Raw genomic sequence first — 50,603 nt, 5'->3', positions numbered from 1 at the left:
TTCAAAGAAACGGGTAAAAAAAAAAAAAAAAAAAAACTTTTAAAAAACCCCCCCCCCCCCCCCCCCGAAATCTCATTTTTTTTGTCTAATGCAATATTTTAATTTGTGAGAAATAATTTCCATGTTTAATTATCTTCAAAATCACCACAATATACACATAATGTACCTACATATGATTGTCACTTATTCATTTCAATTTCTGAAATACATTATCACAGAGATGCAACTGTATCCTTGTGTTTTAATATTTATATTTTATTGTCAGTTGACAAAAATACGAGTTCTCAAAGGTCATTGAACGCACCACTAGCTTTATCTCCGTTTAGCTAAGCTAACATAACTGTATACTATAAAGCAGCTTCATTGTCTGCCAGCTGAAGCATACCCACGGTAAGCTCCGGGGAAGAGAACAGGCAGTGTGTTAAGGTGTTCGGTTAGCTAGCGTTCGTTACAATGTCGCTCGCGCTTAGTGACGCCGTACAAAGGAGCGTTCCACGGTGTTACACAAAGTTAACGGTGTGAGTTAAGTAGCTCTCAGTTAGCTCAGGGTGGCAGCCAGCGGCTCAGCCAGCAGCGTGTTAAAGCCCCTCCACAGACAGCTCTCCTATTCCAGTCCTCTGCTGGCACTTAACACAGCGACACATAACCCAAACTTAAAACGACGAGAGGCTGTCAGCGCAGCGCCTTCTTCCATTTCCTTCAAAACGGGACTACCTGCGCCTATTTCTTCACGTTTGTGCTTGGGTATTTTTTTTTTTTTTTTTTTAAACGGCGGAGCTTCATCACCCGGAGCGTCTGCGCTTTATCCCCCGAGCAGCCCGATAAGGTAAGGTTGAAACAAAACAGCTGCTATTCTCTGTTTTAGTGACGGAGGGGAACACGCGCGCACAGAACACACGCGGACACAGACAGAGAGAGGCTGGTCTCATCCACTCTGTGCTGCACACTGCTGAAATGCTTTGTTCTGCTCTGCTGCATGTTTTTCCTGTGACACTCTTCAAGATGCGTTTACAAATCAGGGTGTTCATGTTTGCAGAAAGGGCTGCAGCTTATTGAAAACGTCTGGCGCTGAGATAATGAGCAGCAATATGTGTCACATTAATATTACAGCCATATTAGATCATTAAACCTGTTTGGGAAGAATTACCTGCTGTGGAATGATTGGGTTATTTTGGGAGAAGGCAGCTGCAGAGAAAACAAAACGCGCTGTAAATGGGAGACAATGTCTATTATGCATATATATATATATATATATATATATATATATATATATAACTCAGTTGAGAGAAGCGATATTTGGAGGGAAAAATCAGTGCTGTGTTTCATTTGTTGGCTGACCTTTACTGTGATGCATTTATATAACAATCTTCCTTGCAAAAGTATTTGCGCCCTTTGAACTTTTTCATATTTTGCCACATTACAATCTCATGCTTTGTTTGGATAGGTTTTGCATAAGCCAGCATATGATTCTGAATAAAAATAAATATCTGAAAAGTGTGGAGTGGACATGTATTCATCTTCCTGATTCAATCTGTGAAGCAACAAACAGACAAACAAAAAAAAAGAAACACTTTTTGCTGCAATGACAGTGACAAATCTTTGGGGGGTGTGGTGGGGGGTTTCTCTACTTGTTTTCACATTTAAATAATTCAATTTTTACTTGAACTGTTCTTTTGCAAATTAACCCAAGCATAGTCAGATTTGACAGCTGGTGCATGCAGACATCAATTTCACCCAATCTCTAGTCTTCTTCAGCTATTGACATATTTTCTTCCACAATGACTCTATACTTTTCCTTACTTTTTAGACTAAATTGTCCCTGTTGGAGAGAAGCATCCCCACACCATGATGCTGCCACTAATCTGGTGGGTGCATCATTTTCCACATAGTTAGCTTGAGTCTTTTCAATGCTGACAACAAACACAAAGCTAGCTAACTCTTACAGTCCACAGACGAAGCCTTGTGTTTGTTGTACTGATTTGATTGTTGAGGTCATTTCTGGTTGTAAATGCATAATTAATACCCTTAGTGGCATACTACTGAATGTAAGTAATTTATTTTTTACATTTACAACAGATAAGTATTTTATTGGAACTGGATTCTTAAACTGAACTACATAATATTTTTATTCATGTGCATGAATACACATCACATTAAAGCAGAACTTCATGAAGTTGTAATGTGTTTTCCATAATTTAATGCACAGCAACACAGGAAAACAAGTATTTATTTTTATAGTATTTATACTTTAAAAGTATTCAGCCCCTTGGATGTTTACCCTTTTATTCCTTTTACAAATCAACCATGATCAACAAATTTTTTCTTTATTATGTGACAAAAAAGTTACAAAAAACCTCTTTAATGTCAAAGTGAAAATTTTTTTCTACAAAATTATGACAAGTAATAAAATGTAACATAACATCCACCCCCCTTTGAAGTGACTGACATAATTCGACAGAGGCCCAGGCAATTGGTGATAGCCATCTGACAATGAATGGAATAAAGTTCACCTGAGAACAGCGAGTGTCTCAAGTAATTTTAATATAGAAAAGCCTGTGTCTGAAAGATCCATTAATTGGTTAATCAATAATTCCTGGTTACCATGACAGCACGAAGACAACATGCCTCCACGGTCAAGTGGAAGAAAGTTCTTTGGTCTCATGAGACCAAAGTGAAGCTTTTTGATCATCAGATAAGACGCTATGTTTGGGAGATAACAAACGCTGCACATCACCACAATCACACCATCCGCACCGTGAGGCAAGGTGGTGCAAGGTGGTGGCATCATATTTTATGTTTAATGTTTTTGCTTCATTGTCATTTAGGAGAGATCAGATTTCACGTTGTTATTAAAGAGTTCTTTGTGAATCTTATTGTCGCTGAAGTCATGTTTTGCTGATCATGATTGATTTATAAAAGGAACAAATAGTGCAAAACATCAGAGGGAGTGAATACTTTTTATAGGCATTGTACATATGGAACCTTTCTAGTGCTTTTCTGGTTATCCTAACACCAAAACAAGACCATTTTGCAGTGACCCAGGATCAGTGAGACATGACAATATTCTTGAGACATATCTAAGGTGAGAGAGAGCAGATTCTGTGAAGGGTTTAAAATGTGACTCAAAGCAGAGGAAGTTATGGACTTTGGAAGATGGACAGATCTAGTAGCAATCTATTTCCAAGAGGACATCTTCAACCTTACCTTCAACCTTAGTGTGACTCTTATACCATGTGAAGAGTTGATCAGCAAGTGCGATTAGGTGTGGATGTAAGTTTGTATGCCCTCAGCATATGAATGACATTTTGGGATTTGACAAAGTGGGATCATGTCAATGATAAAGAGTAGTGGCTCAAGATTAGAGCTCTGAGGCACTCCTTGGTTGCCAAGGGAAATGTTCGACTGGGATGTCACATATCTATTGTACACAAACATTTCAAATGTTTTCACTTTTTCAAAACAGTATGAAAAATACAAAAAACTGCTATTACATAATTTATAATTTGATGTTCTTTTTAAAATCATGGATTCACTTGAATCATTGCTTATACTAGAGGTTCCCAAACTGTGGGGCGCGCCCCCTGGGGGGGCGCCGTGCCATTGCAGGGGGGGCGCGGGAAGCCGTCGGGATGAAAAAAAAACAAACAAAAAAAACATGAACACTGTATGCGCTGGGTTTTTACCTTAGAATGGCCAACTCTCTGTTATTCCTATGTCAATTTGATACAGTAGGGGCTTCCACACTTCCCATATCTGTGTCCTCTGCCACTTTTATCAGCAGGTAAAGTTAGCTAAAAGTTGACTAGCTAGCAAATATCAATACAGCACCTAAAGCTTATTAACAAGTAGCCTGTAGGCTACCGATGTTGTCTATGTTCAGTTACGATTCATTTTGCCCCCAAAAAAGTTGATTCCCCACCTCCCCCCCTTGTTCGTCTGGAGCCGGGGCTGAGTATAACAGGGAGTCTCTAAGAAGCCACTCCCCCACCCCTTTCGCTCACACACATCGTTCAACCAGACAGCTATTTGTAAGCCTTAGGGGGGGCCCAGAGATACGTTAGAAACCACTGGGGGGGCCTAGGAGAAAAAGTTTGGGAACCACTGGCTTATACTAAGATTTCAAAGGGTAAAAGGTAAACTTTTGACATATTATCTAAGCTAATAAACCAATAACATGTACAGATTTGGGATCTGATCTGAATGTATGATCGGATGTTACAGAAATGATTTGCACTGATTCGAACTATGATAGGAATAAAGACTGTAAACTCTAATAGCAGCAACACAGGGGTACTGCCAGCCACATTTACAATCGTCTTAGATGATTGAAGCTGTGTTTGTTTGCTTGCTTGTTTGTTTGTTTGTTTGTTTGTTTTTTTCCCTCCTCCAGACGGTCTGTCGCAGCGGGTATCAGGGGAGAACCGGATTACACCCTGGACAGATCACCAGTTCTGCTTATGGTCACAGTGCTGCTTACACAACAATCTTTAATGTGACTTGTAAATACATGCTAACATCAGTAAACTTCGCTAACTTCATAAACCCTGCGACAGCATCTTTATTTCGTTTTTGTAGTGCAGCTATTAAAGTTGGAGTGGCCGTTTTTGTTTTGTTGTTTTACATAAGGTACCAGGTTGTGGTCTGAATTTTATCCTCCAGCCAATGGGACACAGAAATGACTTCTATTTGACACAAGATGGTTCAAAGCTCTTATTTGAACAAGCATGACTTGTTGTTTTTGAGTCAGAGTGTGTCTCTGAGGTGAGGGAGCCACTGCCTGTTTTTCCCTCTCTGGCCGTGGCTTCCTGGACGTATCATGGGCACAAAAACATGTTGACTTGGCACGAGGCCAGGCTCTGTTACATTGGGTCAGTTTTGACAAAAATTCATACTCCCCTTTTAATGCATCCTCATGAACTGTTGGGAAAGGGGATCAGAAATGTGGAAAACAGGAATCTAGATCTGGAAAGGAAAGTGTTGATATACAAACTCTCAAATTGATGCCGGGAGTATTTTTATGTACTATGCAGCTCTAATACAGAGTGACAGAAGGAAAGGTCTAGTTCAAGTAACGTTTCAAAAGGAAGATAGTTGTATAGTAAAGGTTTTGTGTTTGTATTATTCACCAAATCCATGTATTAACCTCTGAGCAGGATAATTTCTTAAATATCCCATGAATAATTTTAGGGCTTAAACGATTAATCGTATTAATTGCGATGAATCGAGAATTGAAATAATCATTAACTAATTTAATTGTTAACTGGAGTATACAAACTCAAAAAAATTTCAATTTTCTGAAAGAACATACTCAGAGCAGTTATTAATCCAAAATTGTCCAAAAATGTTTACATTTCCCCCTGACCATAAAAAACCCTCCTTCCTTGTCTGTAAATGTGTTCTACCCAGAATTCCTCAAGTGACAAAGTTTTATCTTCACCAGTATTCATTCAGTTAAAAAAAATAAAAAAATCTCCTATTAAGCTCCTGTTGCTGTTCATTTACTAATTGAAAAAAAATTAAACAGATCCTTCGCCCTACGCTGTATTGATGTTGAGTCGAGGAGAAAGGGCTGAGCTTTGATGTTAGAAGTCTGTTTTTTAGCTGCAGATGCATTCTTTTTGCTAGAAATGATCAAGCATACATAAAGGAATTCTATGCTACTGTATTTTACGCAACAAAATATATATATTTTTATTTAAAAAAAGAAATTTAATTGGTTGTTTATTTGCATTTTTTATGTATTTCTGACATTGTATAAAATAAACTTAAGCGTTCAACTGAAAAGTCTGCAGAAGATGGCTAGTTTTTATCCATTAATCGTCAGAATAATTGATTACTAAGAGCTTAAGTGGTCAATCAAAAAATCTGCAGAATGTGCTTAAATTTTTATCCGAATAATCGATTAATCATCAAAATAATTGCTAGAATAATCGATTACTAAAATAATCATTAGTTGCAGTCCTGATTCATTTTATTCGCAGATGCATTAGGGTGGTATTTATGATGTTTCAAGGGCAAGAGTTTGTATCCAAAACCTATAAGTAATTTACGTAAATATGGTTAAATTACTACTTTTTTTTTTTTTTGGGGAGGGATGGGGGGAATTTGGACAGCTGACAGAGTAATTGTGCTGAAGCTTATAACACTATTAACAAGCTGCTTAAAAACAAATAAATGAAATTCAGAATAAAATACTGCACCTTAAACAGTGGAAGGTTGTTAATCACTGCTGGTATTTCCTTTTTTTATTTAGCTAACACCTAATGTGTGTGTTGGAACAAACAGGAGATTCTTCAGACTTCCTTTTTTCATAGCTTTCCGTTTAAGTGCCCTTAAATAAAAACTCTCATCTTTTGAGCACCATGAGCTGCCATCCGCCTTTTACTGGCCGTGCTTTAAGACGTTAAAAGATTAACCATTCAAATCACTAGAGGCTCTTCATTAGTGCTTTTAAAAGACAAAAGCAGAGCAGGTCAGCTAGGAAAGGATGATTTTCTTTTTCAAACTTGCATTTTAAAAATGTAAAAACTTTGTTTTCCCAACTTTTCTTTTAGCACAAACTATGCAAGTCAAGCTTTCTTAATATTCAGTAGAAATGCAGCTGATACTCTTCTTGATTAGTGATATGATTGTAAAGAGTTTTACTAAATCAGTTTTGAGAAAGGTAGTAAGGGAAGTAACTTGGCTACTTTTTTTTTAATGTTCTGCAAGTTGTTCTAGTGTTGACTCGTTATCTGTGGCTTTTGGTGAAGCCAAAGCAAACATTGGGAGGCGTCCATTTCTGGTGTGGAAACGTAAGCATTTTTGTTCACCTTTCCTGGAATTTGGAAATCTGTCAGAAAGTATAAATAACAATGTAAAATAACTGTTAGGCAGATCTGTCATAGTAATGCACTAGATGACTTTTTTTTAATTTAAGCTTATTTTTGCAAGTTTAAGACTGCAACACAAGATTACTTGAATGGATTAAATTTTCCTATTTCCATGGGAGGTTTCTGCACCTCTGACAACAGTTTAGCTCTTTCTGTGAAGAAGGAAATACCACTAGTATTTCCACTGGCTTATTAGCGGTATGATAGGATGCAGTCCATGTTTAGATTTGATCCTAAAATCTAAACATGGATTTGATGATGCTAGGAGGTGATGGCACCAAGAAACCAAAGCCTACGGTAGACTTTAATTGGTCAGACTTCTGCTATTTTATATCTTTTATTCTTTGTACTGCAAACAAAATTTATTATTAATAAATAGTACATTTATTTTGTCCACACCTCTGGTATGGACAGAGGTGTGGACTTGAATAATGCGGTTGAGAATCAAGTCAGATTTTAGTGACAAATTTAAAGACGTTACTCAACTTGAGAATATCATAAAATACTTTGGACTTGACTTGGACTTTCACACCAATGACTCATGTCTTTACTTCAACTTGAATACTTTTGATTTCAGTTCAATTCAGAAGTTTAAACTTTACAGCACACAAAAAGACGCATAAAGTTAAAAAAAAATCAGATTAATCATTATGACTCAATTATTAAAATGATCATTAACTCATTTAGTAATTGATTAATTGCTAACTGGAGTACACAGACTCAAAAATTACATTTGCTGACAGAACAATATGATCAGAGCTGTAATTAAACCAAAAACCATACAAAAAATGTGCACATTTTTCATTTAAGATAAAAAAATGCTTTGATTCTACCAAAGATTCATCAAGTTTTTATTTGCATCTTGTAATGTATTTCCAATGTTGTATAAAGAAGATAATCAGCTTCACCTAGTTTAAATTCTCTGTATAAATAAATCTCCTATCAAGGACCTTTTGCTATTCAGTTATTAATTGGTTAATTGAAGAAGTAATCAGTTTTACACTGTTTTGATGTTAAGTCAAGCAGAAATATCTGAGCCATTCACATTTTGATGTTAGAAGCATTTTTTTTAACCTGCAGATGCATCCTTTGCAACAAATGATAAAGTGTTCTCAAAAATGTTTTTATTTAGAGGTGGGCAGATCACTGCAACATATCGGTAATATTGATAACAAGTTTGTATCAGTGTCAGATTGATACTAGCATGGTAAGATCGATACCTTAGTTTCAGATTCTCTCTTGACTTCTTATTTTATTTTTGGAATTGTAGTTTTTCGTCCTTGCCTCAAAAAGATTTTGTTGTTCTAAAATTATATTTTTTGGAATTGTTTATGCAGGAAAAGAGGCACGTATGTTTTGTTTTTCTATTTTTGTATGCATTATGTTAATATTTTGTTAAAGTATTTTGCAGACACCTATAAACTTTGTCCAACTTCTGTTCTAGGTTTTAACAAAAAAATTCTAAAGAAAAAAAACAGAAAAACTTAGAGGTCAAATGTGTGATGATATATCAAACCTGAATAAAATGTATTGAAATTGGCATCAGCAATACTGGTGCTGTATTTACTTGGTATCGGATTGATACCAAAATATCCAGTATCGCACACCTGTACTGTTATTACATTTTAGTCAATGGAATGTTTATTTTCTTATAAAAAAAAAAGGTTTTGAATTATTTGTTTGTTTGCATCTTGTAATGTATTTCCAATATTACATAACTAAGATTTAAATGAAAAATCTGCAGAGTGCCAATTGTTTTATCCGATTAACCGATTGTCAGAATAATTGATATAGAATAATTGATAAGTAAAATAATCATTGGTTGCAGCCCCGTTGTGCATGACTTAATAGTGATCCTGTTGAAACATTAACCCACCTGAGTGAGGCCTCTTGCCTGCTCCTCTGATTAATGCTCTCCTCCCCTGGCCTATTAATCTTCAGTTGACAATCATGTGCAGTTGTGTCATACTCTTTCCATTCTAGGGTGATAGATTGAACAAAGCTCTGTAAGAGCATAGTGTTTTATTACATAATCTTGGTTAAGTTAAATTACACACAGGTGGATCCTTTGTACTAATTCGGTGACATCTGATAGTAATCGGTTTAGATTTTATCTGGGAATGTGTTTTTTAAATGTGTCATTTTCCTCCCACTTCACGGGTTTGCACTGAGACATAAAATCTTATTTTAAATATAGGATGACGTTTGTGGTTGCAACGTAAAATGAAACGTGGAACCCTTTAAGTGGTACGAGTGCCTTTGAAAGGCACTGTAACCGCTTCGTTTGCTGTTGCACATATGACTGTATGTGGTCCTTGTAAACCAGCAGCAGCAGAGCAGTTTGAGGGTTTGATTGAGCGATTCAGCTGCCAGTGCAATGGCAAGATCTGAGAGCTGAGAGGGAAAGAACGAGAAGAGAATCCGACAGCGAGGAGTGGTGTGAAGAGGAAGAGTCGAGGGTAAAGAAAATGTCAAGATGCCGAGGTCAAAGAAGGCAAGGCGAGAGAGAAAGACAGGAGTGTAGCAACGGGTCCTCCACAGGTACAGTTTGCGCCTCGTGCGCTCGCTTTGAACATCTGATGCAGCCACAAACGTCTCGCACGTTTCGTCCTCCCTTTGTGTGGTTTCACCGCTCAGCTGTGATGGAAGTTCCAAGGTACTCGATAGGAGGGAATTTGTGAGTGGCGATCATGTGATCTGAGGAGTAGCACCCCTCCCTCTCTGTCTTTTTACACAAGATTCATGATGTCTGACCCAAATCTGCAAAGTACAAAAAGGAAAGTGGCAGTGAAAAAAAAAACAGGGAGGGGGTTGGAGGATGTCAGGGCTCTGATGTTGGGGAATTAGCATGCCACTTGGTAACCATCAGATGAAGGAACTCGTTAGGTAAAGGCAGAGGAGCAGCATGGAGCAGGGATGAAGAAAAAGAGGGAACATATGGAGCTGAAGATGCAGGTGTAATATTTAATAAGCTGGTTTATAAAAACCTAATTTAGACCTTAATCATTCCTTTAGATGTCCATATTGTGTTTTCTCCAGTGGCAAGCCATCTACACAGTACAGCTGCAGTAACTTTCAAACTTTTTATTATAAAATAATTACTACCTGTTTGAAAAACAGGGATTAAAGAGAAACTTTTTTCTGTGAGCTGTAGATGAGACATTTTTCTATATGCATCTTTCTCCTCTCTAAATGAAGACCATAAGTAGGGATGTAGAATATATCGGCATCATCATCGGGTCTAGATGTGTGAACTTGCAGGTACATCTTTGAGTTAGTTATGGCTGTACAACACTTTAGACACTGAGGAATTCTGAACAGAACCAGGATCTTATCAAAAATCACAGTCACAATGTCAGACTGAATCACAAATACTTTGGAATTGGGATTCCTAAGGAGTCTTGAGGCACTTGGCGACTGCGTTTGATTGCTATTCATAAGGCTTTGATATGATAGTGAATCAATGGATGACGCAAAAGTCCTGATTCTACTCGACTTTTGATGATCTCAGGTCTTTTGTGTTAGTACTTGGACTGAATTTTCTGAGTTAGGAATTATTAGCATTGTTAGCTTGATGTGCTTTGGGTTTAAAGTTAGATCTGTTTTTACTTCCATTTTTTTAGCCATAATGTGTAAAAAAGTTCCTCTTGTTTTGAGAGATTTACTTTCAGTTTCACACATTCTGCATATGGCATGGATTTGATCAAAGGGATTTTATCTTTGCCAGTGTTGTTACATAATCCCCATAAACTGTTGCATCTACTTGCTTCTGAGTTCCTTAAATGTGTGTCCATTCATTATGGATCTGCACGACATTGTTTGGAATGAAGTTGTCATTAGCGTAGAAAGTGACATCTCTTTGTTGCTACTGTTTGATGACTTGACATATAAGCTCTGTGGAAACCTCCTCCCTAGAAAGTCCTGTTTGAAGCTTAGCACTGGCTAAGCTTTGATTGATGTCTAGATGTCATCTTGGTGTCAAAATGTGAACAGCATGTCTCGAGGAAGACTCTTGTATTGGTTGATTGATGGATTGGACTCATTATTAGAGAAGTGCATGCACTGAAATAGTGGTGGGCATTTACCGTATTGGTTGTTTACCACTTGGTGTAAAAAACCTGTCATAATAAGAGTTTTTATTTATCGTTGTCTATAAATTTCAGAGACGTGATTCAAACAACTGTGCAAGTATCCATGAGGTGAGGAAATTGCACAAAATTTCTCCACAAAATTGTTACTGATGCCTGAATCGCCACTAAATTTAAGGCAAATACAAAAATAATTTAGATAAGAATTAGATTTGCACAAGATATTGAATCGTACCCATGATTGCAATGTCAATGTGTGCAATATCACGGTGACTAAAGTCTGGTTTGGACAAAAGGCATGCCCATAAGAATGTGATTATTGAAACAGCAAAAAGAAGAAATGTAGTTGGTCATAACACAAGAACAAACTGCTTTACTGCAGTTTATGTTACCATGCTGGAAGTTACAACACAAGGAATAGTATTAATATTTTTCTATAAATGTAACTCTTAGAAAAAAAACAATATATGAGTGTGAATTGGAAATGTAAATCTTGCTCAGAAAGTTTAGCTAGTGAACAGAAATGAAGACATTCTTAACTTGTTTGGGCTGAACTTAGAAATAAGCTGATGCATGACATATTCTATCTAATGCATCAAGTCGCGATTTATGACTTCACATTTAAGCAAAAATCCCCCCAAAATGTATTTAGGAATTTTTGTTAATTACATAAAGGAGAATAAAAAGCCGCAAAATGCTGAAAACATAGACTACTACAAACAAGCTCTACATCATAAAGTTTGCAAATACAGAATGCATACAGAACATCTGTCAGAAAGTTCATATTCTAAAGACTCCAGTAGTAATGGCCTCCATAATATCACCTATCTTTTTTCTGGTTTTTTGACTGATGCAAACCAGAGCCATTGATGAGGTCACTGGGGATATAGTGAAGATTTATAGTTGTATGCTAACATCATAAAACACACATATATATATATATATATATATATATATATATATATATATATATATATATATATATATATATAATGCAGATTTTCTCACAATCTTTAAAAGTTCACAACACAGGAAAGGAAACGTGTAGCACCTCTGGCGTGCCTCCTTTCTTTTTTTTCCCTTGTGTCTACTTTAAATCCACTTCAGGATCCGAAGCATCCTTCCAGACATTTAACTAAAATCCGTTTCATGAAGTTCAAACAGAGAAATTATGTGAATTTAGTGAAAACACTTACACGTGTCTAATCAGCTACCTATTGATCAACAGTCAGAGTCGTTTTGTGTGTCCTGGGTGTTCCTGGGAATGACGCAGGAAGACGTTGAACTTTTATTAACGTAAAGAAGGTCCAGAACATGTCTCTAGTCAGCGGCGGTAGAGAGCAGCGCACGCTCCTGAGTCACTGCCTCTATGTCGGTGAGGCGAGAGAAGAGCTCGCCTCGTCTCATCTCTGTTCTCTTAAATTCCTTTTGAAATCAGCAAGCTAAATTTAGCTCGCACCTCCCTTCCCCCCTCCCGCTTCCAGAGGTATCAGAGCTGCAGCAGACAGTGATAGGCTAACGTTTTTGAAGTGCGCAGTCCACACACACACAGATTAAAGTGAGTGGCACAGAGTGGGAGGTCGCTATGTCTTTTGTGCACACAGTGTGGGCTATAGTGATGATAAATGGTTGCCGTGCAGCAAATGAGCTGTGAGGGTTTGTCTGTTTATGTACGTGTTTTTTTTTGTTTTGTTTTTTTTCCCTTCTACCAGGGCTGCTGCTTGAGGACAGTGGGGGCTCTCTAATGATCCCACCATTCATCCGATGAACCCCCTTAACTCCATGAAACCCTCCCTGCCTCCCACTCCACAAAGGTACACACACACACACACACACACACACACACACACACACACACACACACACACACACACACACACACACTGTGCTGACATTAAGCCCAGGTAGATGATATGGTGTATGTGACTGTCTCATTCAAGCAACAATGCCACTTGATCTGCACAAGGATCGATCTTAAACGACTAATTCATGTCACGTCACCTTAGACCACTAGGAGGAAACTGATCTGGAAATTATTTAGTCATAAAGAAATGAAATAATGTCATCACTACTACACTAGAGATGCAAATTTGCAGTGTCTTTTTCAGTGTCTAGCAATTAGACAAAAAATGCTTTTGTGACGATAAAAATCGTCAGAAAAGCATTTTTTCTTTCCAAACGGTCAAGAGATTCTGTTTGTTATATGACTGACAGGAGGAGAAGATGGCGTAAGCAAATGAAACATTTATGTAGAACAAGCTGGTACGGTTCCACACTGTATCAAATTTCATCAGTTTATATCTAAACAAAAATAGGTTTATGTGTAAAATTACCAGGATTACTTTAGCTTAGCTACCTGGCTTTTTCTTCAATAAAAAAATATGAAAGAATTATATTTAAAAAAAATGAAGCAGATATAAAGAGCATTTTGAATCGATTCAGGATTCCCAGAACTAAGAATTGCAATTCTCCATAGAATATTTTTTTTCTTTACTTCTACACAACGAAAAAGCAGTGCAGATAATCGGCTAGTCTTTACTAGACCACTTGGGCAGGTTCAAGCCTGTTTTATTCCACCATTCATGCCTTTTTACAGTTAAACTACTCGCCTCTGAAGAGTTTTATCAGATTAAACCTCATTAGATTTTAAAAATGCAAAAACAGCACCAGAAATTGTTGGCAACAACTCAGACAGGCTTGTTTAATTTTCTAGATTACAACATGGTGAGATGTTTTGTATGGAGCTCAATTAGTCTCTGAAAGATTCACAAAGCGTGCAATAAGATGTGCATGCGCATAAAAGAAGACTTGTAAGTGCACCATATGATTCACACATTCACATATGTGTATATTCTCAAATGTACAAGTTTCCCACTGCACAAGTAGCAATACACAACAAATACAAATCGCCAAATGCGCATGTACGAATCACCAGAAGTGGACGGATCGGTCAACACGTGGGCACAGATCAGCTGGAATGCGTTTTCGACTTTTGAGACTTGCTCACCACATGGGATTTGAAAGAGAGATGATGCATCCAGGCTGGTGATATCTGAGAATTGTAATTGTGATACTGCGTTCAAGGAACAACAAATGGGAAAAAAAAAAATCTTATTAAATTTTCAAACAAGAGTACAGAATGTTAAAGCTGCTTTGGCTGTTTATTATCTAGGTATTGTTGGGGTTGCCGCCAATTATACCAGTGACAATTTTTTCTTCAAATAGGATGGGGTTTTTTTATGGGTGCACCAATACTTTCCTGATTTCCTTAATTTTGGGAGGTCGGTGATTCACATCTACACATGTGTGTTTAGCAATAGTTACCCCACTGTTGCTAACTCAGCAACTTTAGTCAGCAACTTTTCAGACAGAAAAAATTATCGGCCAAAATCAGAATCGGCATAACCTGCCAGAAAACTTCAACCGGTGCACCCTAGTTTTCTTGTTTCTGACTGAACAACTTTTTTAAAATAACGTTTGAATGTTTCACAAATCAGTCTGGTATTCTCCAGCAGTAAAAAAAATATTTTAAAGTTTGCACTTCTATGCTAACAGTAACAAAGCAATGCATATGCTCCCGTTGCTGATTAATTACTATTATTATTTTTTAATGCAGATGTGTTTGTATTCACACATCGCCCTATTTTTCAGTTTTCTTGCCAACAACATTAGGTATTGCAGACAGTGAGATCTGCAAGTGATGCGGTGTGACAGCCTTGCTGCTGCGGTAGCTTCCTGTTGAGGAAATGGTTCAGAAGGAGGAAACTGAGGCTAACCTCAACTGTCAGATGAATAAACCGTGCTCAGGTTAATCTTTAGCTCCCCAAAGCGAACATTTGTTTGTGACCTTTACACTCAGCTGAGTTTCTCTGTGCTAGAACAGCAAATGAACTCTAAGAGGGAGATAAAGACTCCTTGTTTTCAGGAGGAAACCATGGAACGCCGTCTGTGATGCTCGTATCGCGATTACTGCTATCTGGATGAATTCTCTCTCTCTCTTTCTCTCTCTTTCTGCCTCTGCTGAACCATTCCTTCTTATCCCTCTGCAGCACTGACGGCCCCTTCCTAAATGAGCCAGTCTCCTGGCAACCAGGCACCAATCAACACGCAAGATCTCTCTCTGTAGTAACCACAGTGTGGGGCGTGACCAATCCCACACACAGCCAGGTAACACATGACTCACTACCCGGGGACATTGTTCTCCTTTTGTGTTCACTAATACACGCTTTATTTAGTGCGTTTTCTTGTTAATATTTAAACCTAAAGTGACCAGTATGTCTCAGGACGTACTTAAGGAATTTGTGTGGAGAATTTTTTACTAATTTGATTCTTTGTTAAACAGATCTTTTTTGTCTACCTGCTTTGGTTTAAAACATTTCCTCAGTGACACATTTCTAGTGGATTTCTAGGCTGGAAGTCTACAGGTCAATAGATGTCCAGCATACTGTCAGGTTTATTTGACATTTATGAAGTGTGATAACCTTGAGGAAATATAGCACAATATTTACACAAATACTTAAAATAATGTATGTGTTACTTTAAATTTAGAACAACTTTCTAACATAGGAAAGGTGGCGCTACTTTAGCTTTCACACCTCAAATGTCCACGTTTTTCATGACTGGAAATATCTGGATTGCAAAAAAACATGAAGAGTCAAAATGTGGAAACTAAACTATTACTCTTATTAAACGGGCAGTAGTATGTAGAAATCAACTCTTTTTAGCTTTACATCATGCAATAATGTTATTCCCTCTTCATAAACATACCTGGAATGTTACTGGAAGTTTGTAAATTCTGACATTAAAGTCATACAGCAACCCTGAATTTTACTCTTTTTAATAAGTAAAGTTTTCTTAAAATAAACTTTACTTTATGTCAGGTTTACTTTAAAGGGTGAGTGTAACCTCAGGGTGGATGCTTTCTATGTGAAAGTCTTTTCAATCACTTACTTTTGAACTTTTTTACCTCTTTGAAATCCACATCCTCAGATCTCCAGGGTCATAAAGCCCTCCTCCATTTCACCTACAGGTGTTTGGATCACCCATGGGCCCCGGCGAGAGTTCTGGTGGTCACATAATGCCAGTTGGCAGCCCAGGGATGGGCGGCAGCATGGGCTCCCAGTTCATGGGCCAGCAGTCGTACGGGGACGGCGTGTCTAAAGGCTACGGCCAGCCGGTCATGTACGGACGACCCAGCACCGCCTACAACCCAGCTTCAGCCTATGGAGGAAGGTAAGCCACTTTCTTCTGGTCAGAAATAATAAGTATGACAGGGGACTCGTGGCTCGTCAGCATTTTATAGGGATGTATGAATGATGTTTGAAAACCTCGACTTCAGGCCGTTGTTTTAAGAGATTAATAAATCATCTGATGTTATCCGAAAGAGCTTATGTTTGAAAATTTAATGTAACTTTATTCATTTGAAAATCATTAACAGTATGTAAATTCTGTGCTGTTGTATTAGTAACATCCGATATAAAGTTTAATAAATTTAATTGCTAGTTATTACCTTAGAATGATGGGAAAACACTTTGAGTTTTCATGCCTATGTAACTTTTTATACACCGCCTTACAAAAGCACTTAAGCTCCTTTTGCCTCGTTGTCACATTTTGTTCCATCACAACCAGAGTCTGCGATGTATTTGGGGAGACTTTTTGTCACACATGACCATAAAGTGGGGCATTATTTAGCTTTCTTTTTTTACACATAAAATTCAGAAAGGTGCAGTACTCATGAATATTTTTTGAACAACGGATCCTTCATTAAAGGGCTCTAAATATAAATGCATGCCACACTTTTCAGACTTTTTTTTTAATTAAAAATCTATATTCTTCCATTTCACAATTATGCCCTACTTTCTTTTGGTCCATTACATAAAATTCATTCAAATATATTGCAGTTTGTGGTTGTCACATGACAGCACTCGTACAGTTTAAAACCACTTCTTGTTTATAAAGCTGTATCATAAATGATCTGTTGATACGTGTTGCTGTTTTGCATGTCTGAAAGCTTTAAGCTGCGTTTAATGGCATTTCTCTGAAGCTCATAAAGATATAAACCTCCATCTCTTTGATTTTTGTTTTTTAAAACCGTGTTTCAGAATAACAAGCTTCTTTAAAACGATTTCTTATAAGATTAGCTGCTGCTTTTTTGTCAACCTTTATTTTTAAACACATCTTTAATAGCAAATTGCAGTGCTTTGTTCCATCGTCCCTAGAGGAGAACAACACAGAGCAAGCGTTAATATTGTCTAAAAGCTCTTTCATGGAGCTCCTCGGTGTTGTTGTCAGTTATCCTTTGATTTTTTTTCTTTCTTTGATCCTCTTCTACCGACTGTCTTCTGAGTTCCAGTGTCTTCTCTCTGTGTTTTCATGACAAAATGGAGATTTTTACAGATACAGGCAAATTTGTTGCAACCCCTCATAAAAATGAGCAAAACATCATCGAAATATATATATATTTTTTTACATTATATTAGCATTTTCTCAGACTGAATATAGGTTTGAGGACATTTATTCTGTGGGGAAACAAATCACATGTCCAGTGTGGTTTCCCTGTGGTTTCCCAAAAGTAGAGCCTTCTGGCTGAAGTGTTCTACTTTGCTCTACTGTAAAATCTCAGTGTTATCCAAAGTTGAATTATACTTAGTTTGACCTTTGACCTTTCCTCTGCGCAGTCTCTCTACATCGTCCAAACCCAAACCAGCTTAAATTACGCCGAAAATCTCAATCTGATTTTTTACCTTAGCATCCTGCTCAGTAGCCGTGTTTTCATCGACATTTTTATACACATTTTGAAGCATCACTTTAGAAGTGGTAGGTGGAAAGGGTAAAATCTGAAAGATTATCTGTGAAAAAATTGATCTCCTGATTTACTAAAGCTATCTGAATAAATGCACAGCTCTGACCAAGAACAACCAATCAGAGCCAGAAGGAGGGTCTTAAAGTTGTCAATCATCCTAACGTACTTGCTGCTCAATGTGCTAATCATGGAGAAACAGCTTGCCATTATAGGAAAACTGCTTATCCACCATCATTGGACAGACTCTGCTAGCTGTAGCACAGCAGAGAGAAAGTGGGTATGAGAAGCATGAAATAGAGGGTGATTGACAGCGCTAAGACCCTCCTCCTGGGTTTGATTGGTTGTTTTAGTTAGCACTGGAAGAAGGCAGATTTTTTTTTTTTGTTCATTATCTGTCTCATGCTTTGGTGTCACAACATAGAGGCAGTTTAAACAAATATGCAAAGAAAACAAATGTGAAAAGTTACAAACTGCAGCTTTAAAGGTGAGCAAAATCTGCAGCTGGGCTGTGGCATCTGTTTTACTTCATCCCTCAGATTAAATGGCCGATTTGAGCAGGTTTTTGCAGCCTGTAATGTTTTCATGCTGCATGTCATGAGCTGTTGTTCTGCTCCAGCGGGGTTCCACACCAACATATGCCAGCGTGGCTGCTGTCACCCACCACCGTGACTCACCGCCGTGACGACACCTCACACACTCATTCACTCAGCTGACTAAGACCGCGGCCCACTCATCTCCGCGTCTTTCCCCTCTTGCCACAGTTACTCCGGCAACGGCGGAGGCGCGGGCCTGGGCGTCCGCGCCCCCTCCGACTTCACTCAGGCTGCAGCTGCCGCCGTTGCCGCGGCCGCCGCCACAGCCACTGCCACCGCCACGGCAACGGTCGCAGCAATACAGGAGAAACAGAACCAGGAGCTGAGCTACGGTCAGGTAAATGTCTCAGAGAAAGAAAAAACACACACATACTTCTTGGAACAAAAACAGTTTCTAAGAGCTCCACACACACACACACACACACACACACACACACACACACACACACACACACACACACACACACACACACAAGCCGGAATGTTGGTTGTAAAAGTTTCCAAACGTCTTGGTTCTGACTCTGCTCTTTAGTTGGAACGTTTTAGCTGCAGGGCTGGAAATCAGAAGCTGTTTTTCTGCTTCATGCTCACATCAAGTCCAGGACACATGCTTCTGATTACCAGCAGAGACGTTGCATAATTAGATACTGGCTTGCCATTCAAACTTAAACACTGTATGAGTCACTGTCGAAGCTGAACAGACTGAATCACCAGCGCTGTGAGCTGCAACTGCTGAAATGAAATGTAAGCAGATTTCATACATCTGTAAGCAGATGTATGTATTAGTTATTAAAAACACACCCCAACCCCTCCACACATGTCTTGGGAAGATTCACTCCGTGGATGTTATAATCCACGTCCCAGCAGATTCTTTGCCAGATCTCTCCCTCTGGCTGAAAAAGCTGCTGAAAACCCCCAACATCTGGCTGAGATGCAGAAAGAACTCAATCTGTGGTTGCAAGGCAATTCTGGTCCTAGAATTTCATGTTTGCTTTTTTTCTTTCTTTTTTTTTTTTGTCCATGTTTGCTGCTTAAGTATTCAGTTACAAATTCACTTACCCAATGAAAAGTTAGACTAATTCACAAATGTCAATATTAGTGTCTGCAATATCAAGAACTAGGACTGCTTTGGTGTCCAAATTGCGGCTCTCTGAACCATTTTGGGCGATCCTTGATCACAATTCCAGAATAGCCTAAATTTGAACTTTTTACTTATGCCACATTGTTCAAAAAAGATACAAGTAAAATCTTAAAATGGACAATGTAAGATGCAACAGATAGGCCTGTCACAATCAACAATAGATAAATTAATTAATGATGACTTATTGTTTTTCTATTTTGTCTTTTCTCTTTCTACCAGAAACTGGATGACAAAAGTCTTCAGTCTGGTGCTTTGCTCTCAGCTAGTCTCTTTAATTGAACAACAGTTCTGTTTACAGAGACTTCAGAATTCATTTATTTGTTGTTTCTGTTTTTTTGTTTATTTATTTTGACTATTTGAAATGCCTTCTAGTTTCAGTGTCAAAGGTTCATATAATTTAAAGTTTATTACATTACTTGAAAATGGTTTGAAAACAATAATTTTAACTTCTGGCAAAATTCAAAATTTTGCCAGAAGTTTTGCAAAATTCATTATTGTGACTGGACTACCAACATGAAGTATTTATCCAGATTTTCATTTTCAATTTAATATTATTTATTAGTAGAGGGGACCATAAACGTCCCTTGGCTTTGGCATGTCCATTTCATGATCTTAGCAAAATTGGGCCACATCCTGTTCTTGTTGCTGAACAGACAAAAAATAAATCTAGAAAATCAAAAAAATGTATGATATGTTTTTCTTTTAATATGGCAAACCTGCAAGATCCGTTTTTTGGTTTAAACTCTACAATAATTTATGCATTCCTCGTCTACTGAAATCTGATTTCTTTGCTTATTTCGTTAAAATGTTGTGAGTTGAGTTTATTGTTTATTTAGCAGGTGAAAATAAAAAAATCATAGTTTTTTTGCAGTTATAAAAAAAAAGGAAAAATATAAAAAACTTTGTGACCCCTGGAGTGGTTTCAAGTTAAAAATGAAAACTTACAGATAATGAAAACTCAACATTCAGTGTTTCAGAAAATCTGAATATTTTGATATTCAGATTTTGAGGTGTGACACCAAGTAGCTGGTTGGTGTCCCACCCAAAAGGCTGACTAGGGTGATTCACAGCGCTAAGACCCTCCCCCTGGCTCTGATTGGTTGTTTCTGACCAAGTGGAGTATTTCTGCAGATGGCAGTGGGACGACAGGGAGAAGGCAGAGGAGCTTGTTTTTTTTCACAGATGATCTGTCTCATACTATCAGGACATAGTGACAGTTTAAACAAATATATAAAATATTTTTATAAAAGTTACACACTGCAGCTTTAAGCGTAAATTGACTCACACGCAGAGGTAAAGATAAATTACCAACTTATGCTTACCTGTCTCAGGCAACTTTAAGTTACTGAGTAGGAAAGTTATTCAGTTAATAAAGTCATTTTACAGAACTTATGTAGGTTTTAAATGTAAGTTCTAGTGATCATAAACTTAGCCAGCTGAACTCTGCAGATTTTGCTGAAGTTTTATTTTTGTTTTCACAGAAATGTATTTTTATTGGCTCTTGATTTGTTTTCCAGATCATGTCTTGCCTTAACATAATCTCTTAGCAACCAGACAACCCATGATTGCAGATGTCCTGATAACTGACTTCTTGTTAGTAGAAGTTATCAAAACATTTTCTTGACCTCCTTGTAACTTGGCGTCATTAGTTTATCAGTAACTTTCCCTCCCTGTGCTCTACAAGCCGACCAGGCTGCAGAAAAGAACCAGCAGGCTTTGTTTTTACGCCTCCTGTTTTATTTCCCTCTTCCCCCGGTCAGATGGGTGGAGCATCCCCTTACAGCAACCAGTTCCTGTCTCATTCTGGTCCCCGCGGGCCCCCAGGGATGAACCACGGCGGGATGGTACCCTTGAGGCCCGGACTGCCACCTTCCTCAGGTGGGCTGTATCCCTCTCACCCCGCGCAGGCCCAGAGGATGCCCCAGCACGCTGGCTTCTCAGGCGGACAGCAGGGCCTCAAGCGACCTTTCCATTCAGAGGTCAGTGGAGGTTTTAACTTCACTTTTGAGGTTTAGACTTTTTTTTTTTTTTTTTTCAATCATTACTGACATTTAGGACTCCGACTGCGGCTGAACCTGTGCGGTTCTTTAACTGTCGTCTCTTTTCCCAGGGGTTTCCGGGGCCACAGTACAGCTCCGGAGGGATCTCTGGGTATTCCAACCAGCCTGTGCAGTACCCCAGTGGTCCGCAGCAGAGATGCGCACCGTCACCCTCTTATCCGTCCAGTCGGATGCCTCACATGGGGCCGTACACATCTGGAACCCACAACCCATCACAGTTCCCTCCTGGTGCCAGCCAGCCCAATCCTCCACAGTTCTATAAGGTGATCAGATTCACTGTGGTTGACTATTACCGAATTTTGTTTAAAGCTGAATTAATTTGAAAACTTGTGAAACAAGTACATCACGGAGCCTTCAATTCAAAATTCAGATCTCCTGCCTTTGATATTTCAAATTATATTATGTTCAAAATTTAACCTGAATAAATGTTTGAGAATCGTTGAGGAATCCTGTGTGGATTTCTTCTTAACATTGATGCTGAATTTCTTTGTCTCAAGATAGGTGAGGAATTATCTGAACATTGTGTTTCTTGTCTGTGGCTTCCAGTCAGAGCCTTTCAATGGCCAGGGCAGTCTACCATCTGGAGCAGCAGGGGGCTACAATGCCTTTACACAGGCTGCAGTCAACGGGGTAAGTCTTTTAAGACTCCTTCAATGTGTTCAGTTATTGCCTTCTGTTAGACTCTAACCTAAATACATCTACAAGCGGAGCCAAGCATGGAAACTTTCAATGTGAAAAAAAAAATTTAAGTTCTAACTTTGTTTTCATCTCTCTTTCTCAGCCAGGTCGAGGTGCAGTGATACCTGGGTACCCCAACTCCCCGATGGGAGGGAACCCCACCCCACCGATGACCCCAGGGAGCTCCATACCCCCCTACCTCTCTCCAGGCCAGGACACCAAGCCGCCCTACCTTCCACTGGACTCTAAAGCCAACATCAGCACCCAGCAGCCCTCCACAGGTCGGTCAGGGTTACATGTTGCCACACCCTCTTTCATCTTAGAATAAGAACAATACAACCTCAGATGATCAAGAACCCATGAGATATTAAAGACGCAGCATGTAACTTTTATAAAAATATATTTTTTACATATTTGTTAAATCTGTGAGACAGATAATCTAAAAAAATAATAGAGAAATACCCAACAACACAGGAAACTGTTTATCCACCATCATCTATGGCCATGCTAACTAGCCTCAGCATTCATGGCAGGCTCTGCTGTAGGGGAGGAGCTGTTGTGTAGCAGAGAGCAAGGGGCAGGGTGTGAGAGTAGCTTGTATATGAACTTGATTGACAGCACTGACAGGGAGTGGTGTATTTCTACAGACGACAGTGGGGCCAAATGGAGAAGGCAGAGGATTACTTTCCAGATTACTTGTCTCATATTCTCCTGTCAGGACATAGTGACAATTTTAACAAATATGTAAACAAATATATAGAAAGCATATATGTGGTCCCTAGAGGACTATATAGAGCCAAAATGCTGTGAAAGGATTTTGTTGAAGCGCCATCAGCTGCAGTGACTCCTGGTGGTCATATTCTGCGTGACATCATCAGTGTGTTCACAGTGTTTCCCTAAGTTCATTAAGATTTGCCGACATGCAAAACTTTTTCAGGATTTAGATCAGAGTGTCAGGATCCAACTTCAGCAAAACAATAGGAAACAGAGAGATGTTATCATATTCGGCTCTAGAATACATAAAGAGGTCATGGTCGACTCAATGACTGCAGGGTCCATGTCCGATGTTTGGCCGTAATGCTCCAAGATACATTTGATTTCTTTTTAATCAGATTTTTCTCCAGCATATCGTTTCTTATGGCCAAACATCACATTTAACCTTTCTGTTCAAATATCAACTTTGCAAACCTAAGCCACCCAATGTTCTCCTACTCTTCGGAGCCTTCTCAGCTAGAAGGGTCCCAAGACTGCTTTCTTTCTCCCACATTGCTTTCTTTTTTGAATTGCATCATTGCAATCTTTAGTCTGTAACACTAACACAGCCCGTGCAATCTAAGGATGTTAGTATTTTCTCCAAGTAGAGCACTGTTTCATCTTTGGGGTGAACTTAATGTGACATCCACTGCAGGGAACTGTCCGAAATGTTTTCCACTTTAGGAATAACCTCCTGAAACAGAATGACAGACTTTAAATTGTTGGGAAGGTGCTTTTAACCTTTCCCAGATTGATGGGCAACAAGTTACTTCCTCTTTGTCATTGCCATGATGCACACTTGAATTCTTCATAGTATGAAACCACTTTCATGGAAGTGTTCGTACAGTTGAATCAGAGTAAATTTTTCTTTTTGAGATCAGTTAGAATTATCAAAAATTATTTATATTTGCTTAATGCCATAATAATGAGAGAAAGAACATGCCAGAGATTGATTTATTAATGTCTTCAAAATCAATTACTAAAATAATTATTAATGTCTCTTTAAGGTGATAAAGGGTTGAATTTAACTTCAGGCAGTCTTTTTATCCACTGTATGTAAACTTCTGGTTTCACACTGCAGCTTGAAGTGGCCCAATTCAGATTGTCTTGTCAAATGGGATTGTTTTTTTTGCTGTGGCCATTCACACTTCTAAATAAATGCCACCTGTATGTGTTCTGCAGTGTGAACGGGCAGATGACCTGAAAGTGTCCCGCATGCGCAGTAGCGTAACGTCAGCGTTCTCAGTGTTTGCAGAAGTAAACGTGGATGCTAACGGTGGAGCACAGCTTACACATTTGAAGTTGTCTGACCAGAGCAGCATATTAACAACTTAATCCTCATATTGTCTGTAACGCTTGTTGTTTTCTTCCCTCTTGCGTGTATCAGGTCGCAGAATAGTGACATTTGTCGAGTACGAGTGATGTTCAGGTTGGATGAATGTGACCTGGATGTTAGGTCGCATTTGATTTGGATACTTACTGGATACCCAAGTGGCCTGGGTTGCATTCAAAAAGACTCTGACCTGTGTTGTTCAGACTGTCATGAAAAGATCAGATACATGTCTGATCTTTACGTCAAAAAAATCTGAATTGGGTCACTTCAGGCTGCCTTAGTTGATACGTTTTACTGGTTGCATCTGTTTGCAGTTTATTGATATAGAATTTGAACTTTTGTTACTGATTCCAGCACTAAGATATGTTTCCCTTTGAAGGTAACCCTAGCGACGACCTGCGTCTGACCTTCCCGGTCCGAGACGGCGTGGTGTTGGAGCCGTTCCGATTGGAGCACAACCTGGCTGTCAGCAACCATGCATTCCAGCTCCGAGACTCGGTCTACAAAACACTGGTGATGAGGTGAGAAGATATGAATAAAGTAGTTCATATGTGATCTCCATCAAGGAAAAAGACTTGAGTCTGGTTCTCTTGATCAAAGAAATGATTGAAGGCTTTTAACACTGTGACTTTGCTACCATAGTATGACACCTGGTGGCTGATCAGGTCATGTACAAGGGAATCGGCACGTCTACATCACTATTCAAATACCATGTTTTTGTGATGCAAAAAAAGGAAACTTTTATAAAAGTAATTTCAGAACTTTTTCCAAGTATATTGTGACTATTATTATCAGAACTTTTTCCAAGTATATTGTGACTATTATTATGAAGAACTGAACTAAAAAAACAAATCGGTCTGTTGGAAGAAAAAAGGTAAAACCTAAAAAGCTGCAATAACTCTGTTGCATACATGAAGACATACTTAAGCTAACACTGAAGCCACTTTTGATTTGGCTTACAGCATTCTGGCTTCTTGAATTTATGCTTATCATAAAGTATCGTGAATTTGATTAAATACACAGAAAGTTGAGCTGTTTATCTAACACAGGAAACAGACCCAGATGCTTAGGAAACCCCACTATGGGTCTGTTTGACCACTGTGTTGCGTCTCCCCCTACAGACCAGATCTGGAGCTACAGTTCAAATGTTACCACCATGAAGACAGGCAGATGAACACTAACTGGCCTGCCTCTGTGCAGGTAAGCAGCACCTTCAACCTTTTTCACTGGATCCAGCTCTCAGGTGGATTCGTCTCATGTTCAAGGAATCCAAACTGACTCACTGATGTAGACACTTTGCATTGATCTCATATATTTGAAATGAGCTATTTGTCTATTTACTCTCACGATAAAGTATCTTTTATGTGTGTCAAAGAAGTCTTTAAAGTGGACTCTCCTTATTCATCTACTCAGCTGATTGAGGCCAAGTTACCTCAGTGAAGTTGTGTTTGACCTTTAATTGTCTGACTAAATTAGTAACACTGATCTTGACTCAGTGGAAATGTTGGGACAGCTCTTTATGGCCGCCATGTTGCAGTGCAGCTGACTTACAGGAAGAACAACATTGAGGCCGACATGTGTAATAACAGCTTTTGGTTCTGAAACTGTAAGAACACAGAAACCATTTGATAAAGAGCTCTTTTAGTTCTTTTTGAACATTTTGTCTTCTTACAACCACTAAGCCTTTGGCAATAAGCAATAAATCAATTAATCACATCATAAATGAAAATGAGCTCCTTTATGACAAATGTTCTAGGCTGTCTTGCCTCTTACCTGTCTGAACCTAATGATTATTTTTTGACGGCAGTGTTGTTTACGGAGACGTCATAATCCATTTTGTTTATGGTTTCATTTATGTTTAGATTTTATTTCCATCTTAAATTTTTTTTATTATTATTTTGAATAGTCAAAATGTTTTCCAGTTCCGGTTTTAATTAAAGTTTATTGATCTTTAAGATGATGTACTTCCATTCTTATTTCACTATCTTGACATAACTTGAAAATGCCACAATATTATGGTTCATGGCTGTAATTCCTGGGACAATTTAAAACTGCTTCCTAAGAACGGTTCATTTGCTAGCAGCCTACTCAGCCCATTAATCTAATTTAAACTGATAACATCAGAAAAATACAGTTTTAATCTCTTATTATACCCATTTCAAATCTGCAACAATCAATATGTGTACATGGATAATTAAAAGGATAAAATCAGCGATTTGCTCACTACCATAAATCTAGATAATTATTAGCAGCTCTTTGCCTATCTTATGCATATTTTCTTCATTTGACATCAGCGCTAACGGCAGCAGTCAGCCACTGGCAGGGCCAGCTGCCGTTATCACTAACTGTACCTAAATGCAGGTCATCCAACATCAGTACAGCCACTTTATTGTAAGTTTTTTTGTATTATTATTTTGTTGTTGTCACCTTCAAAATTGAACAAATACTTATTTTGTTATTCATTAATGACTGTCTCGGAGGAAACTGTTGCAACAACAGCATGAAAAGAAAATGTCTCTAGACCCATTTTTGCATGAAAGTGCATATTATTGCATCTAATGCCATAGTGGCAAATAAATTCCAGAATTCCTATAAGCATGTAGAGATGAGTTTTGTGGCTCCTTTTCTATCAGTATCGATGGTTGGATAATATAAAATCATGTGATGGTGATATGATTAATAAACATGGCAATTGGAATATCATCTTCTATAAAGTCACTTCATTTGCTTTAATCTCTTTCAGCGCCTTTTCTGATTTTTAGTACATAGAGTTGTATAGTAAACAATGTTCAGGTTTTTGTAGGTGCTTTATATTATAAGCTGAGATGATGTCACATGTTTGCGAGTTGTCTTTAGCGTAAAGGCCTGGGATTTATGGTGTTTTTATGGTCTCAATATGTGCCTTTGTGAATATATATTGACATATTACATTTATTCAACTTTTTATATTTTGGCCATCAGTTTCAATTCCAGCCTGCCAGAGTTTCTTTCTCATCTCTACATGAGCTGAATATTTTAGCAGGTCAAACTGCATAAAGCTCAGTTTGTGGCAAAAAAAAAAAAAAAAAAGTATTTGAGGATTTTTTAAGTTTGAATCCAAGGAGGTGAATTTGTGGAAGAGAAATTATGTTGGAGAAAAAGAAACGTGCCATCAGAGATTGTGACACTTTGAGCATTTAGCGCTTTAGGTATGTAAGCATGGACACAGAACCGATTAAATTACAGGATTCAGCAGTTTAGAGAATATAAAACCACAAGTGTTATTGGAGAGTGGTCCGATATCAGCCAGAAACGAGTATCGGATCACCTCATTCTGCATTTGTATCCCACGTACAGTCCCATTGGTTAATAATAAATGAGTTTGTTCTCATACCTGTTGTTGTTGACTATTGTTCTCTGTTTTAGTAATATCAATTTATCAAGCCTGCTCCAACATTCCACACTACAAAATAAGCAATAAAAGTGTGTATGATTCTTGCTAATATCTTATCAACATCGGTATCTGTCAATACTCAAAGCTGAGATATCGGTTTCGTATCGTAAGTGTAAAAATTACATCGGGACATGCTTAAAAGGCGACAGATTTGTATTCTTGATTGTTTTTTTTCTGAACTTTCTGTCTCAGGTCAGCGTTAACGCAACTCCTCTGTCCATTGAGAGAGGGGACAACAAGACCTCCCATAAGCCCCTGTACCTAAAGCAAGTGTGTCAACCGGGACGCAACACCGTGCAGATCACCGTGACGGCATGCTGCTGCGTAAGTCCAGATGCCTCATCTGTCCGGTCGCCGCAGCGACACTCTACTAGATCACGGATCACAGGGATGCAGAATCCCACGCTGACTTTGTCCCCTCCTGTTTCTTTGTCCACAGTCTCACCTGTTTGTGCTGCAGTTGGTCCACCGGCCATCGGTCAGGTCTGTCCTGCAGGGCCTGATGAAGAAGAGGCTACTGCCAGCTGAGCACTGCATCACCAAGAGTGAGTAAACTTGCACTATGCTTGATCTGCAACCTTTATAATCCAAACAGCCATTTTGCCCTCAGTGCAGCTGAATAAAACATGTTTAGAGCCACAAAAGTTACATAATTTAGTTGAAAAAAACATTGCTTATACATTTTGATTAATACCTCCTGCAAACAATCTTTTCTCATTTTTCAAGAACCATCATTTTATTTCTTTTTACATTTTAAGAGTAAAGAGAGACTCAATATTTTTACAGTAAAGTGGATGGATTCATTTTCGTCTATGTGGTGTTGATGTTTGTGGAAAATTATATGAAAATTTTTTTATTTCCTCTAAAGTTTATTTACATACACTTAATGTCTGTACAATCTGAGCTCTTAAAATTGAAGTAAATGTTTTTCCCTACAAAGTTTTAAAAAATTCACTAGTTCTTTTAGAGTCATTTGTTCACAAGTCAAGAACAGTACAAACAACCAATGACCCCCAAAATTTTGGAAATGTCTGTTTTTCTTTTAGTAAACCCTTTTATTTTTTTCTATATTTAATGATATACAGATTTCCTAAAAATTGTTTATTGTTGAGCAGATAAAACTAAAAAAGTTTGAACAGCTGCATTAGTTGGTTCTTAGTTGGTTCTTTTTATCAAAGTTCTTGTAAGCTATGGTGGAAGATCCAAAGAGCAGACCGGTCCGACTGAGTTTGAACTATTCTGAGAAGACCAGAGTTGCTATTCAGCTTGACTGCAGTGAGCAGAGAAGAGGAGCTGCATGGCAACAATGAGGACGCCACCAGTAGAGCAGCTGTGGACTGCTTCCTAGTGTCAGTTGCAGTCGTCCCAGTGAGACGTGTCTGGTCCCTGGTGGGCTGCCACAGAATCCACCTGATGTTGTTAAGGAACTCTGGAAACGGGAACAGGCTTTTGCTGTCTCTGCTCATTTCTCACAAGCATCCGGGATCATCTGCCTCACGTAACCATGGTGACACAATGCCACCAGAAGGAAAAGTGTTACGGAAATTCCACAAATTCTTTGCATATCAAGGTTTATAAAAGCATAATTAAAGCTAAAATAATGTTTGTTTGTTTATTTTTATTGATTTTCTTGTTTTTGCAACAATGTTTTCATTTCTACACGATATTTTCATCTGATTCCACACATCAGTGGCAGGCCTGTCAAAATTACAAATGTATTTTTTCCTGTAGAATGTGAAACTTTTAATAAACAGTGATGGAAGTTAGTGAGGGCTTTAATTACATTTTTGGGATTTGTTTTATGTATTTTATGTCTGTTATACTATACTTTATTTTTTTGTTATTATGAAGCTTATAGTTTTTTTTAATTATTATTTAGAAGACCTAATCTCTAAACATTTCTTTCCTGGAGTTATCCCTCAAAGCTAACTTCAGCTTAGCTTTGGAAAAAAAAAAAACAAGTGTTTTTTTTTCTAGAAAACAAGTGTTTTCTAGAAAAAACACAACAAAACAAGTGTTTTCTAGAAAAAAAAACATGTTTTAGGCATGTCTTACAAGTTAAAATAAAAATATTCTTGTGTATCCATCTTTAGAGGTTTAAAGCACTCTTAAATGAAGCATTCACACGTGTGAATCCATGTCGGGTCGGATGTTTCACTGCAGTACATGTGATCCATCAAGTCACCGTTGTTTGTCTGTTGTTTTAGAAAAAAGTGAAACTTTTCAACCCATATAAGTAGCCAATTTTCTGACAGGAAAAACTCCAGCTGTTTTCTTCTATCGCTCTTCATTCAGACGAGTATTTCTAATGTTTGTCAGGCAAAACAAAGTCAAATGGGTGTTTAGGGGCTGGGACTCCATTTTGGTTTCAACTTGGGTGCACTGATCCTAACTTGGCCAATTTCTGATCTGACCTAACAAAACCGATTTGAGCAGCTTCAGATTTCTCTTTAACAATAATAAAAGAGATATGAAGGAACAAACATTCAAAAACTTCCTTTCTGAGAAGAGAAACTCAAGTTATATGGAGCTCTTCTTTTACTATATGAACCACATTTATAACAGTTTGTACATGTGGAAGCAGTCTCTTCACAAAGGGGTTTTACTCATTTTTGAAGGCAAAGGAAAGTTGTGGAGTTTATCATCTGATATTAATGATTAATCAATGCTGGTTAAGGTCAGTCGAGCTATAAATCATCTGATTCCGGTCACCAGCCAGTGACCAGCATCTCTGTGTTTATCTGCTGCTGTCTGACAGCTGGAGTGTTTCCTGAGCAACGGCGTAGTCAAATATTGTCGCCGCTCTGCCTTTCTTGCAGTAAAACGAAACTTCAGTAGCGGCACCATTCCCGGGACGCCCGGTCTAAACGGAGAGGACGGAGTGGAACAGACTGCAATCAAAGTCTCCCTCAAGTGTCCGATCACATTCAGACGAATCCAGCTGCCGGCCAGAGGCCACGACTGCAGGCACATACAGGTGAGGTCACACATCACTCCACATCACACACCTCCACTGCTCCAAATCACAACTTAACACGCAGCGGCCATGTTTTGTTTTTTTTTCTTCAAGTGTTTTGACCTGGAGTCTTATTTACAACTGAACTGTGAAAGAGGGACGTGGCGGTGTCCTGTGTGCAAGTACGTACAGAGGCAACTTTTCTATCAAATCTACTTTTGCTGATATGAAACTGAACCAACTGGCTGCTCCTCTCGATTGCAGTAAAACAGCTTTGCTAGAAGGCCTGGAGGTCGACCAGTACATGCTGGGGATTCTGGTCTACATTCAGAAGTAAGTAACAAAAAACAAAAAAAAAAAGCACATAATTGTGAAACACTTGTTTTAGAAAAAGTGACACTTTTCAACCCATATAAAAATTATGTTGAGTGAAAAACACAGACTGAGAACTGAAATGGGGGATAGACAGCTGGAATTTAGAGGCTTTTCAAATTAAAAGTTTTTAGATTAACAAAATACTGAAACCTGAATCTGTGAACATGTGTGTGATGATTCTGTAAATAAATCAATGTCAGATTGTTCAGTTGACCTCAAACACAGCGAGTCAACAAGGTCCTGAGGGTTTTTACTGTAGAGCAGGGACTTTCAAAGTGCGGCCCCGGGGGCCATTTTGGCCTTCTGAAACTTGTCATTTTTTAGGATGTTATTTTCCTTGACATGTTTATATCTTGTTAAACGGAAAATATTAAGTGCAATACAAAGAATTTCCCAATAATCGGTGCCACAAACATCCAATGATTTATGCTGGCCATGTTTCACTAAATACAGCAACAGTTTTAGAAGAAAATCCTTATTTTTGTTGCTGAAAATAAACCAAAACCATTTTACAGACCTACAAAATAGAAAATAAGTCTGAAAAGTTACAGGTTAAACAGGTGAACATTTGACTTAATGTTTACAGCAGGTAAACATTAAGATGCAAAATATTACAAAATCTTACATGTTTAATTTATTGTGGTGCAAGTAAATACAGTGTAACTGGTCATTAGGGCAATGGTAGATAGAAAAAAAAATTAAAACAGAATTTTTTAGATTAATCTCAGAAATTTACTAGAAACAAACTTTGAACTTTCTGAGTTTCAAAAGATGAAAACTTTTGAGTTTCTTTTCTAGAAAATTTACACATTTTTCCCTCTATATACAGTGACTCCAATACACCATCATGAGTAAAAGACAAAGAATTCACAATAATCTTTTTGTGTTTTTATGATATTGATGATATTTTCCATGGCGGCCCTCAATCCTTTTCAACTTGGTGATTTTGGTCCTCAGCACAAAAAAATGTTTATACACCACTGGTTAAGAGCTTTATATCCTAACGTAGCGGTTCTGTTTCCCCTCCCTCAGTTCTGATTACGAGGAGATCACCATCGACCCGGTGTGCGGCTGGAGACCCGTGCCAATCAAGCCCGACCTCCACATAAAGGAGGAGCCCGACGGTCCGGTCCTGAAGCGCTGCCGCACAGTCAGTCCGAGTCACATGGTCCTGCCGAATGTGATGGAAATGATCGCGGCCCTGGGGCCCGCTTCGTCCCCATACCAGAGTCTGAGTGCAGGGGGCAGGAACACCCCCGACTACAGCCGGCCAGGTAGCTCAACGATTTTGGCCCTAGTGATTAAAATATTTGGAAACCCCTGATATGCTGCATGCTGAACCGAAGTCGTGCCTGCTTTGTTTTGCTCTGCAGGAAGCCAGGGATTCTCCGGACAAACGGGATTTACAGATTTCCCCAACACTCCTGGGACCCCGACACTCGGAGAGTACACCTCCTCCGGACCGCAACCCCCCCTCCCCTACCCGTCTGAGCAGGTTAGACATATTAAAGCCAAACAAACGGCTCTTTACAAAACCAAATATCTACACCACATTGTTTAAAAACCTAATATTGAGCACTCGCACAGCAGAATAGGTTTCAGAAAAGTTTTCATCCATACGAACCTGAGTGTTGCTTTAAACATGCCAAACCCACAGGGGGCAGTGTAGTGTAAAGCTAAAACTTGTCAGCCAATCGGATTGCTTCAAAACAACCACAACTTCCTGTTAGAAATTCAACATGGTGCCAGGAGGTCCATTTGTGTGGACAGATATTGAGGTTGAACTACTTTTAAATAACGCATTAGAATACACACTTAATAAAACACAAGGCGATGTTGATCAGAAAGTTAGGCTGTAATGCATGGGACTCTGTCAGCTTTTCCATGTAGACACACAAACAGAAATGCAGTTTTCTCAAATCTCCACTTTAGTCTGAGTTTTTATAAATTAATGTTTTCAGTGATATTAAACTGAGTTTTCTTGTGGATGAAAGGCTAAAACGCATAAAAATGAATTTGTTTTCCCAGATATCGACATACATGTAGACTAGACCTCAGATTTAGCTTACATAATTGTAGGAGAAAACCTATAGATTGTATAGTTAATTGCAAAATTATATATTATAACTGCTTTCAGGCGACCCACTCTGGAGGAATGGAGCACTCGCACGGCAGCATCCTCCAGCAGCACGTATCGGGGGTCCACAACAACCAGAGTCTTGGCGAGGCCAGCAGCCCGTTAGCACAGAGGAGCTCAGCCACACAGAACTCACGGCTGCAGGGCGAAGGCTCCTTTGGTCTGGGAGGCCCTGGAGGGGAGGGGGCCGATCACGCGCTGGATGTGAGTGACAATCAGGCCTGAACAAGGAAAAACAAACAGTGAACAACTTGTTTGGGAATTTTTTTTTTTTTTTTTTAAGAAAAATACTGTGAAGAAGTTCTTTGGTCAGGATGAAACATGGCGGCAGGATGATGATCCAGGTTTGTTTTGCAGTAACAGAATCTTTCAGCTTATATGTTGTTTGCTAATTAATAACAAAGTAGAATAGTTCAGGTATTAGTAGCTCTTTTTACAAACACCACAAAAACTTTTTATTGAAAAATATGAGTTTTTGGGGTTTTTTTGTTTTTATTTGTGTGTTTCCATTGAGCACATTTATTTTTGTAATTCCAATTGTAAGGCCAGTGGGGGAACACAGCAAGTGTTTTTTTTGTGCTAAAAGGCAGGTTGCAATTTCAATCAGTGTTTTTTTTTTCTTTCTTTGAAACAGCAACGCCATGAAAAACAGAAATAGTCATGCTAATGTACAGAACCCTCAGCATCTCACACCATTTCTGTCCGCCCTGCAGCTTCTTCCCGAGCTGACCAACCCAGATGAGCTGCTGTCGTACCTGGGCCCCCCCGACCTCCCGAACAACAGCAACGATGACCTGCTGGCACTGTTCGAAAACAACTGACGTGTGGACGGCGCCGAAGAGGTCCGCCTGGCCCCCCGTCTGCACCCGCTTCAGCGTGTGCGTGCATACCAGTGTTTTTGTTCGTCTCTTGTCTTTTAAGTGTCCTACTGTACTATGAGGTCCTTTCAGTGCAGTGTGGAGGTGCATGAAGGAACACGGCGAGTGAAGAAAAAAAAAAGGGAGCCTAACAGGCACCAACTCCACAGGCCAGCATTTCAAACACAAGCACAAGCCTCAGACTGGGGGGGGCAGGAGGTGTGTATGAGGAAGATGATGGAAGCTGAAGGATGCACACATTAACTTTACTGTAGCTGCTTCATGTTGCCATATGCCAGTGGTTCCCAAACTTTTTCTCCTGGGCCCCCCCAGCAGTTTCCAAACATTTTCTGGGCCCCCCCTATGCCCTATGCTGTCTGGTTGAACGACGTGTGTGTTTCTGTGTGTGTGGGGGGGGATGGGGGGGGAAGAGGATGAAGAGGATTCTTAGAGACTCCCTGTCTAACTTTTTTGGGGGGCAAAATAAATGTACGTAGCTAGACATAGACACCAACATCGGTAGCCTACAGGCTACTTGTTAACAAGCTTAAAGTGCTGTATTGATATTAGCTAGTCATCTTTTAGCTAACATTACCTGCATTACTCAACTCAGTCGGTTAGTTTGGAGGGAAAAACTGTGAAAAGTTCTTTGCTGGTTTGCTGCCGTGATTCTAACACAAACCTACGTAGCTCCGCCCAGCAGCAGCAGGTCTCCTTCACAGGTGGAAACCCAGCGCGAGCGTTGTAGCGCCCATGTTGCGTTTGAAGGCGGCTCGGAAAAACAGGTTACGACATGTTAACAACGGATTAAACAGTTTTAACTGCGGATAAAAGTGGCAGAGGACACAAATATGGGAAGTGCGGAAGCCTCTACTGTATCAAATTGACATAGGAATAACAGAGAGTTGGCCATTCTAAGGTAAAAACCCAGCGCATACAGCGTTCATGTTTTTTTGTTGCTTTTTTTTCATCCAGATGGCTTCCCGCGCCCCCCCTGCAATGGCACGGCGGCCCCCCTAGGGGGCGCGCCCCACAGTTTGGGAACCTCTGCCATATGCATTTGAAATATTTAGTGGAAAGGAGCAGGTTCCCATCTGTAAGGCAAAGACATCAGTGGAACCAAACTACAAAAGAAATCAGCTCAGTACTGAAACAGTAGCTGTGTTTCCAGTGATCATGTAATTTGTGCAGTTTGACATTCCAAAAATAAACACGCTAATTTCAAAAACGCTCTCGTTTTTGGATAAAACATTTTGCCGTTACAATGATTTGGTTTTTGACCGTATTGATATTAGTTTATTTCGCAAAACTGCATTGAAAACACATTGTTTTCATATCACACTAGTCACATGATCAACAATCAAATGTTGCCGCTAGAGCAAACCATGAAGGAGACGATGACGGGAAGTAGTTGGACGATGATGGAGTGAAAGTGTTTTTAATGACTTATCGTCTGAACAAACTTATTGATGTGTGATTTTAATTGCGTTTCTTATTTAATGGAAACAACACAAATGCGAAATTGTTTTTTGTCGACATCAGTGGAATATTGACAGTTTTGTAACAGAAGCACAGCTACTGTGATGTCACTTATATTTGAAGATTAAAGCTCCTCACACAGACAGTCATACAGAGTTGGTTTTTATTCTCTCACAGCAAGAGAGAGAAAGAAATATATTTTTAAAGACAACATTAAAGCCTATTTGGGAAAAGCTTGCCTCATAGAATCATCTGTATGTGTGACAATCTTTAGTTTTTTATGGCATTTCAGAATATTTCATCAAAGACATAAAAAACAAAACCAACATCATTTATTTGTCGACCTTTAAATTATTTATTTCTTCATTTGTCTGAATATCAGGAAGGAGAGTAAGAATTAGGACTGGGAACCTGGACAGAACAACAAAAATGTAACTTCCTCGTATCATTAGCTTAAATAGTCCTAAAACAATACATTTTATACTCCAAATGCAATTTTAAACCACCTGAGCTGCATTCTTGAATTTCCATCGTATGAAATCAGTCCACTAACACTGATGGTTTTGCTTTTAGTGTCATTAATTAGAAAATGACTCACTAAAACAACAAAAACAGACCAGTTCTGGTGACACTTAGTGCAATCGCAGCATCATTGTTTTCTGAGGTTCACTGTGTCTGCGACGTGCTTCAGCACTGTGGGAAAAGAAAAAAATAAAACATCCCCCGCCACACCAGCACCACCACCGTTCCTTCCCTCTGTCGGGGCTTTCAGAGCTATGTGTGCGATGGCCTTTTCTGCCATTGTATGTTTTTAAATGGTTTGACATGTATAACCCATCCAGACGCGGGTTTATGTACTGTATAATCAGCTGTTTTCATTAGAGAACGTGTGTGTATCAAAAGAATTGTTAATCATGGTAACTTTGTCATTAGTTGGATAATGGATCATTGTTGGCACTGTATACATTCTATATGTTAGAAAACTATAAAGCTGTTGTAAAAAAAAAAAGAAAAAACTATCAGTGTCATACACACAGGCAGACGACGCATGTATGACAGAAACTAGTCATCTGACAACGGTTGGTTCCTAATTCTACTTTGTAAAGCTGAAGTTTGTTTTGTTTATTTGTTTTTTTTTTTTTCTATGATCAGTTTTGCAACCACACCCTTTGTGGTTGAACGTTGCCTTAACGAGGTAACTACAGCAAAAATGTTCTTTGCCAATTTGAGCAACAGCGATATTATATTTGGAAACAATGGACTATTTAACTGCAAATTTGCTAGAAAGGAAGAAGAAAAAGCTTTTTTAAATATGTAAACTACTCCACATATTTTGTAGCACATTGTAATTGCCATTATTTTCTATTTATTTTTTAATCATATTCATCATTGTACCCATATTTACTTTGTCTCCCCCTTCACTATTTCCCTCCTCCCACCTCTGAATCTAAATTAAAAGTCACTTTATTTGGCAAAAACTGTTTGATCTTTCATCTTTATTGAAAACGTTTCTTGGCATGTGTGACTGGGATCCACGTTACTGGACTTTCTGCATGGAAGTGTTTTAATCTGAACACTTTCATTAATGGTTAAACAAAGGTGGAGTTAAAAATGGTCAAAATCCAAGTTCCTATCGGTCCAAAATAACTGGAAATGTGTTGTTAATCAGAAGAACTTGATCAAATCATCATCAGGAAGTGCGACGGCCTCTTTGAATCGGTACCTTGTGGAGCTTACTTGAGCAAGCAATGACCCTGGAGAAGCAACAGTTGCTTCTGGGGAGAAACACCTGATTGCAGTTTTCTGGCCAATCGCTGCTGATCTTTTAAAGTCTGGCCTGCCGATTGTAATTTTGGCCGACACAGAGGGGTTTTTTTGTTGTTTTTTTTATTGTTTTGTTTTTTGGCTGTAAAGTCACTAAATATATTGACAAAGTCTCTGAGCGACTGTTGTTAATTGAGCAGTACAGACGTGACCTGGCGGATCGGTCTGCCTGTCAAACCTCTCACAGCAAAGCAAAAGGGAACAGAGGCTGATTTTCAGACATTTGCGGAGGAGAGAATTGTTTTCTGTGCTAACATTTCCTAAAGAATGGCAAAGACTCGGTTCATGAGAGCAATGATGAAGGCAGATAATAATAAAACGACTATCAGTAATTGCTGCTAATGGAAGCTCTGCAGGCTTTTCAATCATTAGTTATTTTGTTTTAGAAGTAACGGCAGTGGATTATTTCTGTATTTTTATAAATCCGGAATTAGATTTAAATAATTTTAGAATACAGAAATGAGGCTTTTTAAACTATTATTTACAGGGTGTACTTTGTTTTTACAATCACTGTAAATAAATGCAAACGTTTTTTGTTTTTTGTGTGTTTTTTTTTTCCCTTCAATATCCCTTCAGGGGCTCCGTACTTGTGCTTTTTATTCCAGAGAGGAAATGGGCAGAGAATGGATTAGGGCAGTGGTTTCCAAACTTTTTCTCTTGGGGGACCCAGTAGTTTCCAAACGCCCCTTATGGCTTACAAATAGCTGTCTGGTTGAACAATATGTGTCAGTGAAGGAGGGAAAGGGGGTGGGGGGATTCTTAGAGACTCCCTGTTATACTCAGCCCCGGAACAAAGGGGGGAATCAGCTTTTTTGGGGGCAAAATGAATCGTAGCTGAACATAGACAACAACAACACCAGTAGCCTAAAAGCTACTTGTTAACAAGCTTAAGGTGTTAGCTAAAAGCTAGTCATCTTTTAGCTAACATTACCTGCATCCAACAGTTTTACTCAACAGTCGGTTAGTTTGGAGGAAAAACTGTGAAAAGTTCTTTGCGTTTTGCTGGTTTGCTGTCATGATTCTAACACACCTGCATAGCTCCGCACAGCAGCAGCAGGTCTCCTTCACTGCCGCACAGGTGTAAACCAGCGCAAGTGTCGTAGCGCTCATGTTGCGTTTAAAGGCGCCTCGGAAAAACAGGTTACGACATGTTAACAATGGATTAAACAGTTTTAACTGCTGATAAAAGTGACAGAGGACACAAATATGGGAAGTGTGGAAGCCTCTACTGTATCAAATTGACATAGGAATAACAGAGAGTTGGCCATTCTAAGGTAAAAACCCAGCGCATACAGCGTTCATGTTTTTGTTTTTTCATCCAGACGGCTTCCCGCGCCCACCCTGCAATGGCACGGCGCCCTACCTAGGGGGCGCGCCCCACAGTTTGGGAACCTCTGGGTTAGGGGAAGACGCATAGCAGGGGTCGGGAATCGAACCCCCGGGTTGGGGGCACAGCGCTCTGCTTTTGCACCGTGAACTCCTCCAAAAGAAGTTGTCTTGCCCTTTTTATTGCTGAGTTACATTTACTTGATATACTGTCATTCAAAGCTTCTGTAGTATTATTTTTGATGTAAAAAAGATGAAGGAAAAAAACTTTCTGGGGGTTTTATTAAACAATAAAATAAAAATAAACTTTCAAATAAAATAAACTTTGCCTATTAAAAATATGGGTTTTATTAGGTGATTTATGTTTTCCTGCGGTCTCTGGCTCGCTTTCAAAAGTTGTCATATCATGAAGCTAGTTAAGCACACGCCTATCTGGATTCCTATTGGTCCATTCTGAAGTTTTTCGTAGTGCGGGTTTATTAATTGGTTGTTAGAGAGCGTTTCGTCACCTTTTAACCAAAATAAACGGAGTCTCTTAGCGAGTTGTCTTGACTCGCGCGTCTCCGTCTCATCCCTCCAGAGCTGTAGAAATGGGAAACCCCAGAGTTTTCTTTGACATCACTGCTGATGGGGCTCCACTTGGCAGGATCGTAATGGAGGTAAGCTGAAGCTGCTCACGTAAGTCTGAGTTCAGGAGTAAGACAGGGATCCGTACCTGTGACTGACCGTGCTGACGACTTTGCTTTTGTTTAGTCATGTATTCTGATGTCATTTATTTCGCCACTGACCCCAATAATAATGTCTAAAACTGCGTGCAGGTCATAAGAAATCCTGAAAGGGTTAAGTGGAAACTCCCAAAATTTGCGCTGTCAGAACAGAAAACAGCTGAAAGCAAAATGTAACTGGTCCCAGTAAAGCCATGAACAAGCCTCCCCGTTTTGACTTATTTACAGATTCTGAGCTTTCCAAAGATGTTAAACACATGGAAACCCCCGTCAGAAATGAAGAAGATAGGGCCAGTTTGAATGCTGGCTCTCTGGAAACCAGATCTGCGAGAAAACGGCTCTCAACGTTTCTAAACGATTCCCACCAAACCTGTTCCGCAGCCCGGGTTGTTGAGGCATTGCTGTGCTGAGCCCCACCCCGCAGCTATGACTGGGAAGCTGTGCAGACTTGTCTGACTTGTGTAGTTGGAAATGTACATTTTTAGAAGTTTTCACCTTGTGCTCCGTTTTCCAACAAGAGTGTGAGCCTTTGTCCCTGAGCCATCTGTGAACTCTGACCTTTAGACTTAGGGAGCGAAACACAGGCTATAACTTGATTTTGGTGACACTGCAAGCATCCCACTCCCTTTCCCCCACCCCCTACCAGGTTGGCACAGATTGAGGTTTTAATTATGACAAAAATAAGTATTATCACCTCCTTAATCAATCCTGCCTTGACAGTTGTCTAACTAGCTAGGGGCCAGGACCCTAGTTGAGGAAATTAATTAACTTTTTAAAGATTTTTAAAATGATTGATATCACCTTGTATTCTAACTTATTTGCTTTCCTCTTTGCTTGGCAGCTGCGAGCTGATGTGGTCCCAAAGACTGCAGGTGGGTGACCCTGAAGCTTCCTTCAGAGCTAACTGAGCTGCTGCTGCTTCGCTGAAACAGATTCACACCTGATTCTGGAAATGGGACGTCAATCCTCAGGAGTTTATTATTCATTCATTAAGTTTATTCTGAATATTGTCAAGAAAATCACCAAGATATGAATTCTAGATAAATGCAACGTGACTCAAAGGAAACTGTATGATTTAGAAAAAAAAGAAACTCGAATAAGAACAGAAAAAAGAGTGCACTGGTTATCAAATATCATGTAATAAAGATAACCTGTGCCAGTGCTTTTTTTTATTATTTTCAGACTGAGGTTGATAATTAGAAATATTCATATTTTTAGTCACTTTTAGTCAGTTATATTCCAAAAACTGGGTTCCGAACTGTTAATTTTTTTTTTCTTGGTTGCAGTTGATGTTTGTGTCTGAGGAATAGTGACATTTATGGTTTTTTCCAGAAAATTTCCGGGTCTTGTGCACCGGTGACAAAGGGTTTGGTTACAAAGGCTCCATCTTCCACCGTATTATCCCCGGATTCATGTGCCAGGTAGAGTAAGTGCAGGAAACTGCCATTGTCCGTGCTCTGACCTAACGGGATGGGTGGATGGCAGCACTGATTCCAGAAGACTTATTTATTTTCTTGAATATTTAGGGTGGAGATTTCACCAAACATAACGGAACTGGAGGCAAATCCATCTATGGTAATACGTTTGCTGATGAGAACTTTACGCTGAAGCACACAGAACCAGGGATCCTTTCCATGGCGAACTCAGGACCAAACACCAATGGCTCCCAGTTCTTCATCTGCACAGAAAGGACACCCTGGTGAGTCTGATGTTTCGTTCAGATCCTCAGTTTGGTCTCGGTGTTGCTACACACACTGATGATGGGCTGTTCTGCTGTGCAGGCTGGACGGCAAGCACGTGGTGTTTGGCAGTGTTGTGGAGGGCATCGATGTTGTCAAAAAGATGGAATCTTACGGCTCAAATAGAGGCAGGACAAGTCGCAAGATTACCATTGCTAATTGTGATCAGCTATGAGCAGGGCAGCCGTTTGACCTGCACTCTGTAAGGTCAATGAGTCAACCTTGATGAAATACCTTCTTCCTGTTTGATCTAATTTCTGCTGTGTTCAGATTTGTGCTGGGACATCTTGTAACTTCTGTGATCTTTCTTTGGAGGACAACACTTGTTATAAAAATCAGCATAAATTACACTGGTGTTAAGAAAAAATAAAAAAAAATAAATCCAGCCACTGTGTAGGTTTTTGTTCCTAGAAAACACTTGTGGTCACACTTGTTTCACTTGACATCTACTTGTTTCATACAGTGCCTGTCGCAGCCTTCTAGGTTCCAAAACCAAACATTTCCAACAAATGTCGTGGACGGTGACAAGTGGTTTGATTCTTGCACGCACTTCCGACTTGATTGTTAGAAAGAAATTAAATGCTTTATACAAAATAACTACTAAAAATCCCTTACAACTTAGTTGAAAATGAAAGTTAACTTACTCTGACATTTCAAGTTAAAAAAAGTGGTAAAAAAAAAAAAATCATTTTACATAAACCTCCCATCATCACATCAGACATCTGTCAAACAACAGATCTCCACCAAACAACCTGTGTTCTTAAAATTGGAAGGTCTAAAAGTTACCAAAGTAATCTAAATAATTCCAAATATAAAAATGAATTAGATTTATATTCTAATCTAAAATATATTCTAACTGCCCAAAGAAGAAAACAAAATAGGTAGAAATTACAATTCACAAAATTTAACATAAATGGCCACAACATCCCGGCCCCTAATTCATCTACAACAAGAATTACATCTAATATCTTTATAAGTGACCATTACCAAATGTATTATTAATATTAACATTTAAGCATTAGCAGACTTTGCTCTTCAATATCTTTCTATTGTCACATAATTCATTAAAACATCAACTTAGTCCAGTAGTCCATGTCGTACATCTTTTTAGCTTTGTCCAACTGGAAAAGTTTGCTCCACCAGCTTAGATGTGGAGCAAACTTATTTCAGCACAGCTGCACATGTTAGACCTGATCTTTAACCTCTGGATCAGATTCCAAATGGACAGGCATTTCTTTAACAATGTCTGTTAAAACTTTGTCTTGTGACAAAGTTTTAACAGACATTGCGCCCTCTGCTGGGCCACCTGTTTGTTGTTGGGCATTTTTACTTCGGGATTACGAAAGGGTAACTTCAGGTAATAGTGACCGTCTTTAAGCAAAGCTGATTTTGACATAACATCCAGGAACTATTTGTCTTCTGCAGACCTCTCAGTAGGCTCCTGACACTGGTGCTCTACAAAATCCTGATCATACTGACTGACCAGCATTTCTTCCAAATTGCTGATAGAGATACGGTTCACCTGAATAGAACCAGCAACATGTCCATTTTCTTCATTTGGTTGGGTTGAGTGGACCATTAACAACCCAACCAAGATGTGTTAGCACATCATAAGGCTTTTACAAATCAACAATGATAATCAATTTTTTTGTTTTAGTTTTGTTTTTTTAATAAACATACAATTTCTAGAAAGTGACAAACACTGATGAGCATAAAAATGAGATTGCTTAAATATTCATGACCTTTTAAGTGGCTGATGTAATTTGACAGAGGTCCAGCTAATTGGTTCTACTAAATCAGTCTCAAAATGACTGCTTTGTAAAACAGTCCCTTCAGATTTTTACGATTGTGGAAATTCACGCAGAATAATGATTGGCACAATTTTTCGTACTGATGCGGAATTGTGAGGGGTTTTTGTTCCAGATTTTCTGCAAAAATTATCAAAAATATTGGGTTTCTGCTGCCTCAGACTTACTTGGTGTGAAGTCATAGTCTGTGACAGACATGGCAAGTAACAAAAGTTACATTTACCGTCACACATAAGCACAAAGAAGGGAACAAAGCAGTATCTCTCTGTTTTCCATGAGATTTGAGGAAAGTTATTGTAAAAGTATTCCAAAACTCCTTTAAAATATTTCCAAAGTACAGCCACACTCACTCGTCATGAATAACTTTGCAAAGCTAAGCTACTCTGCCATGTTTGGCATTATCTGATTGTGACTTATTCTTCACATTGTAGAATGTAGGGGTATTAAATACAAAAAACACGGTAAAACTCAAAGGATTTTTCTATTTATTTATGACCGATTACAGCATTTTTCAAAACAAAGTTGACAATTGTCATCGTTTTTCACTGTAAAGAGACCAAGTTGAAGAAGACGGATTAAGGCATGAACATCTCCTTTCGGGGGGAATCACAGACAGAGTGAAACAAAAATAAATTCGCTGGAATTCCAGTCTTTCTATCGAAGGGCTGCTGCTAGGAACCACAGGGATACAAACGGGAACAACAGGTCACATCACAACAACGTCACAAATACAAAACATACCGCAGGAAAGCTGAAAGTCACAATGAAAACATTTTCCTCCATGTTCTTTTCGGAGAGTTCTTAATTGTTTTTTGACTGCCATCTCTGTTAGTAGCTTAGCTTATTCAGATCAGCACGTAATGCTGTTAATAGGACATCATATATGCTCCTCTGTCTGGAGGAGAACACTGAGCAGAAGAAACATCAGACCTCTGAAGTTTAGCCTAATCTGCACAAAAATGTTAACACTTAAATAACCTTGTAAAGCTGTCTGCTTAGACCGAACATCAAGATGGACCACATTAAAACACAAGATGCAGAAGGCATCAGAAAACGAGCACATAGAAAATACAACCTGCTAAAGCGCGTCTGTCAGCCAGTTAGAGGGAATCTTCAGATGTGGTCTGGTACTTTCTTTTGGAAATAACACTGGTGAGTTTATTTTTTATTTTTTGTTTCTCAGCAACACTGTGATCAACTGGGCCACAACATGGTGAAGGAATGGAGCCATGACCTGTAAGCCACAGCATAACACTTAGAAATAGATTTTGGTGTAATGTCCACTTTCAGCTCTCTTGTTTTCCAAGCTGAGACAGCCTGATGTTTTATAAAGTGTATTCATAATGAAAGTGATTTGACATAACAGCCAAATGTTATATTAAACCTTAAAGCAGTGGTAGCTGATGACTCAAAGATTATTAAGTTTAAAATGTTCAACATGAAACGGGTCGTAGGAGGATCAGACTCCATTTGAGCATCAGGCTTTATTGTTAAAAAATTGTTGCTGAATATTTTTCATTTTGGGGGGTTAAAAAAATGTCACAGTAACAACATGTTACTAACTTAGCAAGTTTTGATGTAAACTAAATATAATACCACAAAAAAAAATTCCTGTGTTTCAAAAGAACAATTATTGGTCCACAAGTTTTAAATGTGTTTATTGGTCAAAAATAGCAATAATTTTCAAATGCTTGATCTCACTGCAGCTTTCTGCTGTTAGTCCTTTTACAAATCTCGACCAAAAGCTGCATTGTGGTTATGATCTTCAGGGACTATTATGTTCTTGTATTTACGGTGGACCACTGACACAGGAAATTTGGACAACATAAACATTCAAATATATTTCCATGTCTTTGGTTGACTGCTGCTTCATATTTTAAATCAAAAGCTCCCACTGCTTAAAGAGACTAAATGGAACCTTGAATTTTGATTAAGACATTTGGACTTCTGTCCAAAGACAAATGTTTCCTGAAAGTAAGCATTTCAGGAAAGTAAACTTGACCATATTTGGTCAAGTTAAGTAAAGCCCTAACTTGACCTGAATATGGCTTGACCATATTAGACTACCAACGGTCTGTTTTTGACAAGTTTTGCAAGAGTTAACATGTGCATAGGTGGCTTGGACGTCTATGCACATCCAAGCAGCCATGTGAGCTGCTTTCTGAAGAGTGTGATGTCACACACAAAGGGTCAATATGGAAACGTGGATGGAGTCTGTCCACGCTACTGCAGATGACCAATGAGAGCAGGATAAGCCTCCCTAAAATGATATTTCTAAATTAGCTAAGATTTGGATTGTTTTCTAGACTTTAGAAATCCAAACGTTCATATCCAATATGTACATTTTCAGTAATGTGACAAACTGTGTGTCTTCTCACCCAAACTTCGTCTTGCCGATACAACTCCAGAAAGCATATTTGAAACACTATAATTTAAGTATTTAACAACAACACTGAAGAAGACTTTTAATATGCAAGCTTAAACTGAGAATGATTTTAGGAAGCACAAGCCCCACTTAGCACAAGTCCCAGAATGCCCTGGGTACGACAGGGCTCTGAACACTCAACACTTCCTGTCAGCCAGGCAGTTAGTAGCTTTTGCAGTGGCACATATCTGGTATTATTTTGTGATGTAAACCAAGAGACCTTCCAGTCAATATAACACTTAAACACACACTGGACTGGACAGTTTTTAATTCAGCGCAATGCTAGTGCTAATGGACATAGATGAAAGGCTGAGCCTGTTAAAGTATTCTGCAGTAAACCAAAAACTAAACTCTATTCACACTGAAAAAAATCTATGTTGTTATTTTGAACACCTAACGGCTAGAAAGCGATGCTGGTTTAGATCCATATTACAACTGCTGCACGACTCAATAGCTCAGGCCAGGGCACTTATTAAACGGAATCATCTGAGTAGTAAAAACAGCGTCTATAAATTCAGTGTATAAGTTTAGAGTCATCTGGTTGTGTAATTGGAGATTGCTGACAACAGAACGTCACTTTTCCTGTCAATGTGGGCAGAAGAATGTAAATCTGGAACTGTGCCTTCACACGGTTCTGGAACATAATGCAAGGAGAGGACAAGAACGAATCATGATGGTGTGTACTGTTTCTTTTAAGGTGATAAAATATTGCTATATTACTCTATGTTTCAGAATAAAGCTGTTTACACCCTTAACTGTTACAGTCAAAATGCTTACATGTAAGTCAGTGGGTCCATGAAGATACCGGTGTCATCCTGACAGTTAAGGGGTTAAGCAGCGGGTGGGGTGCACTGCTTCCAAACCCGTTTTTGTTTAAGTGATGCAGAGTGGAGCAAGGTGGCAATGAGGGGGAGCATGCTCAAACATGTTGTCTTGCGCCTTGCATTTGAGTTGAACCGATTAGGTCTCCAGGAAAGGTGATAGTGTCCTAGAGCGTCCAAGTGAACGCAGAAGTTGTTGCTACATCGACTCAGCAGCTGAACCAGACCCAACTCTCAACCTGGCTCTAGGTAATACCTGAACATAGATACCAGGGACTTTCTCTGTCAGATAGCTATATCCTGTGCTCACACTGCAGTACATCTGTGCAGTTTGGAGTTGTGCATCCCACTCTCCCTGGTTTTGATCTCCAGGTTTAAATGCACAGGATACTTCTTACTATGTTCATGTAGGCTAAATCAGAAATTCCAAACATCCAGCTACGTTTTTCAGTTCCCTTAGAAGAATCTGAAATTCTCCATGGCTGGGAAGACAGAAGAAATACACCATCCCTTGAGAACGTTCACAACCTACCCTGCGGCCGGAAAAAACAGTCAAGAACATTTCCACTCTTCTTGATGTAAAGGGCTCTGGACTGACTTCTGATCCCTTCTATCTGTATCTGAGGCTAACATTATAAAGAATCAGAACACCCTTAATAGAATCCCCGGAACGACGTACTAGAGCAAAGACCTCAAAAAATGCCTCTGGGAATATCATGTAAGCCTTCTCTGTTCTACAGCTCTAGCTTCCTGATGGTTCTTCCATAATTCCTTCAAAGCCAAACAGTTGACACCTGGTCACTTGATTGCAGACCATGAATATACGAACACACTGGTTCATACACGCCGCAGACCACCTAGCAAAACTCCTCTTGCTTCAGCATACATCACGCCCAGCATTGAGCTGTTGCTTCTTGACAGACAAAAACATAGCGGCAGAAGCCATGGCATAGATGAACATGTAATTTGGTAGGTTGGTATTTAGCAAAGAATCATACAAATGAACGTATTTCCTCATCACATCCTATAAGTGCTCCAGAAAAGTGTTCATGTTGCCTGTGGATACAAAAACCAGATAATGGAAGCGGACCAGTCGTTGCGAAAACTCAACATTGCTGTCCGAGCGCATTCCGGCTTAACACACACTCACAGACGTCTGACAAAACTTCTGACAAAATGTTGGGCGAAAAAGTTTGACACAGGCCTAATGTCAAGAAGCGAAAGCAGATGTCTCCCTGTAAAAAAGATGTCGCAATTTTCGTCACGCGATTACTTTGATGACGGGTGATTTTGAGACTTTGGATGAAATATGGGAGAACTTTTAGTCTCCTAAAAGGTTCTTTGTAGAAAAAGACGATTCAGATCCCTGCCTCTAAACGTCAGGGCAGAAAGAATGTTCCCACATGTCTTCCAGATCAATCTGGAAGACATGTGACAACCAGTCTTCCAGAACAACAACCAGAACAACAAGTTCTGGTTGTTTTAGTCCTAACAAGACTTACAATGAACTAGACTTACCTGTTTGTGGCTTGTTAATTGAGTAAACTGGAATGAATTGGTAAAGTGAGCACGTATAAGCCACCCGTGTATTCTGGAATGTGAGAAGTTTAAAGTCAAGGGTCAACCAAAAAGGAAGAAGATGTTGGTTTCTTCAGAAACTAGTTGGGATTTTACCAAGACTTCCTGTACAAAGGCAATCGCAGTACAACAGACTCTGCTGGATCGACTTCTTTGTTTTCAGTGTGGGTTTGTTTGTTGCCTCGTGTATTTTTGGGACTTGAGTTGTGCTTTTAAAACCTCTCCAACCTACATGCCGCAGAGTGACGTTCTATCAATGCTCATTTACCAATTTTCCATCAAATCAGTAACTTTTTGTCTTTAAAATGTCAATACTCCTAAATCCCAAATGTAAAGTACTTGGTCTGAAGGGTGGAAGCGCACCAATTGTTGCATTCTCCAGTTACCTGACCTGAAAGTGGCACCCTCAGCTGTTTCCCTGAGGGTTTCCCTGATTTTTTCTTCAGTTAAAAAAATGACAGGTTGAATGAATGTGTGAATGCTTTAAAGGAGAGTGTGAGGTTGTCATTGCCTCCACTAATCAATCTGTGACCTTGATGGGCACCACCAGTAGTACATGTTAAAGGACTGAACAGATAAAAAGAAATGAAGAGTCTGACATTCAGTCACCTTTTGCCACTCAGAGCCTCCGGCGTCAGAAAGTCACATGCTGCTCTGAATTTGTCTCTGTTTCGTGTGTATGGCTGCTACCTTGGCTTGGGTGTGTGGTTGTGTGTGTGGGAGGGTTTTCAGCTCTGCGGTGATGTCTTCCGGCTTTCTCTCAGGATGCCGTCCAGTCCGTTGAGTTGGCGGAGGAAACCTCGGTTGGGGATGACGCCTCGGTGGTCTTTGACTGTTCTGATGGCCTCCACCAGCGTCAGGTTCTGCCTGATCATCAGGTAGGCCAGCACTAGAGTGGCTGAGCGGCTTACTCCCACCGTGCAGTGGACCAGCACCTTACCTACACACATGTGCTGGTGTTAAATGGTTATGTTTCCAACATGCTAGAGTTATTCTAAGGAAGAGCTTTTTCTTTTTTTTTACTTTTTAAGTAAAATGCAGCATCTGGATTGGACTTACAGGGCTTTTGCACTTTTTGTCACATTACAACCAAAAACTTCAATGTCTCTCATTAGAATTTTGACTCACAGACCTTTTGTTTCTCACTGTCTGAAGTTAAATCAGATCAAACTTCTCTTGTTTTAGGTCAGTCGGAGGAGATTACATATGTATATAATTTTGGCCATATTAATGAATCCATCTCTGACACATACTTTCTCTCATTGCTCTGGGATTTAGCAAATAGGAGCAACTCACCTGAAACAAGAGAGGTTTGATCCGATTTAGCTTAGGACAGAAAAAAAACTGGTGATTTTGTTTTTATATTCAGTGTATATAAACTTCAACAATGTTTTTACAAAGCACTGTATGATTTCAATCAATCAATCAATCAATCAATCAATCAATCAATCAATCAATCAATCAATTTCATATATATTTTTTAATCTAACCCCTTAGAAACTTACTTCAAAAATCCTCATTCCTACAATAAGCGATTTCCATTTTCTTTAATTATGCTTCTTTTACATGAATATTAATAATTTGGACATACTGTTAAATGCTAATCATGTCATTTTCCCCATAATTAATAAATGTACTCAAATAAAATGTTGATTTTTTTTTCTAAAACTGGTCAATGTCAGATTATGCTACTGTAATAAATTCCTTTATTTCAGATCCTAATAATCTTTAATAGATTTTAACCAGGTCATACCAACAGGTCATGGAGAGATCTGCACAGTTTTAATCTCGTGTGGAAGTGATGTTATGGCAGAGTTGGTGTTTTGACACTAAACAGTAAGTTCTGGTTGTTTTAGAGCTGCTCGTCCTTTGGAATCTGCCTCAGTCTGATTATGACAGGTGGTTTGGGCTGATTTTGTTGCGGATGCACACTATGAATTAGCATTGATAAAAATGTAAATCCTTCATTAATGAATGGTTTCTATCTGTAGGCATGCCTTCGTATTTACAGTTACCTCCACTCGAGAGGGCTTTGTGGATAAACTCGGCAGCCGGATAGAAGTTGACGCTCATGTCAAAGGTCGGGGAGTCGTGAGCCTCGATCCCATGGTAGGTGATGTTCATTCCCGCGTAATACTCGGCTCCGCCTCGCCACTTGCTCTGCGCGCAGTTCAAAATGTGTGTGATACCGAGTCTGGCCAGCTCACGGCGGTCGGAGGCAATGTTTCTGAGGAGAGGAGAGTTGTATCAGCATTTTTAGTCATTGAGGTACTGCTCTTCCTAACAGAGGTTACTGAGTTACACAGTTTGAAGAAGCTGCTATATCTTCAATAGAAACTTGAAATGAGGAGATATTTTTGTTCACTTGTTTCTAATGAGTGCATTCTGGGGAGTAAGGTGTGGGGTTGCAGTTTTCTTTATTTCAAGCACTAAGATTCCCAATATGTATGTTATAACTGTAGTATTGATCTATAGAACAACAATGCTTTTAAAATATAAAGTAACAAGAAAATCTCACCATTAAAAATCAATGACTATCATAAATAAACTCTACTCACTCTCCTCAAACAGCATCATCCATAACATTAAGACCCATATTCATGTGAGCACGCAATCTATGTTCACTATCTTTCTATCTTTGTAAATACATACAAATATTACAGAAATCCAGCCAATGTTCAGGCATTACAGGGATTATATATATATATATATATATATATATATATATATATATATATATATAAAAAACAAAAAAAAAATGACTATTTTTCTTTTTGTGTGTGTGTGTCTCTACATCCCT

The 50,603-nt window shown here is 39.0% G+C and overlaps 4 protein-coding genes across 7 annotated transcripts in view; 3 read left to right on the top strand and 1 right to left on the bottom strand.

Annotated features, from left to right (window-relative positions):
* Nucleotides 1-303: 303 nt before the first annotated feature.
* zmiz2 (zinc finger, MIZ-type containing 2) lies at nt 304-34,210 on the top strand. 3 transcript variants are annotated; one of them, XM_015033610.1, is made up of 20 exons: nt 304-826; nt 12,673-12,774; nt 15,010-15,127; nt 15,990-16,192; nt 18,524-18,692; nt 21,257-21,475; nt 21,607-21,819; nt 22,103-22,186; nt 22,338-22,515; nt 24,700-24,841; nt 25,442-25,520; nt 27,946-28,077; nt 28,193-28,298; nt 30,573-30,730; nt 30,824-30,891; nt 30,974-31,042; nt 32,117-32,358; nt 32,458-32,579; nt 33,222-33,425; nt 33,935-34,210. In XM_015033610.1, exons 2-20 carry the CDS (start codon nt 12,725-12,727, stop codon nt 34,040-34,042), a joined length of 2,664 nt encoding a protein of 887 aa, XP_014889096.1. In that variant the 5' UTR covers nt 304-826; nt 12,673-12,724; the 3' UTR covers nt 34,043-34,210. The 3 variants fall into 3 exon arrangements, with proteins under 3 accessions (XP_014889096.1, XP_014889098.1, XP_014889097.1); XM_015033612.1 differs by having other exon boundaries at nt 327-390; XM_015033611.1 differs by lacking the exon at nt 304-826 and adding an exon at nt 9,186-9,413.
* A 5,031-nt stretch (nt 34,211-39,241) lies between these two features.
* ppiab (peptidylprolyl isomerase Ab (cyclophilin A)) lies at nt 39,242-41,556 on the top strand. The gene is made up of 5 exons (XM_015033609.1): nt 39,242-39,366; nt 40,274-40,304; nt 40,765-40,853; nt 40,959-41,131; nt 41,214-41,556. The coding sequence occupies exons 1-5, from the start codon at nt 39,298-39,300 to the stop codon at nt 41,344-41,346; spliced, it is 495 nt and encodes a 164-aa protein (XP_014889095.1). The 5' UTR covers nt 39,242-39,297; the 3' UTR covers nt 41,347-41,556.
* A 4,819-nt stretch (nt 41,557-46,375) lies between these two features.
* Nucleotides 46,376-50,603, top strand: part of ddx56 (DEAD (Asp-Glu-Ala-Asp) box helicase 56) — a 24,624-nt gene continuing 20,396 nt past the window's right edge. The window contains exon 1 of the mRNA XM_015033605.1: nt 46,376-46,381. The gene's annotated coding sequence lies outside the window, so the exon portion shown is untranslated. The remainder of the gene's footprint in view (nt 46,382-50,603) is intronic.
* The window catches only part of dusp26 (dual specificity phosphatase 26), a 6,883-nt gene continuing 4,550 nt past the window's right edge, over nt 48,271-50,603 (bottom strand). For both annotated transcript variants that reach the window (XM_015033606.1, XM_015033607.1), the window contains exons 3-4: nt 49,819-50,030; nt 48,271-48,743 (exon numbers count right to left, since the gene is read on the bottom strand). In XM_015033606.1, the coding sequence (XP_014889092.1) occupies nt 48,532-48,743; nt 49,819-50,030 (424 nt within the window). In that variant the 3' untranslated portion in view covers nt 48,271-48,531. The remainder of the gene's footprint in view (nt 48,744-49,818; nt 50,031-50,603) is intronic.

Source organism: Poecilia latipinna, unplaced genomic scaffold (genome assembly GCF_001443285.1).
Source record: "Poecilia latipinna isolate Pla-1442-1.1 unplaced genomic scaffold, P_latipinna-1.0 Scaffold274, whole genome shotgun sequence".
Lineage (NCBI taxonomy): Eukaryota > Metazoa > Chordata > Actinopteri > Cyprinodontiformes > Poeciliidae > Poecilia > Poecilia latipinna.
This window is presented reverse-complemented; position numbering and strand designations above follow the sequence as displayed.

Coding starts and splice junctions, on each gene's coding strand:
- zmiz2 (XM_015033610.1), top strand. CDS start 12,725: ATGAACCCCCTTAACTCCATGAAACCCTCCCTGCCTCCCACTCCACAA. Junction 22,516..24,699: donor CACCCAGCAGCCCTCCACAG/GTCGGTCAGGGT, acceptor TTCCCTTTGAAG/GTAACCCTAGCGACGACCTG. Junction 31,043..32,116: donor ATTCTGGTCTACATTCAGAA/GTAAGTAACAAA, acceptor CCCCTCCCTCAG/TTCTGATTACGAGGAGATCA.
- ppiab (XM_015033609.1), top strand. CDS start 39,298: ATGGGAAACCCCAGAGTTTTCTTTGACATCACTGCTGATGGGGCTCCA. Junction 40,854..40,958: donor TCCCCGGATTCATGTGCCAG/GTAGAGTAAGTG, acceptor TTGAATATTTAG/GGTGGAGATTTCACCAAACA. Junction 41,132..41,213: donor TGCACAGAAAGGACACCCTG/GTGAGTCTGATG, acceptor TCTGCTGTGCAG/GCTGGACGGCAAGCACGTGG.